Genomic DNA, 62,229 nt, shown 5'->3' with positions numbered 1-62,229 from the left:
GGGAGATTTATAAGTCCAAGTTGGGAGCCAGGCATGGTAACACATGCCTGCAATTCCAGCAATCTGGAGGCCAATGCAGTAGGAAGGAGAGTTTGAGGTCAATGTGGGATACATACTGAGATCCTGCTATCCACTCCCCCCCCCCATCCCCGCCAAAAAAAAGTTCCAAGTTAGTTGGCAGGATATCTCCACAATATCACTCAAGGATTCAGCATCCTTCTATCTTATGTCTCTGCATTTCTTGGGTGTGTTCTCAGATTCCAGCTGCTGAAAGAGGAGAAAACAGCAAGCTCTGGACAAGCAACTTCCTTGTAAGCAAGACAGGCAAAGCAGCTTCCGTCTCTTCTGATCGTCAATAACCTGTCTATATCTATTGCAATGAGACTTGGGAAATAGGGTCTCTAGCTGGGTAGCTGTGTGTAGGAGGAAGGGGAGGACAGATGTTGAGGATAGCACTGGCATTCTTGTGGTCTGTCATAGGAAGGGACAGATTCCTGAGATCTGCAAGAAGGAGAATCAGAATTAGAATCTAGGATTGCCAGGCACTGGTGGCTCATACTTATAATCCTCTCAGGAGGCTGAGATCTGAGGATTGCAGTTTGAAGCCAACCTTGGCAGGAAAGTCTAGCTTTTATCTCCAATTAACCACCAAAAAGCCAGAAGGGGAGCTATACCTCAAGTGGTAGACTATCAGTTTTGAGTGAGAAAGCTTAGGGTCTGTCCCTAAGGACTTGAGTTCAAGCCCCTAATACTGGCACAAGAAATTAAAAAATAAAATAAGAAAAAGAATCTAGGCTTTAGCTTTTGCCACAATGTCAGAAGCCCCCATGGCTTGCAATGTACAGTCACCCAAGGTGGTAACTGAACCTGCTGGACCTGGGTACATCTAGTGCAGCCTCTAAGCGCTGGCTCACTGTGACCTCCAGTACTGCAAGGACTCAGATATTCTTATGACTCACTGGAAGAAATGCCTGCACACAGGGGCCCCAAGCCTGGAATGGAGGAGCCCAGGCAAGTCCTGGGTAGCAGTACCCTTACAGGAAAATGCTCTTCCAAGGATGGCTGTTCTCCCAAATATGTATCATTTGGGAGCTGGCAGAGCCTCCCAAGCAGCTTTGTACGCTGAGTGAGGGAACCCCTTTGACTTATAGGATCACGGGGTATAGGTGGGCAGGAAGACCCTACTAGATCCTGGGGTGGGAGTGGAGGGCAAGGAGGGAGACAGGGAGTGCCCCAAGACCGGCTTCACATACCGCAGCCCTGCCTGCAGCACAGAGGAGGGCTGTTTGAGATGCGTGTGCTGTCGGGACATGTGGCTGTAGCTCCGAGGGGACCACCTGCATGTGGGTGTGTTCACTCCCCGGGAGCTTGTCGGGAAACAGACTGTTCTTTGGGCATGAGTCACATCGCTCAGCCCCACAGTCTGGGACCAGTCCATCCGTTAGAGCCCAGGAAGATTGTGGACCAGCATCAGCAGAGGGAGTACTTGGCCACACCAAGCCTCTCAGACACAGCCCAAGATCACACCAAGTCTTGGGTCTTCAGTGGACAGGTGAGGAGGGGGTGGGGGGTCGGATGAGGGAGAAGGTGAAAAATATGAAAATTATGAAAAATAAGGGTTCTGGTGCGGACTCTGAGCTGTGGATCCTGTTGGGTTTGGGTTGCTGGTCATTGTAGCTTCAGAAATGGTTGTGGGGGCTCTTGGTAAGGTCTCTGAAGGATGGCAGGGGCAGCAATGAAGTTGTTTAGAGATTGGGAGGGACTCCCTTCCACCTCTCTCAAACTGTCTGGGGAAGTTGCTCCCCAGCAACTCACAGGGCTTTGTCATAATCAATTCTCAGAACAAGCTAGTTGGCTAGATGCATAAAAGAGTAGGAGTGGGGGATCTTTGAACTAAGTGATGCATAGAGGCTAAGGTAAGTTCAGAATCTCTGAGCTGGGAACCCCCCCCAGAGACTGTGACCCATTTCCTACCCAAGACAGGGGAGGGTAGAGGAAGGCTGGAAAAGAAGTTGCAAGCACTTTTGGCATAATAGTTTTTTCTTTCATCCCTGTCACACAAATAATTATACAAGTAACTGTGTAATTAACTAGATCATTGTGATAAGCACCATGGAGGGAAGGGAAAGTGCAAAAGGCTGTGCCAGACTATAACAAGAAGATCTGGTCTGGGCTTGTGGGGAAAGGCCACCCTGATGCAAAATCCCAGACCTCAGGGGTGAGTAAGGGGTGGTCCAAATGAAGAGGTGAGGAAGGACATTCAGGCAGAAGAGGGAGCATGTCTTGCAGGCTGAGAGCTGCGGGATGTTTTAGATCAGGGCCAGAGGCTGATGTGAGTGGAAGGATGGTGTCAATAATGGGAGATGTGTCAAGAGACTCATCTCCTAAAGAGCCCAGGGAGACCCTGCAGAGACTGGAGAGGGTGGCTCTGGTGGAGGCTTGAAGGTAGGTGGATGAAATCTGATTTGTATTTCTAAAATAGGTCCCAGCTTTGTTCTGGCATGGTGCTCTACCCCATGGTCTCTGCCATTGCCCTCTGTCTGGGGCCCAGGATGGATGCAGGAAGGTCAATAAAAACTCTAGCAGCCAGCACTATTGGTTCACCCGTGTAATCCTAGATGTTCAGAAGGCTGAGATGTGAGGATCAATGGTTTGAACCCAGCCAAGGTAGAAAAGTCTGTGAGACTCTTTATTGCCAATTAACCAGTACAAAGCCAGAAGTAGAGGTTCAGTACAATTGATAGAGCTCCAGCCTTGAGCAGAAAAAGCAGAACAAGGGTGTGAGGCCATAGTATCAGAAAGAGAAAGAGAGAGAGGGAGAGACACCGAGAGACAGAAAGACCAAGGACAAGAGAGCATTGTACCAGTTTGCAAGAGACTGTGGACACTTGGACTAGGGCAGTGAGTAGGATTGGGAAGAGTGTCAGAAATGTCTCTCTGATCGGTTACCAGTTTTTAAAAGTCATGCATTACTTAGGTATCAATATTAAAAAGATTCTAAAAGGTGTGGGCTTACCTCTTCTCCTCCCCCTCCACTGACCTACAAAGGTCCCCACCAACCTAGACAGCCTGAAGAGAGGCTTCTTTTCAATGGGATGATATGACTTGCTACTCTGCCAGTTGGTTTCTCACCAGCATTGCCTCATAGACATGTTCTGTGAGTAACTATTACTAGTTGCATACTATTCCTCATACAACGCATCCAGTTATCCATCAATGCATTGCATCCATCATTGATTGACACTGGTCCTGGAGTGGTTTCCCGTTTTCTGTGGCCTTCATGCACACAACTGACATGATAAGGTTATCCTTACAGGTAGATGATTTTCTTCTATGAGATGGATTCCCAAAAGGAAGAATTTAAGGTCAAAGGCATCTGTGTATTTACTTTTAATATATGATGTCAAATGGCTTCCTCAGTAACAAAGGAGATTACCCTTTTTCTTGACTATTTAATAAATGTAATCATTTGACTCTTTTGCAAATCTGATGAATTTTACATAATGAAAACTTACCTTGCATCTTTCAATTATATAATAAAGATACACATTTTATTAACCATTAAAAAAAAACCTCCCTGCTCTAAATGGACTGCTCATATCCCTTTCCAATTTTTTTGGAAGGGGTTATGGGGCTTGAACTCATGGCCTGGGTGCTGTCCTTGAGCTTTTGCCACTCAAGGCTAGTGCTCCACCACTTCAAAGTGGTAGTGCCACTTTCAGTATTCTGGTGGTTAATTGGAGATAGAAGTCTCATGGACTTTCTTGCCAGGGCCTTAGATCCTTAGATCTCTGCCTCCTGAGTAGCTAGGATTACAGGTGTGAGCCACCAGCTCCTGGCCCTTTCCTAATTTTTGTCTTTTGGGTTTTGTGTCTTTGCAATTTTCAGAAAGTCTTTGTATATACAGCATATTTTTCCTTTTAATTCCCCCAACTTTTGCAAGTGTTTTCGCAGTAAATTATTTGTACTTTTTCATTGTTTGTGGTGTCTTTTGCCATTCAGGTCTTTAAAAGCAATTGCTTATAGTATCTCTTTCATTTCCTGGGTTACTTCCACCAAATTTATTTAGGTTATTATTATTCAAATCTATTAGATTTTTCTCTAACCTCCCAAGTATCTAGGACTATAGGCATCAGCCATCACACCAGCCTATTTGCTTCTTTTATATGGACAATCAGCTATGATAGAACAAGTTTTTTTTGGGGGGGGGGAAGAAGGGGGGGTCTGGTCTGGGCCTGGGCACTGTCCCCAGCTCTTCAGCTCAAGGCTAGCGCTCTACCACTTGAGCCACAGCGCCACGTCTGGCTTTCTTCTTTTTGCTTATGTGGTGCTAAGGAATCGAACCCAGGGCCTCGGGCATGCAAGGCAAGTGCTCTAGCACTGAGCCACCTTCCTAGCCCCGATAGAACAAGTTTTCAAAACAACTTTACTGCGGTGTCATTCACATACCATATATTTATCCATTTAGGGTATGTTTCAGTAGAGGCACAAGTATATTAATCACCAGAGCCAACTTTAGGACATTCCTATTACCTCGAAAGAAGCCCCATGCCCTTTTGTTATCACTCCACTACTATGCCCAGTCCCTGGCAATCACTAATCTGCCTTCTGTCTGTGTAGACTGGCCAACTAGGGCATCTCATACCAATGGAATTATATATCATGTGGTTTTTGTAACTCCTTTCAGTTAGCCTAATGTTTTCAGGGCACATGTCAGTATTGTATTCCTTTTTTATGGGTAAATAATATCTAGTTTTAGTCAATGGACATTTGTTTTCTTTCCATCTTTTGGCTATTGTGAACAATGTTGTGATACACATTAATGTTTTCCTTTGGGCATATGTTTTTAGTCCTTTTGGATATATGTCTTTTTCCTGGTTACAGAGTGACTCTATACTCGATCTTTTGAGTAACGTCAGGCTGTCCATCCTAACTTTCTACCAGAAGTGAGTGAAGGTTCTGATCTCTCCAACTCCTCAGCAACCCTTTTATTCTGAGAATTCTTCTTTTTGGCTTCTTAGCAGGTGTGCAGTATGTGTTATTGTGGTTTTCCATGCATTTCCCTGATGACCAATGATGTCAAACATCTTTCAGGTGCTTATTGGCATATTTTGTATAGCTTCCTTGGAGAAATGTTTACAGATGGCAATGCCACGTGTTCATTATTTTCTCTGATGAATTGAAATAAAAGTTTTTTTCATATATTAAATTTCTTTCTGTAATTGGATCTGTTAATTGGTACTCTGTTCCTCTGATCTATTTATCTCTCTCAGCTTATTCCATAGTGTTAGATTATGGTAGCTTAGTGGTAAGTTTTATTGTCTGATGATGTAGGATCCTGTCATGATCTGTTTTCTCAACTAGCCTCAAATGTATTACAAGTTAAAGTCCTAAAGTTTTAAAATTTAAGGCTCTAATATAAATTGCATGAAGTCTATATATTTTGTGTTTTTTGTTTTTGGTTAATTTTGAAAAGATGTGCTTAAAAAAATCTCTTTTGGAAACATTGTTGCTTTTTTTGTATGTTTAGATCCTATTCTGTGTCCTATGCTATAATTTTATGACTTGCTTCAAAGGAAGATTTTAATATTATACTGGTTATTTTTGTTGGTACTAGTGTTTGAACTCAGGGCATCGTGTTTTGTCTTGGCTTTCTTGGTTGGCTGGTGCTCTATTACTTTTTTTTTAATTTAATTTAATTTTATTTGTGAACATACTGTACAGAGGGGTTACAATTACATGGGCAGGATAATGCGTACATTTCTTACCAAGCATTGCACCCTCCTCCTTTGGTTTACCCTTCACATCCCTTCCCAGCCTCCCCCCTCCCCCCCAATCCCAATCCTTCTGGTGCTCTATTACTTGAGCCACACCTCCAACCCAGAATTTTGCTGGTTATTTTGGAGTTTCATGAATTTTTCTTCCTGGTCTGGCTTTGAACCATGATCCTCCAGGTCTCAGCCTCCTGAGTAGCTAGGTCTGAGCCATTAGCAGTAGCATAATAGTTCTTCATGTCATATTATTCCTGGATATTTTATGACTTTGTAGATAATCTATTTCTCCACTTCAATTTCTAATATACAGTTGCATTTAGAAAAAACTACATATTTCTATGCTTTTCTAATATTTAGCTATCTTCTCCATTTTCTAAATAATTCTAGGTGATATTAGACTAAATGTATTGGACTTTCTTGAGATATAATCACATAATTTCTAAGTAAATCTATTTTGTCCTTCCTAAACCCAGATAATTTGTTCTGGTTAGAACAATTTCTTGTCTTATTGAATTTAAAGTCTCCAAAAGTCTTGAATAGTAGTTCTGGCAAAGGGAGGCTAGTGGTATAGCTCTTGGGAAAAGCTCTTTCTATGCACCTGTTAGGCCTTAGGTTTCATCTCCAGCATTGCAAAAAATAAATAAGTTTTAAAAACAGCAGTGATTGTAAGCAGCCGTCTTTGGAAATAAGTTCAGAATGTCATTGTTTATGATTTCCTATTGAGTTTTGGTAAATAGTCTTAATAAACTGAGATCGTTTTATGTATGTTTTGCTTCTTACTAGTGATATGTTCTGAATTTCATCAAATGATTTTTGATGTTATCATAATTTGTTCAGTTTACTGGATGATGTAGTGGTGGTTTATGCAGATAAGTCTCCTAATACTGAATCATGTTTATAGAGTTAAACTCATCTCAGTCACAGGACATTATTATTTTGATACTTTTCCCATATCTGGTTAGTTGATATCTTATTTCAAACTTAATACTCATATTCAGCCTATTCTGTGATGGTTTTCTTCCTTTTAAAACTCAATCTTTAAGCCGGGCGCTGGTGGCTCACGCCTGTAATCCTAGCTACTCAGGAGGCTGAGATCTGAGGATCGCGGTTCAAAGCCAGCCCGGAGAGACCATGAGACTCCTATCTCCAATAAACCACCAGAAAACCGGAAGTGGCGCTGTAGCTCAAGTGGTAGAGCGCTCGCCTTGAGCTGAAGAGCTGAGGGACAGCGCCCAGACCCAGAGTTCAAACCCCATGACCGACAAAACAAAAACAAAACAAAAAAAAAACTCAATCTTTATAAGATTTGTGACTTAAGAAAAGAGAAACCAAGAGTCCTTCTAACTTTTTCTCTTGTCTGGAATAGTTTAAATTAAATTAAGTTGTGTTTTTAAAGGTTCTATGCCTTGTGGTTTTTAAATTTTAATAATGATAAAATATATGTAACATATAATTCACCATTCTAGCCATGTTTAAGGGCTCAGTAATATTCAGCATCACATTTTTGCAACCAATCTTTTTCATCTTGAAAACCTGAAAGGCTCTCCTCCCAGCCTCTGAAACTACTGCTCTTCTTCCCATGGATTCAAATACAAATATTCCAGGTGCCCCATGTAAGTGAACTCATGCAGTGACTGCTTATGTCTAGCTCATTTCACTTAGCATCACATCTTCAAGGTCATCCATGTTATAGCATGTTCTTTTGTGTGTGTGTGTATTTGTGTGCACGCATATGTGCTGATACTGGGGCTTGAACTCAGGTCCTGGGTACAGTCTCTTAGCTTTTTTATTTGACTAGTGCTCTTACCACAGCTGCAATTCTAGCTTTTTGTTGATTATTTAGACATAAGCATCTCCCAGACTCTCCTTTCTAGGCTAGCTTTGAACTGTTATCCTCAAATCTTAGCCTCCAGAGTAGTTAGGATTACAGGCGTGAGCTACTGGCACCCAGTAACAAGTTCCTTTTTTAAGGCTGAATAATGTTCCATTGTATAGATATACCACATTTTCTAATTCATTCAGCCATTGATGGATTCTTGAGCTGCTTCTACCTTGTGGCTATTGTGTATAATGCTGCTGTGATCCTGGATGAATCAATAGCTCTTTGAGAACTTGTTTGAGCTCTGGGCATATATCCAGAAGTAGAATTCTGAAGCATATATGCCAAAGTGTTAATTTCTTTTTAAGTCTCTTCCATTTATTGGCGTAGTCAGGATTTCAACTGTTGTGCTAATTTTTGGTGATTTTCCTTATTTTTGTAGTTATGCATGCTGTAGTTATAATTGCTTAATCTTTTCTATACTTATGATGTTTCTTTTTGCATATAATATTGTGCATTTTTGCTTTCTTTATTTCCTTAACCAGGTTGCCTGATAAGATTTTTCTGATTTTGTTGGTCATATTAGAAAAGCAGATTTTGGTAACTAATTTTTTCTTTCAGCTATTTTGTTTGACTGACATTTATTTCCTATTTCATTGGTATCTAACTTTAACTTGATTAATTTTCTTCTTTTTGGTTTACTTGTTCCTTTTTCTGTTTTCTTAGGTTACATATCGAATTCATTGACTTTTGGTCTTTTTAAAACATTAAAAGAATGTAAGGCTATGTTTTTTTCCTCTGAGTACAGCTGTGCTCTCATGAGTTCTGCATGGTATGCTGCCTTCTCTTTTTCATTATTGGATGAGTTTAAATTTCAGTTTTGATCTCACTTTTTTTAATCATGAAGTAATTTAAGAGTCAGTTTGTGTTTTATCCTTGAAGTTAGCTTTGACATTGACATTGCTGTTCTTATTCTCTCTCTGCTTACTGCTGCTTGGTATTTTTTTTGCTTTTTGCTTTATTTTCTGTCTTTTTTTTGCCACCTTGTTTGGGAGTATTTTTTTGTAAACAGCATTTGGCTGTATTATGTTTTTTTTCCTGCCCAGACAATCTGTTTTGTGCTAGGGAAATCTACTCTCTTCCTATTTAGTTTAATATACAGGTGTACCCAGCCCCATGCCATCAGGGAGGCCAGTGGTTGCAGTGGCCTCTTCCCCTGCTACTGTTACTCAGATGGCCTTTCCCATCATGCTTGTTATGCAACTAAAGCATATTGGAACATTAAGGTTACACAGATACCAAGTACCAGATCTTACACATTTATAACAATTAGCCTTAGATTGGGATGCCCAAGTCTCCTTATCAGCATCCTCCTTGCCAACACAGGAGACCTGCCAAGCTCTAGTAGCTCACACCTGTTATCCTAGCTACTCAGGCAGTTGAGATCTGAGGATCATGGTTCAAGCCATGGGCAGGAAAGCCTGTGAGATTCCTATCTCCAACTAACCAGCCAAAAACTAGAAGTGGAGCTGTGGCTCAAGTGGTTGAGTGACAGCCTTGAGTAAAAAGCGAAGGGACAACACCAGGGCCCTGAGTTCAAGCTCCAGTACTAGTATACATGTGTGTGTGTGTGTGTGTGTGTGTGCGCGCACGCACACACACACAAACACACACACACACACACAAAATATGAGACTTTATAAGAATGCTTACTTATGTAAGTTCAAGAGAGTCATTTTCTAACAATCCCAGGGTTGAGAGCTGGGTGTTGAGGGAATTGATGCCTCCTTTATAATTACAGCAGGTGCCTGCTGTTCTTGCCATCTTGCTCAAGCTGCTGTCAATGCCATTACGATGCTGACTCTGCCTGCACATTTCCTGCTTGGCCCAGCAAGGTGATCTCTTACCTTCTAGTGACCAGCTCCTTTACAGAGAGCTCCCATAGAAAGCTGCAGGGCTCCTAGTAGCAGTTCTTCACATGCACTGCTGTTATTTGAGTTCAGCTCTACATTGGGTCAGGCCCAGCTTGTACCCCTAGAATCTTGCTTAGCTTCCCAGTCTAATCTGCCCAGAAGATCTACATCTCCCCTCTGTGCTATGGGAACCTCAGTCCTTATGGCAGGTCTGTCCATGTCTCAGCCCCAGCTGCTGAGTTCATCATCTTTCACCAGAGATTTGGGTCTTATACAGATTCACAGATGGGGCTAGGTGTTTGTTGTAGTACCTGACCACTCCATGATGGCTGAACTCTCTGAATACCCTCTCTTCTCTGTATGATAATCAGGACGTTGGTTTCTTTTATTCTTCTGTGTATGTGTGTATGCAGTTACTGGGGGTATATGCAGGTATTGCAGTTTGAACTCAGGACATGAGCACTGTTCCTTAGCTTTTACACTCAAGGCTGGCATTCTACAGCTTGAATGGTTAATTGGAGATAAGAGGCTCACAGACTTCAAATTATGATCCTCAGATCTCAGCTTCCTGAGTAGTTAGGATTACAGGTCTGAGCTACCAGGACTGGGCAAAAGGTTGGTTTCTTAAGTGCTCACCCAGGCACTTGCCAGCCACCAGGGCAAGACAGAGGCTGGGGACTCACACCTCAGGCTGACTCCTCTGAGTGTGAACTCTGGCCAAGCAGAGACGCTCAGTTGCTGAGAGCCACGCTAGGCCATATGGTGCTTTCATGTAAATGAGCAAAAGGTGCCCTCCCTGAGTGGATGCAGCCTGTGCCAGACACATGGCTTAAAAAATGGAGAGAAAGAAGAATTTCAGGTCTCACTTGCCCCCTAGAGCAGATAACCTAGTGCAGGAACCAGCTAAAACCAATCTGGGCATTGGCCTTGCCTGGCTACACAGAGAGATCTTGGGGATTCAAACATTGAGCCTGCTGAGCAAGCATGATGCTGGGCTCTGTTCCCAGGCCATCTCTCTGAAATCCTAGGGGGTCAGAAGGCTTTCTTTTTGAGCCTTTACTTTTTAAAATTGAAAGCTCAGAGAAGCAATGTCCCCTGTCCTCAGCTCCCATGTTCTTCAGAGAGCCAAAATAGAGGCTTTGTACGCCATGTGTCTCTCCCCACCCCCTGCAAGGGAGACCTGTAACCCTGCTCTCTAGACTGAGCTTCCCCCTCTGGCCTCAGTGGAATAATGTACCCATCACTCAGAAACCTCAACCTTCATGCAGATGGCTATTTGGGGAGACAAAGGAGAGGCTGTTCCCTTAGAAGAAGGACTGCAAAAGCAAGGAGGGGCTCTCTCTGGAGAGAGGTGTGAGAAGTCACCGGGGCAAGAGGCAGCAGGCGTATTCATTATAGCACAGCATTCCATAGGGGCAGGAGCTAAAGGAGACAGAAGCAAGCTATCAGCTGAGCTGAAGCATTGGCTAGCGGTGGTAGCTGAGACATCCCCAGATCACAAGGAGCCTTGATGGGTCAGATAAGTGCTTCTGACTTTATCTTACCAATAAAGATTGTAGGAGCAGGGTCGATCTTAGCACCAGGAACATGACTAGTGGCTGGGCAGGATGGTAAAGGAGGAAGACCCCAAAGCCAATCCCCAGGATGACACAGCAAGTTCAGTAGCTGTTAGTGGGCCACGAAGAGCAACACAGGAGAGCATGCCCCATCTCTTCCCTAAACTGAGCGTAATTCGTGCAATCATTTCACAAACGTTCCCAGATCCTCTGAGGGTCCCTGTGCAAGGATCACAAGCACTCCCACCTCTCAATCAGAATGTGTTTTGATAAGTGGGGGCTCGGGGACAGCATAAGGGGGACTAACTGCTCCTCCCCAACCAATTAAATTTTTTTTAAAAAGCCACTATGGAAAGAGTGAATATTAGTTTCCTGATTTATAAAGCCAAATGGATTAAGCTCATTCATTGCCCGAGGAAACAAAAAGGAAATCTTCAATACCTCTGTGCACATTGAGAACAGGAACAATACCGGTCTTTAGAAAGCAGAAACCTAATTTGGGGGAATCAATTACCCTCTGTGTCCCAGCCTCTATGGGCTCTCTCTCTCCAGCTCTCTAAATAGAGATTTCCTGGGAGGTAAAATGTGGAGAAGTTGGTCAACCATAGGCACACCCTCTGTACAGCCTTGAGTCACAGGCGAAAACTAGGCTAGGCCTGAGGTGGGTGGAGTTGGGGGGGAGGGGGCGTTGTGCCTGAGTGTCAAACATATGTGGAAAAGGAAGTGGGAGCTTTAAGATAAAGGTGGAGAGTGGAGGCGGTATTGAGAGGGGTGGTGAGAGTGGAAAGGGAGGGCGTGGGTACTCAGGGTTTAGAACTGGGCAGTGAAGAGAGGATGGGTGTGGGGGGGGAGATGGAGGGGGGGGAGGTGGTCAATCAAAGCTCAGCCAGTGCAGGAGCAGGTGCCTGGAGTTCTGGTGGGTCCCGTAGCCCAGCCTGGGTCCAGCATCGCTCTCCATCTCTCCTGTACCTCTTCTAACAGCCTGTACCTTCCCCGTGGGTCTGTGTGTACAGTGCCATGGCTGGGGCAGTAGTGCAAGAAGAAAGCATGGCGCTATCTAGAGTCACACTGGCAAAGGCCACACATTCCTGTGCTGCGTCCTAAGGTCCCAGGGCTACACCCGGCCGGATGCCCTATGGGAGCCTTCCACTGGGTGCTTCTTAATCTCAAGGCAGGGAGTCCCAAACTCACGGTGAAACCATTCCTGGCTGCTGGCCGCCCACTCCCACCCGCGATCGCGCACACAGGCCAACCCTGGTCTTGAGTTCACACGGTGGCCTGCCCGTCCTCCCCCCCCCCACTCTGGCATGCGGGCACACACGCACGCGAGCACACACACACACACACACACACACACACACACAGTCCCTCACACGCACACACTCTGGCTGTGCTTTTGTGTTTTGTCAGAATTAATGAGAAAAGTTCCCGTGCCCTGCGGGTAATTAGTGTCCTTGGAGTTAAATAAGCTAATGGCGGGCACCTCTGGCCCAAGCAATTATGTTTGTGTATTGAATAATTGATTCAAAGGGGGGGAAGGGCCGCTAATCAGATCTGAGCATAATGAATTGATTTAATTAACAGGGGAATCTGAGGGGCCCTGGGAAATGCTGCCTGCACTCTGCTGAAGCCGGTGCGGCCGGCTGCGGGAGAACCGGTGCGGCGGCTGCGGCGGCAGTGGCTTCGGCTCCGGCCCGGGGCAGCGGCCGCTCCCGAGGCTCTTGGGTCCCAGCCCCACCGGCCGCACCGCCCCCTCCCGGCGCCCGGCGCCCGCCCTCCGCTCCCAGGCCGCGCCGCGCCCTCGCTCCCCGCTCCCGCGCTCCTGCCCGCGGGGCCGCGCTCCAGGCGGGCGCCGGTCCGTCCGCCCCCGTCGGCGGCCGCGGCACGCGGGGGCTCGGAGCCCACGCGGGGCCGGCGGGAGCAGCCTGAGCGGGCGGGCGGGCGGCGGCGGGGAGGAACTGCCCCGCACGTCTCTGCATCCTCTGCCCGCGTCTGGCAGGGACCTCGGGGGAACCATGGTGTTGGACCAGGAAGACGGTAGGTGCCCTGCCCGCGCGGTGCCCACGCCCGGGGACGCACAGGCGCGCGGTGGGCGGCGGCGCGGGCTCCGCTCACAGCGCTCGCGTCCCCGCGGCGGCGCCCCCCGCCCCGCCCCGCCGGCCGCCCCCCGGCGCCGGTCCTGGCCGCTTCCCGGAAGCTCGGCGTCCGACTGTGTGTGCGCTGGTGTGTGGGGTGAGGTCGTGGGTGCCAGGCTCGGGCCCTGGCGATCCTCCCCCGGAGAAGGAAGTGCCACCCGCACCCTGGAGCCCGCCAACCCCGCATCCGCACCCCCACCCTCCGGCCCGGAACTTTCTTTCTGGCTCTTGCGGCTTTGCAGGCATTCTGCGCATCTCAAGACCCGCGCTATGCTGTGGGCTTCCTGGGAGAACCCGTTGGCATTCCCATCCAGTCTCTGGGCCCTTCTGACTGTTGGCCTGTACCCCCCCCTTTAGGGGTCCTCCAGGGATTGGCCGGGGAGCTTGCGGTGAGGGTGCAGTCAAGCTACATGATCCTGGGGGGTCCCTCAGGTCTAGGGCCATGTAGCTATGAGACTCTGCTCTTGCAGGGGTGAGGAGGAAACATGCCACCCTTCACCCAGCTTGTGCTGGGAGGTGTCTGGCTCACTAGCGTAGTGGGTAGACCACGTAAAAGGTCCAGATACCAGGTCAAACAGAGGCAATTTCCTTTGAAGCCAGTGAAGTTGGAGGTTCTCAAGGTCCTTCCATTGAGAGGTTCCCTAGTGGTAAATTAGTATTAATAATCTCATCTCTCTTTTCTTAAAGAGCCACCACCCCCAAAACTGCAGTAAGCTTCGGTCTTCACAAAATTGGTTCCAACTAATGTCATTTCCATTGCTAGAGTCTGTGAAAACTCAGTTCCGGCTGGCCTGGGATGGGCCTCGGGAGCTGGGACAGTCCCTTAGTGCCTGGAGTATATATGTGGTGGACAAGAGGCTGGGAGATTTGGTGTTGTGGAAAGGATCTAGCTGCCAGGCCTTCTTCTCTGGCATTGTCCCGTGTCGACCCTATTAACAGTCTTGTGGTTGTCTACCGTTAGGAAATGAGACTCTGGCCTCCCTCTCAGGCTTTTACCTGAAATAAAAGTCTACTGGCCCTTTCCTTACTTGGATACCCTCGTGACTCAGTTTCCTTACATGGATTATCCTGTTTTGCCTAGTACTGTGGGGTTTTAATACTGGCCGTCCTGCAGCATAGGTAACTTCTCAGTCCCAGGGCAGGCCTGGATCAGTCTACAGTCAACAGTTGTCTCAGAGCAGGGGTGCCTTGGCCTTCATCAAGGAGTACAGTAGATTCATTTTCTGGGATGTAGATTTAACTTAGGCCTTACTCAGCAAGGCCTAACCGTGTGTAATAGCAGCTTCTGAGGACTGTCTGTGCACTCTAGAAACCTAGAGGGAGTTTGCCAACTGTGTGCTTCTTCACCCTAGCTGGCTGCAGATTCCTATGTGGTGCTGCTTTTGGTGTACAAAGCAGGCAGGGCGTGTGAACTTGGCTAGTAGGCATCCTGGTCCCACGCAAAGATCAAGGACTGCAGGTTCATTTTCACTTGTAAGCTTTTAGTGGCCTCAGGGAAGGGACACTTGGCACCCTGATTCTGTCTCCAGACATCACCTGTGAGGCCAACCTAACACCTTCTCTTGGAGAGGGCTTCCTTGTGCTGAGAGCAGGGCCTTCAGATTGAGGCACTTCCCAACAGCCTCCATAGAAGAATTCTGGAATATCTAGTCTTCTGGGCCTTCAGGCACTGGGGTCTTTCTTTCTCTCACTCCTACCCTCAAATGCAGGAACCTGTTCTCTGGACCTTTCTTCCAAGCTACTGGGACCTGCCCAGAAATTTGTGAGGCTGTGAATAGCACCCGCTTTCTCCTGGAAGTAATTTTGGGGGCTGATCCACTGGTGTCACCCTGCTGTCCCCAGAGGCATTTCAAGGGCATTTTGGAACACTGTAGGCATGTTGAAATGAGAGGACAGGCCCTTCACTTGTGGAATGTGCTCAGTGAAAGCTGCTTCTTCAGCCTCAAGGGAACTGAGGATTCCACTCCCAGGCTGTGGGTGTGTCCTGAGCCTCACCTGGGTGGGGGCGAGCATGGGGATGGGACTTCCCTAAGAGCTGGGGAGGAGGCTCATTATCTGGCTCTGGCAACCCTTCCTAGCTGGGCACTCAAGCCACTCAAACCCATAGAGTCTAGCTGGCTGGGTAGCTGTGCAGACCTCCCTCTAGGTCAGCTTGTTGCTCCATGCACTCAGCTGGAATGCAGAGAGCACCAGGCCCCTACTGGCATGCCCCACCTACTTCTGCAACCTATACCTTAGTATTCCTGACGTGGGGCACAGAAGGAAGTCGCAATTCCCCAAAAGCATGCCAGCCATGTGGCTGTTAATTGGGTACATTGGAGAATGGAGTGAATTAGTGCTAGGACAAAAAATGTCCAGACACAGTACATGGACAAGAGAGTAGGAAAGTGGCCCCAATCTTGCTTTGTGGGTCCTGAGGGTGAGAAATGGTCCTTGGGGGGTCAGGTGTCAGCTTGCAGCCTCGATTGGAACAAATAGGTCAGAGAGGCTTCTGCAGCAAGAAACTGCCCTTGCCAGGCCCCATGCTTGCTACACTGACTGGCCCCCAGCACAGGCCAACATGGTCATCAAATGTGGCAGCAATGCAAAAGCCTCCCTCAGGCCTGGGTGTGTGTGTGGGGGGGCAGAACTCTGGCTGCAGTGGTTGCAGTGGCAGGGGAGAGATCAAGCTTGCAGTCCTAAGGGATGGCGAGTCCGAGCAAAATGATATATTTAACATCAAATATACTCAAGGACTATTAGGATTAAGTATTTAAGATGAAGGGGAAAGTGAAACCCTCTGAGCAGCGGATGAGGCATCTCATTAAAAGCAGCTACAGTTGTATTTCCTCAAAGCTAGACTTTGGAGAGAGGAAGATGGGCCGCAGCCCCTTCTCCACTCCTGTCAAGAACTGGAGCCTCCTAGGATATAAGGGGCAAGACCTCACCTCCAGGTCTTCTTTGTACCAGATAACTCCCATTCCCTTTTGTCCAGAGCACCACAGTTGACAAAGCACAGTCTTAACGCCTTATCTTATCAGATCCCCATAGCAACCTTAGAGACTGGAAGAATAGGTTTCCTATTTCACAAATAGGGAAACTGAGGCCCAGAGAGAAAAGGGGACTTGCTAGGGTTTGATGTTTATTAATTGGCAATGAAAGGACAGAATCCTATCTGGTAGCCCTCCAGAGACCTCCATTTTCTTCTTGCCTGGGTCTTGACCTCAAAGGCAACTACCAGGACCGAGATCAGAACATATCCCTCAGGAGCCCACCTTGGGGTAGAGGGAAAAAAAAACACACAAACCATTATTTCCAATCCTCCTTGAAGTTCTGCGCTGTCTAGGGGAAAATACAAGCACTTGGGACTTTAAAGTGAGTGGCTTTCCTGGAGGAGACAGCCTCGGCACCAAACTTAGAGCATCAGGGAGAAGCAGGGTCCAGGAGAAAAGAAGATGGACACTGTCTCCCTTCCTGCCTTATAAGCTACAGAACAAGAACGATCATTTCCGCAAAAGAATCTTTAGTCTGTTCTCAGCCCATCAGAATAGTGCTTGGCACATAATATGTGCTCAATAAGTATTTGTGGAAGAAAAGCCTTGAATACCATGCTATACTTACTTAGAGAGAAACTGAGACAGTGCCCTCCCCTCCTCCTCCCGTCCCTTTCCACGAAATATAGGTGTTCTAGCCAGGAGCCTTCAGAGGTAGTGCCTTAAGACTCACGGTGGGAGGCTTCGTGTTCCACAGAGGGTTAACTTTGGCTCAACAATCCTGGACTCCACCAGAAACCCCAGGCCCAGCTTGTAGGAGGGGGGCGAGATCTGAGAAACCTCTCTCCTGTGAGGAAGCAGAAATCTAGGCTGAGGGGCTGGGAGTAGCGGGACTCTGGGTCCTGGGACGGGAATGGAGTCCCGAGCTGAACTGTGGCTGCGAGGCCTCCAGATGGCGCTGCGGAGCCGACCAGCGGCGCGTCTCCACTCCCCATTAACCCGGGGGGGGGGGGGGCGGCTCGGGAAATGCGTGCATTTATTCAGTAGCAGGAGTGAAAACCTCATACATTGAGGGAGAAAGGCAGCGGGAGACGGCCGCCGAGATCCCCCCCCCTCATCTCTTTGAATATAATTTTAGATTGAGATTCAGATTAAATCCGAGGGGAAAACACTTTATGAGGCTGAAAGCTGTGTCGTTGCCAGAGCCAGGGTTATGAGCTATCAAATGCAATTACATTAAGACAGATTATACTGGGCAAATTGAGCCATTTAGAAGGTGAGAATCAAAGAAACGGCTCTGATCCTCTCTCTTCCCCCTTCTCTCTCCCTCTCCCTTCTCTCTAAATTGCAGTTCGTAGTTCCTTGCAATTCTGAGGCACAAAAGTAGGTGAGACTGCTTTTGTATCTGCGAAGTGCTTCACTCCTGAATGTAATTCTAGCTGAGTGCAATCTAGGTTAAGAGCCGGACAAGCGGGTAATTAGAGCCCCGCTCGCTGCCCGAGGACCGGCCGCCCGCCCCGCTGAAGCGCGCCCGGGAGTCGGCGCCTTTTTCCCTTCCCGGGCCGAGCCGAGAGCTGCGGCTGGACACGGAGCGCCCGAGATGATGGTGCTGGACAAGGAGGACGGTAGGTGGCGGGCGGGGAGGTGGAGGGGGGGGGAGAACCGGCGCCCCCTCCCCACGCGCTCGCCCCCCGCCGCGGCTCGCGGGAACGCACACGGGGCGCACGCGCGCGCGCGCGGGTGTGCGGGGCTGTGTCCGGTGGTTAGCGGAGCTCCCCCGCGGGGGAGGGGGGGTGTCCCCGCTACAGGCCCCCCGGGGGGAGGAACGGACTGGGTGGATCGTGGATCGAGCTCCCCGCGGCCGCGCGCAATCCTCCCCCACCCCCGCGCCCCGGGGCCCCCGGGGAGCTGGGGAAGCGAGCTGGGGAAGCGGTGCGCGCAGGGCGGGGGAGGCGTGTGCTGCGCCGCCGCGGGGCCGCGTGCAGGCTCCGAGCTGCCCTCCGATCTCGCGCCGTGGCGCCTGGCGTGGAGCGTGTGGGCTCTGCGGCTGCTCCTCTCCCCGCAGCCGTCACCCTCCAGCCGGCCGCGGAACCCGAGAGGCGCTGAGCGCCACAGCAAATCAGCTTTGGAAGGGGAATCCGGGTTCCAAGAGCCCAGGGGCCCGGCCTGAGCGCGGGAGGACTGGCGCAGGAAGCAGGGATGCCCCCACCCCCACCCCGCCCCGCAGGAGAAGGGAAGGCCATCTGGGTCGTCCAGGGGGCCGCTGCCCACGAGTGTGACTCGGTGAGAGCCACACCTTCCTGTGCTGGCCCCACTGCCTCTGTGCCTCCCTGTGTGTGGAGGTGGGAGTTTGGCCCAACAGAAGAAAGTGTCCCATCACAGGCTAGTAGCCACCCCAGCAGGAGGGGAGGGGTCCTCTGGGGACAGTGGTGTGGACCTTCTGTAGTTCAGTCTCTGTGCATCCCTAGAAGACCACAGGACCGAGTGGTCAGAACACAGTAATCTATCTATGGCTGCAGGGAGATACTAGCAGGTGGCCCCAGAGACCCCAAAATCGTCCTCGCTTGGGGAAGAATCTTGCAGTAAGTGACCTAGAAGATGGGGATCCAAGTCCCCTTGAGGGTAAAATGCAGTGTGTGTCCGTGACCTAAGAGAGAATCCCAGAGTCTAGAGTGGCAGGTTCTCGGGCAGTCCCAGGCTCCTGGTACCTGTAGGTGAGGCATGTGTGGTCTGTGGGTGCTGTAGGAAGGACTGGAAGTGAGCACTGGGCAGCCACACCGCTGCTGGCATTTTTCTCTGAGGTTGTGGTGGCTGGGAGTCATGCAGAACGCCCAGGGCTAACTGTGGTGGCTGTCCTTCCCTAGATGGGGGTACCGTCTGCTTACCAGAGCCCTGGTGTTATTGATGTGGTCATTGGTTAAGTGCTTGTTCAAGGTCATGCAGGGTTCACTTAGCTGTGTGATGCCTCAGCTTACCTATTCCTTCCTTCTGAAGCATCAGTGGGGCGGCGATCCTCAAAAGCCTCTAGGCTGCGGGCTGCAGGCAACATGCAGAGGAGGCCTGAGTTTGGTAGCCCATGATGGCCAACTCCTGGCCCATGTGTCAGAAGAGAGGAAGAAAGCGAAGTAAATGCATCTGGGCTGGCTGGGATGAGACATCCATGTTCAACATGTTCTTCTCCATTCACGGACCCTTCCCTGGAGCCCAGAATGGGTCATCAGAGGACTGGGTTAGTGACATTTTTTAATAGAATAAAAATGAGAAGAAGGAGTCTGGGGTCAAGCCAAACAGGGAGGGAAGAGGATTTGACTTAGCTCCTGAAAAAAATGTTTTGTTTTTTTTTTTGGTGTGTGTGTGTGTGTGTGTGTGTGTGTGTGTGTGTGTGTGTGTGTGCTGGAGCTTGAACTCAGGGCCTGGGTGCTGTCCTTTAGCTTTTTCACTTAAGGCTGGTGTTCTACCACTTAAGCCACAGCACCATTTGCAGCTTTTTGGTGATTAATTGTGGATAAGAGTCTCTCAGATTTATCTCTCCATGATCCGCAGATCTCAGCCTCACGAGTAGCTAGGATGATAGGTGTGAGCCACTGGTGCCTGGCTTTGGCTTCTTTAATTTCTAGCTGTCTGTGTTACCTCTGGCCAACCATGCTTATCTCTGGACTTCCCTTCTCTATAAAAATGAAGAGCTTGCAGAAGTCAGTACGTAAGGACCTTCTCTGGTGTCTTGGGGGTGGTGGGGACCTTAAAAATCAGTGTGCTTCCTTCTTTAAGGTTTTTTGGTATGCTTGGCTCCCTGGGCCTAAGCCAGGAATGAGCTGCCCTGAGTTGTGTAGTTGGGAGCCCTCAAGAAGATGGGTGTCTTTCTGGAGATATGGTACCCCTTTCTCCATCCAGGGTCTAGAGCTCTGTCCAGGTACCCCAAAGTTCATTGGGCTCCATGATAATGCTAAAGGTTGCACTTAAGTCCATGCTGCAGTATACCTCGACCTCCTGGAATGTATGTTACCCCTTGTTCTTATCAGAACTGCAGAGGACACTTCAAGAGGCCCCGTATGCTCCACAGGTTCAATCTAAACAATATGACACCCACTTTTGACACTATTGAGCAGTGACAGTTGCTTGGGCACATTCTTGTCCTGTCCAGCCTAGAGCTGCCCTTCAAAAGCAGCCTTTCTGCTAAAACAAAAATGAAAACAACCCCAATAAAACAACAAAAAAACAAATCCACCCCTTGCTTCTTAATAAGAATCTGGCCTCCCTTGGTTACCGGAAACCTTGAAGATGGTACTTTCATTGGGAGATGAAGAAAAGCTCTGGTCTACTCACCTGCCCCTCCACACATACTACCTAACTTCCTGTGCACTGTGCCCTCTCAGCAGGTGGCCATCTGAGTTGGGTGGCAGCCTCAGTCCTAGAGATCCTAAGGGATGTATCCTTCAGGATTCTTTCAACACTCTTTGTCTGGCTGTAAGCAGGGACTCAGGACTCCTATTAGCTACCCCCAATACCCTTTCTCCACCTGACAGCATCTTGTCAGGAGAGGCAGGGGCCCCTCTGGTTGAAGTCGCGTCTGCCAGCTGCTGAGGACCAAAGCTCCCGCTCGGCTGGGCTGCAGGGCTTTCATGTTGCACTTCTGAAAGATAATAAAATATCAATCGTTTTGCCGTAGCAACGGGTTTAAGAGACTTTCTGAAGTATTGAATCGTCAGAATTTTTTTTTCTTTTTTGCTTTTAAGCACAGTGCATTATTAATAAAGTAATCCATTAGGTCGAGCAGTGAAGGGTCACCACAGAGACAGAAAGATCTGTTTTGCAAACGGTTAAACTTCGGGTTTTAAGATTAATTGCTTTCATTTGGATGCTTGTTCTTGGCCTAGCCATCTTCCCTTTACTGGAACTCAGGGTCCGGGCTTTCTAAATGCTGCCGGGTCTGCCTGTCAGCGAAAGGGGAGCTGAGCTCCAGCGTTCCCGGAGAAACAGCCCTTCTCCTGGCACCTGTGAGCTGTGGGGCTGCTGGTGCCCCCACCAAGAGGCTGCTACCTGAACCCTGAAAGTCAAAGTAGGGCTGTTGAGGAAGAAGCTTCTGAGTAGAGACAGAACAGCAAGACTGGGGTCTGAAATGAGAGGATGCTAAGGGCTGAGGTGCTGCTGACATGGTCCTAGGTACATGCTGGGGCAGGGATGCTTTGGGTATAAACCATCTCTGTCAAGGCCCTGTGGGACGGCTGGAGTGACCACAGGAAGCAGAGGGCAGATCGCGGCACTCAACACCGTACATAATTCGTAGGGCATTTTGTAATAAGTGAAAAAAATGCTTAAGGAGATTAAAGCTGGGCTGAGGAGGACCAGACAGTGAAGTCTTCAATTGTTAATGACCAGTAGAAGCATGGCATCTGCAGCTGAATGGGTTCATTTGGCTATGCGTGACTCGATCAGCCTTTTCGTCTTCACTGGTAGGACCTCTGGCCCATCTCATCATGTTCTAGACTACAGAGTGCTGGGTGGCCTCTTCTGGTAGATGTGTCCCTGGGTCTCCCTTGGAAGCAGGGAGCTGGTCCTGATGCTGTACCATGCCAGAAACGAGGAGGCAGGGCCCAGCATGCACTGCTGCCTGCTGGGAGATGGTCAAGTCCTTGTATGGATGGCAGGGTGGGGGACCAGACCTGGCACTCACCCAGTGCCTATAAGGCAGGCTGCCTCCACCTGCACTTACCCTATTCAGCCCTAGCAGCAGCGCCTCCTCAATGTTAGAAATGAGGCAACACAAATCTTGAGCAGAAGAACAGCCACATCTCCTTCCTGCCCAAACTCAGCCAGGCAGAGTCTGTGAAGATGGGGCTCCTGCCCCCCCCCCAACCCGGGCCTGCCCCATCTCCCTTGGAGCCCTGGGTAGAGAGGCAGATGTTTTTCTCAATTCCCTGCTCTTTCATTCATTTGCCCACACAGAGCACTAACAGGGGGTGGGGGGGACAAGGAAACAACATAAATTGGTCTGTCGTCCAGAATCCATGTCTCGCTAATGTACCCAGATTAACTCAACTGTAAATTGTCTCCTTGGATGGCGGTGTCTTGCTAAAAGTTTCCCGTATGATTCATGATTTGGATTGCTTTTAACGGCTATTGGCTAAGCAAGCCGGTGACTGTACAAGGTGATGCAATTGGCATTAGCGAGGGGAGGCACGGGAGCGTGTAATGCAGTCAATACTGCATTAACTACTGATGCCCAATTACAGGGAGCGGGAGAGAGCCTTTCAGGAGCATTAGGACTGGGGAAAGCTGAGATCACTGGCCGCTGCTCGCCTAAAAGCTTCACCCTTTGCTTGCCAGGGCTCAGTGCTGGTGTGGCCACTCACTTACCCTCTGTGCCTGCAAGAACAGCCTTACTATCTTGCTGTCTCCCTCTGAACGCATCCCACAAAGATGCTTTTAGCACATGAAAATGTGCATTTTCCTAGAGCTGGTCCTGTCCCTCATCCTCCTGGCACTTGAATCCTTGCCCCAACCATTGTCCCTGAATCGGACCAGGTAACAGTCCAGTCCCACTTTCTCTGAGTTAAGGAGCCTGTGATCAGGCTTCATTTGTCAGCAGGGTCTAGAAGGGGATTATTTTGGCTTCTCACCCTTGGAACAGATGGATGATTGCCAGTGAGCATTTTTGGTAGCCGATGCCCTGTGGCTGTGGGTGAAAGAGACAGGAGGCTCTGCTGTAGCCCCAGTTGGGCTGCCAGCTCCAGGCTGCCTGAGTTAGGAAATGTCTGTGGATGGATGAACAGAACACAGAGCTGTGTAGATAGGGGATGCTATGTTGGGGTCCTCAGGGGATGTAGGCCCAGAGAGTTAGGAACTTGTTACTAGAGCTGTTCCTCACACAGGACAGAGCATCTCCTTGAAGCAGGGAGGCCAGAGCTGTTGTTTGTATCTGTCTCTAGTGACCCCAGAAAGCCCTGGTTGGGGACATTAAGATTAAAAAGGAGCTGGATATGGTAGCGCATGCTGGTAACACCAGCTGCTAGGGAGGTGGAAACAGGAGGCTCATGGTTCAAGATCAGACCAGGCAAAAGTGAGTCAAAACTCCATCTTAAAAACAAGGGCTGTGGTGATACATGCCTGTAGTCCCAGCACTCAGGAGTCTGAGGCAGGAGGAATTCAAGTTCAAGGCCAGCCTAGGTTACATATCAAGAGAAAAAAAAACCCTACAAAACCTAAAATCTAGGTTGTTAACAGGACTAAACGAGATGCTACACACACTTGATCAACAGGAAGCATCCTAGTCGCTGTGTGAACAACATTGTTTTGTGTACTGATTCTGTATGCTCTGAAATAATCCTAGGTCCAGTTCAGTACTTTGTTCACTGATGAGTCTTGGGCCTTTGCACTTCCTCATCCAATTAATTCATTGCCCTTGGAGAGGCTGATGGGCTTTACTTCTCACCACTGTTCATATCCTCAAGGTGGGGAGCATCATGGGAAAGGCCTCCAAGATCACCCTTTGCAAATCCCTCCATTTTTATTGTGGGAAGGTTAATACTCAGAGGACAAGAGAGTTGCCTGGTTTTATGTGGAGAGTTTGATCTCAGAGCTTGAGATGCTATTTTTCTCTGGCCCCAAGGCATTATGAAGCTGGGCTCTAGAAAACTCTAATGAGAGGGAACAACAGTTAGCCTGGGACAGTATGTCTAGGTGTCTCAGTCATGGCCTTAGCTGACCTACTGACACACCAGGGGATGTGGTTCTGTCCTCAGGTCCAGAACCTGTCTGTCCTGGGTCTTGTGAACTAGAGAAGCCCTAGGTGTGCGTGTGGTATGTAGCCTATCCTGCCTGCCAAGTTCTGGCCCACATAAATTTGAAGGGCACTGAAGCATGCAGGAATCCTCCCATCCTAGGCCTAGTTCCTCAAGCTCCTGCTAGAGTCTTCCTGTCAGGTCCATATTCAGGATAGGACTGTACCATGCAGTCGACTCCTGTGGCTTGCAGGAGCTAATGTTGTACCAGGCACTGGTGGCTCATGCCTGTAATCCTAGCTATTCAGGAGGCTGAGACCTGAGGATCATGGTTTGAAGCTAGCCCAGGCAGGAAGCCTGTGATTCCCCAGTTAACCACCAAAAAGCCAGAAGTGGAGCTGTGGCTCAAGTGATAGAATGCTCAGAGCTCACACCCAGGCTCTGAGTTCAAGTTCTAGGACTGGTACCAGAAAAGAAAGAAAGAAAAGAAAGAAGATAAGAAAAAAGAAAAGGAAAAGAAAGAAAAGGAAGAAAGAGGAGCTGATGTTGTGATCTCTTCCATCTCTGAGTTCAGTGACATCACATCACATCAGCAGCTTGAAATTAGCCATGATAGGAATATTTTTACCCAGGAAACTGGCAAAAGCTACACATCAAAGCTCTTTCCTGGACAGCTGCTAGTTAAACATTTCTATGCTCACCACTGGATTGTATTTAGCTGGGACTCTGGCCCTCCCCCTTTCAGTTCTGCCACCACCATTCCTACATCCCACCTACCATCTGTCTCCTGGTTCTCATTACAGCCAGATCTCTGCCACCCTGGCACTCATTCTGTAGGAGACAGACTACCTCTCCTAGCATCACAGTAAGCTATGTGGGTCTAATGTGCCCACACTGGTTTTTGGGCCATGCATTCCCAGTATTTCCTTCTAAATCTTTGTTCCTGTTGTCCATCTTATCTGACATACCATTTTCCCTTTTGTTGGTCATGCTCAGAGACATTCACTGAACAGCAAGCATATCTCTTATTGGTTGGCTTTGTGTTTTTTATGTTCTAAGGCTGGAGCCCACAGTAACTGATACAATTGGGGACAAGTTAAAGGCAGGTGTGAGGAGTGAGCAGGCTGGACCAGTCTTCAGGGGTAGATGCCTAGTGTGAAGGCCTACTGGGTCTCATCACTAACTCTTCCCTCCTGCTCCTTCCCCATGAGGTCAATTGAGCTTTCTTGAGTGCCCTTCTGTCTTCAGGAGCTGTTTGCTAGCATGATCAGAAGACCTGAGTTCTTGCCCCAGCTCAGTACTATGTAATTTCAGACAATTTTCCAGGCCTCTATTTTTCCCTCTTTACAATGGGAGCAGTAACTAACTAGCATCTACCATCCATATACACACATGGTACACTTGGAAGTCTCATGGCTAAGTGAATTGACATAACTCCCTGAATTACAGTGTCCTCTTTTTGGCTTAGCCTCTCAGCTTTAGGGGTCATAAAAACATAGTAGCTTTCACTTGACTTGATCCAAAACTAAGGCATTGAGCCCCTTAGTTCTATCAGTCATGGCTCTGCTACCAACATTGAACACTCAAAATTCGGAGGCTCTAACCACTAAGCATTTCTTTAGCTGGCACATCTGTGGGCAGGTGATTTAGGCTGATCTCAGCTGGACTCCAGGAAGGAGGATGGCTGCCCCGCAGCTGGTGCTGAGGTAACAGGATCCCATGTCTCTCCTCATCCAGCCAGGTCCATCAGTTCACCTGCTGTCCCGGCTGAGTCAGGTCTAGACACAGTGGAAGCAAACTGGGCTTCCTGAAGCCACTATTTGGCATGGGAAATGTCACTTCTTCCCTATCCCATCAGCCAAAATCAATCACAAGGCCAACAGCACATGAAGAGTGGGGAAACAGATTCTACTCTTGAAGGAGGTGAGAGCTGTATCTCAAAGATCGTGAAGGCTGGGAGGTGTGGAGATATGGAGCCCTTTTTATAATCAATACACGGGGTTCCTTCAGTAGGATCTCATTTAATACTTAAAAACAACCTTAGGAAGAAGCTCCTACCATTTTCATTTTCCAGTGAGAAAACTGTGTTACAAAGAGCTTGAATGATTGGTCCCAGGCCCCACGGCCCTCTTGTGCCAGAGCTGGGCTGTAAACCCAGGGGGTCTGTTTGCACAGTGCTATGCTTGCTGTGTTCTGCCAGCTACTTTTGCTAGCTGTCAGAATTGGGACTAGGAAGGACACTGGTGGCTGAGGATAACTAGGAGGACCCTCTTCTTCCCCCTCTCTCAGCCTTTCCTGAGGGTCCTGAAAAGACACCGGTCAGTCTGACAGGGGATGAAGCTCTGTGGTTAGCAGAGCTGACTTAAAGCAGGCATATATGCAAATGCAGTCAGAAGGGAATCAATCCATTGGTTGGCCCCTCGCCTCAAAATGGGGCAGTAAGTGGGATGGTGAGAGGCCTGTGTACATTCATAAACCAGCTGATTGAAAAGCAATATTTCAGATAAATACAAGCCAGCGATCTATCAGTGGTTGTAATAAAACCCAGGCTTCAGGCTGTGATTTTATTTTGAAATAATAAGAATTGCTTGATTCTTTTTACTTGAGTTACCATGGTAATTCCAGCGTGGAGCAGTGTTATATTGATTTAGAAAGTGGACAGTAATATTTCTTTTGTGTTATTCTGTTTCTAGGCCTTGATTTCTAATTTCCACTTGGAGATTACTTTTATAAATTTCTTAAGTCCTTCCACTTTTTCCCCCCCTCTCACAGTATAATTTTCCTCTCATACGCTGCTATGTTCTGAGCTTATTGGTTTGCTCTTATTTTAAATTAAACTTGCTGGTTTCAAATATTGAAATGACATCTTTGTCTGTGTCTGTACTTTGGTTTAGCAAAATATTACAGTCTGACGCTTTCTGCTTAATAATTTAAGGGAGGCATTCTGTCGGCCCTCACTGTGTGCTGATAACTTATGACTCAACCAAGGTAGGCCTTAAACTCCTGACATTTTAATATTGTGTGGTGGCATTGGCTACCCCTCTCCTCTGAGTCTCGGTGGAGAGAAATCCACATGGTACTCCAGAAGGGTGTTTTAATAATTCAACTTTGCTCACCGGCACAATGGCTGGATTGCAGAAAGGAGGGAGATCTCCCCCTCCCCCACTTACCAGACAAGTGGGAGCAGCATTGGCCTGGACTCCTGTGATCCACAGCTGGCAACCTGATCCATCCCCACTTCCCTGTCTCCTTTAAGGCCTCCAGGTCAGCTGATAGACCCATGGGGGGGGGGGTTGCCTGTGAGTGCCTTGAGAACCAACTTTCTGATTCCTGATTTTCCCATTTGTAAAACAAATCAGAACTAGCATGGGTTTTTAGTCAGGTAGACTGGGTTCAAATCCTGCTTCTGCTGCTTAGAAGGAAGTGGAAGCAGATGTCTTTGGCAAGCTTTCCCTGCTTCCAGCCAGCTGGGGTTCCAAGTAGGGAAGGGCCCAGGGATACATCTCCCAGGAGAGGTAGGCCAGCTTCACCCACTTTCATGGCCTACTGTAGACTGCTCTATCCCCTAGGTTCTCATCTTCATAACACTGTGTGGCAAGACCAGAGGAGACGCATGACACCCAGGCTATGGGGCCAGGGATCTGTCCCAGGGCTCCTTGATGGCCCAAGAGAGGGTCCCTTCTGCCCTGTGTGGCGGTGCATTCGTTATTGTGGTATGACAGATTGCTTCAGAACTTAGCAGCCTCACACAACACACGTCTATTCTTCTCATTTCTGTGGGACAGGAAGCCAGCAGCAGCTCAGTTGGTCGTTGGAGCTTTTCAGAGACTGTAATCAAGGTGTCTCAGGCCCGCAGTGTCCTCTCACCATCCATCTGGGGAAAGAGCCCCACGTCTGACTGCTGTCAGGATTCAGTTCCTCATGGCTGTGGCACTGGGGGCTCCGCTCCTAGCTGGTTGCTGACTGCTGACTGCAGCCTGCCCGCTGTTCCATGCCTCATGGACCTCTCCAGCATGGCAGTTTGCTTCCTTAAAGCCATCAAGAGAGTGTCTGCTCACAAGAAGGAAGCTACAGTTTTATAACCTAGACAGAGGTGTGATGTTCTATCACTGTTGTGTGTTTCCCTCCGTGGGAGTAAATCACTCAGTCCCATCCACACTCAGGGAGAGGCTGGAGCAGATGGAACTGGTAAAGGTATAAATATCAAGAGACAGAAATGTTGGGGACCATCTTAGCCTGCCATGACAGGTCAGCTCTGGAGGAGTGCCGTGGGCCCCAGGTGTCTGTCCTCCAGAGAGCATAAATGACAAGCTCTTTCCCATTCCCAGGTCACTGCCTCCTGCCAGGAAAACCCCGGATGTCTCAAATTCTTTTTGTTTTATCGTCACAAAGGGAGAAGCTAGGAAGACAAATCCTAGCCCCATTTTTCAAAGGAGTAAGTTGTGCCCAGAGAGGGAAAGACACACTTGCCTGGGAAATTCCATCAAGTTGACAAGGAACGGTCTTGCCTGCCTTGAGCCTAGGGGTGAAGAGATGGTAATACTTTAAATTCCTCCATGCCTTTACAGAGGGGCTGGTACCACACTACACACACACACACACACACACTATACACACACACACACACACACACACACACACACACACACACACACACGGATTTGAGCTTCTGGATTCCTTTTTTCATAGAAGGCAAATGGCCTTGGCCAATAGAGGTGGGCAGCACACCATCCAGTCGGACACACTCTTCCAAGGCCTGCCTCTCTTCTCTCAATGGTGACAGGACCCTTGGTATAGATGGGTTGGTCCCTTCTGTCTGTTGCTAGGTGTTGTCAGGTGAAGTAGAGCCAGGCCTGAGAGGCAGCCTGGGCTGAGGTGGCTCTACAGTTCCCTGTGAAGAAATGCAGCCGCCCTACGCAGCGCCCTGGAGCCCTCTCACAGCTGCCCAGGGGCACGGAGCTGAGGGCCACTCCTGAATCCACACCCCAGCTTGTCACAGCCTTGGAGGGGATCTTTGAACAGGTCCTGTCTCTTTGCTGGGTCTCGGTTTCTCCATTTATACGAGCAGGGTGGCTTGAAAGCTGGAAGCCATAGTGCCGCAAGGTAACAGTAAGGGACCCTGTGGAGGTTTCTTTTTCTTTTCTTGTCTTCCTGGTGTTCAGACACAAGAGTCCCCAGGTAAGAGCATTCATGGCTCTTGGCCCTCTATTCTTGGTCTTGCCAGATTTGAGTCCAGACAGAAGCTCTGCCTCTGCTATTCGCGGGGAAAGTCTCAGCCAGGAGGCAAAGGGGGATTCCCCTGGAGCAGTACCAAAACTATTAGGCCAGGAACTAGAGGCTAAAGCAACAGGCTGTCAGAGCTCAGTGGTCAGTTTGTCCACCCTCTCAGGTGGGCACATGGAAGAACCTAGCATATATTGCATGAAGCCCGGCTTGAGGTGTCAGCACTGTATCCCAACTCCATTCAGAGGCTGTCTCTTCCAGGCAACTGCCCTCCCCAGCCAGAAGCTGATCCCCATCTGCAGGACCTCTTCTTGGCAGGGCCGGTGCTCTGGGGAGCAGTGGGCAGGGCTCCCCGGGGCACCCCTTTCTCACCTGGCTTTCTGCCCAAGCACAGAGAGCAATGTTTTCACTTGCCTCTTTGCCCCTAGGATGTTTCCATACTACTCTGATCCTCAGCCTGCTTGGCCTACTTTATCAGATCAGGGGAAACTGTGCCTTATCCAGGAGTATACGATCTCATTAGTATTATTGAGAATGCAAAACAAAACAAAAAGAGAATCCAGGAAAAAAGTTAAAATTGTTGAACATAATTAACACAAAAGTAAAGCTGGCAACTGCTAAGACTGCACCTGGAAAAATGTTATTGACTAAAAATTGATAGAAGAATCAAGTCAAATTTAAATCTGCACAAGTTGGCTCCAGACACATTTTTTTTTTTTTTGGGGTAGAAATAATTGCCACAAAAGAGATCTCAACAGTAGCGAAAGCTCTCATTTGTGAGATTTGATATGAGCCCCAAAACTGATCATGAATGAAAGTCATTTACAAATTTAAAAATAATTAATCCCGATGAAAATAACCCCAATAAAATAAAAATAGGAGTAGGAGAAGAAATGGCTTCATACTATTAAACAGAAAATTTATCAAGAAGCTTAATTTACTTAATGAAGCTTATTAAGAACTACTCTCTTGTAATCCCAGCTACTCAGGAGGTAGAGACAGGGGGATCACTGTTCAAGGCCAGCTCAGATTTAAAAAAAAAAAATCAGCAAGACTGTCTCAAAAACAGGCTAGGCATGGCAGTACAGGCTTCTAATCTTAGCTATGCATAAATAGGAGGATCACAGTCTGAGGTTGGCCTGAGCCCAACCTGCAAAACCTAGCCTTAAAGCAAAAAAAAAAAAAAAAAAAAAAAGTATATGTAAGAAGGGGGAGGCGGAAGGAACTCAATTGATGTAGCACTTCACAAGGCCCTGAACTGTAACCCCATACCGTGGAATTTTTTGGTGAAAATTCATGAGTGTTGGTCTACTTTTTATCAAAGTACAAGTATCAGGGACCAGCCCCACGCTTAGTGAGTCTTTGTTGAATGAACAGTAACTGATTGGGTTAACAGGTGAGGGAGGTCAGGAGAGGAGCAGAGGGAATCCTAAGGATTCCTTTGTTCCAGAGAGAGAGTGGACAAGGTGGGCCAGAGCTCAGCCTGTCATGATGGGACTGTGGCTGTGGTCAGGGTTGTTGGCATCGCCAGGAAGAGCTCTGCCGACCCTGGTAACAAGTAGAGATTTTGTGCTATGGGCAATGGGAAGTCTTCGAAGGGCTTTAGGCCGAATGGAGACTCCTGGTCAGATGCAGATTTTATTAAGCTCACTGCTCTCTGAAGACGAAATCAGAAGAGACGAAGCTCGCAGCAGAGCAAGTGTATGAGGTGAAGGTGGGGTTCGTCCCCTTTCCAGCCTTACAGGTGATGGCTCCCTACCTCCTCCAGCTCAAGCTTTGCCCATGTTCTATCCCTCTTTCCTTCAGTTTCCTTCTGAGCTTGCAGTGTGGGCTTCTGACAGAGGTAGGCACGGATGGGGTGGTCAGAGAAGAGCTGGTCTGTTGAAATCTCCTCTACAGGGGAGAAAGACCCTCAAGGTCTTTCTCTGGCCTAGAGGCCGGCAGATTTGAAGTCTTTAAAGAAGCAGGAGCTCCATGAGGGTGAGACTGATTGCCACAGACGTGGCTTGTTTTGGGCTTGGGAGGTAATAAGTATGGATTTTATTCTCATCCTGCTCTGCTGACTGTGAGATCTCACAGTGTTATTTTTACCACCCCCTACTCCTGTGTGATACATGGCAAACTGCTTCACCTCTCTGAACTTCACATAAATTGGGACCCAGAGTATCTCCCCGCCCCCTCAAGTCCCCTACCCAGAGTTCAAATGAATGATGATGCTTTAATGTTTTTGGTTTGTTTTTTGTTTTCACCAGCTGGTGGGCACTGGGCTTTCCTGAGCAGGAATGGTTGCATAGAGAAAGATACCTACAACATCCACTCTTCTTTACGCCCAGGGGTCATCTCAGACTAGTCTTCCTAGGACTTTGGGAGAGAAGCTTAGAGAAGTTTAGTGGCTGAGGGAGGAGTTTCCTGAAGGGGCATCTTTCTGAGACAGCACCCTATGATGAATCCATGGAGCCAGAATTGTGCCGTCGTGGCTATTAGCCTCAAAGCTCAATATGCCTCCCAAATGATCAAAGCTGTTTTCCCTCTCCACAGGGCTCTTTTCACATGTAAGAGACGTGGAGGCTGGCCTGTCCCTGGACCCTTATTTATGAGGTCTGAAGGCCATACTAGTCTTGGCCTAACACCTGCTCATTCTGACCCCAGGGCAGGCAGACCAACTCTGCCGTAGCGTGTGCCTTACTCCCCCTGCTGGCCAGGATGCTTTGTCTCTTTAAGTCACCCTCTGGGATTAACCACATAAGGGAATTAATTTGTCCCTAGTGCTCTCTCTCCAAAAGCATCCTTACTGGCTCAAAGTCCTGAAAGAGGGACCCCCTTCCCCACAGTCATGCCCGTTTTACAGATAGGGCAGTCCTGGGGCTTGAACTCAGGGCCTCATGCTTGCTCAACTTGTCTGGTAGGCTGGCACTCTACCACTTGAGCCATACCTCTAGCCCAGAACTTTGTTGATTATTCTGGAGATGGAGTCTCAAGGACTTTTCTGCTTTGGCTGGCTTTAAACCATGATCTTCTGGATCTCAACCTCCTAACTATTAGGATTTTAGGTTTGCATTGCTAGCACTTAGCTAGAATTTGGTGGGTTTTGTTTTGTTTACCAATACGAAATCTTGAACTCAGGGCCTTGTGCTTTTGCTTGGCCTTTTTGATCAAGGCTGGTGTTCTACCACTTGAGCGATACCTCTACTTGCAGCTTTTTGGTGCTTATTTGGAGATAAATGTCTCATGGATTTTTCTGCCTGGGCTGACTTAGAACTTTGATCCTCAGATCTTAGCCTCCTGAATAGCTAGGATTGTAGATGTAAGCCACTAGCTAGACCCGGCAGACTTTATATTTTAAATAACTGCTCTCTCCTCTTTTCAAAGGAATATTTATTTTTATCATTGCTTTGTTTTATAACAGCTTTATTGAGGTATAATTTGCACCACAAAATTAACTTTTAAAAAATGTACAATCCAGCAGCTTTTAGTATATTCATAGAGTTGTATGATTATTATCTAATTTGCAGACATTCTCATTACTTTGAAAAGGAACTATGTATCCATTGATAGTCATTCTGCAATTCCCTTTCTTTGATAACCATGAATCTGCTCCCTAACCCTAGTTTTGCCCATGCTGGACCTTTCACATAAATTGAATCATATAGTGCTTGGGTTCTGTAGCTGGTATCTTTCCTGGCATGTTTTCAAGATGATCTGTGTTATATATGCTGGTAGTTTATTTCTGGTCACACACTTTAATCCTTTTTTTTTTTATAGATTCATACTGTATTTTCTTTATTTGTCAATCAATGAGCATTTGAATCATTTTGATTTTTTTTAGCAGTTGAGAGTAGTGCTGTTACACACATTTTGTGTACAAGGTTTTTTAAAAAAGTAGATCTATGCTTTTATTTTATTTCTCATGAACCTGAGTAGAATTAGCGCATCATGGGAAAACTCTGAGGATATTTACTTTTAAGTTCAAATGAACAACACAAGAATGTTTCAGGAGAGAATCTGAGTTTCTGGAAGGGAAGTTACCTGCATTACCTGCAGCTTAGCCCCTACTGGGCTCCTGGGGATCAGTAGAACTGGGGGTAAGTCCTTTTTCTTGCTGGCTTTAAGTTTCTCATCTCTGAAATGGTGTTAGTACTGCTATCTGCTCCCTCAGCAGCCCCCCACACCCAGGGTTTTAAAAAGTTACTAGCAAGTCAAAGATCCAGATAACTTCTTTGCATTCTTTCACCCTGCAAGTTGGAGTTTTTGGTTCTTTTACCCAGTTATGGTACCAGTTTTGTTGGCCAGGAAACTGAAGCACAAAGTGCTACAGGACTTGGCCACATTTCTTCACCTTGTTGGTCAATGGCAGACATATCAGACTCTTAAGTCCCTGACCAAACCCCTGCCTTGGCTATGTCTCAGAGCAACACCAGGCAGCTATATTGTTCTCTGTCCAATCCAGGCACTAGAAACCAGACACAGCCATGCATGGGCTCCAGGCTGCGTGTGCTAGAGAAAGAGAAACAGGATTTTGCAAAGTCTTCTCTCTCTTTCTTTTTAAACAGGAACATTGTTTTTTTTAATTAAAAATTATCTTTAAGTAGTTTAAGAGGGTTTCATTTCAATGTCAGTGTATGAGTACACTGAGTACAATTCCCAACCCTCTACATTTCCTAGTTCCATGTTCACACTTGTGCCTTGAATATTATGACTGCATTTGCTCGCCGTTCCTCTCTCCATTGGACTACCCCCTCCCACCTTTGAACCCTTCACCTTGACACCATAAGTTCCAGCTTCTAGGTATTCATGTTGTTAAACTGTAGATTCATTGTTCAAAGGAGTTGCACCATTGGAATCCTCTCCTACATGTGTCATACTTTCACTGATGTTTGCACACACACACACACACACACACACACACACACACACACACACACACACACACACACACACACATATACGTATGACCCAGTGTACAGGTCCATATATATTTATAATTTAGCCCTAACTTCCACATATGAGTGGAAGCATGCATCCTTTGTCTCTTTGAACTGGACTTAACTAAGTCCTCTCTTTTTAGCTGGGAGACTTTGGCTGAGTTGCTTCTCCTCTCTTATCTTGCATTTCCCCAGGCAAAATATAGAAGCAGCAATCACAACTCCCAGCCCTAGAACCAGCGCTAGACCAGAACTTCTATTGTTGGCACACGCACAGAAATGACAGAGGCTTGCAAGGAGGGTGAAGAGGCTCTGTGCAACCAGCATGGAGAAGGAGCTGGGTTCAGGGCTGCTCAGAGCAAGCTGGAAGGGGAAGCTCTTAGTTGGGGTGGTCAGGAAGGTAGGAACCCCTCTGGGCAGCCTCTGCATTTGGCAGCCAAAAACCAGGAGGGCTTTGCAGAAGTCTTGAGAGACCTCCCTCTTCAGGGGAGTTTATGGGCCGCCCCCACTGGTGCCTGGATTCTCACCGGGCCCTGCGTGCAGATGCCGAGGAAGGCCTTGCCTGACTGCCTCAGTCTGCCCAAGTGGTAATAAAACACTTTAAATTTATTGTGACATTTGGTTTTAATTAAAAAGTACACACTTAGGGAAGTAGAACATAATGGGGAGAGAGGCAGGGTGGCTTTTTCCCCTCCTTTCTTCCCCAAACTAATTAGCGTTGTATTTTAAATTGTTTATGTGCCGCTAATCATTGTAATAAATCATTTATACTGAAGAAAAAAAAAAAAAGACACACTCGGCTGTGCCCGCCGTGCGGTTCCGCTCGCCGGGCTCTATCGTGAACAAATTGATCTGGAAGTGAATTTATTAACCACTGGGGAAGAAATCATTAGTGCTTTCTCTAAGCATTCCCCAGGTACGCTTTATTGCCGCAGTTTATGCTGTAACTAAAAGGAGTATTACCCAGGCCTGGGCTGTCAGTTCCTTGTAAAGCCACAGCCCACTCCCATGCTAGGGCGTCCCTACTTCCTCTCCCCTTTGTGGTCTGATGTGGGGGGGGGCAGCCTTCTTTCCAAAGTGCTCCTTGTTCTGTAAGGGGCTCCCCAGAGGCCCAAGGACTCTGTGCCCTTCCTTTTTCTGTCACCTACAAAGCATTCTCTAGCCGCTTGCATTGCATTTCTATCTCAGGAGGGCGGCTCCAAGCTGAGGTGACACGAGGCGCAGAGAAACTTGTTACAATCCAGAGTCTAGGAAAGCATCACCTGTGGACTGATGGTAGGCTGAGAGGAATAAATACGGCTTTGCAGGGACCGGAAGCCACCGTTGGGGTACTCTGTGCAGACTGGTCAGGCCAAACCTCTGAGGGCTTCCTTCTGTAGACCCTGTAGCCCTTTCGGGGTTTGGCTTGGAAAAGTCTTTTCTGCTCAGCTTCTGATGAGGCCCAGTGCCCTGTACATTTCTGTAGCCTCACAGAACACGGCCCAACATAGTTCTCAGTACCCACATACAGCCTGGCAGATGACAGCGTGATCCTCAGCTCCCGGCTCCAGGCACCACTGGGCGGATGATATGACTTGCGGCCACACCAGCAGGCAGGCTGCCCTGCTGAGTCCACTTGGGGGCTCCAGTGACCTCTCACTTCTCAGAGGCTGCACTCTAGGAAGTGGACTTTCTCACTGTACTCACAGTGGGCTTTCTCCCTCCAGCTTTCGGAAAGGGAGTTTACTTCTAAGCAAAGGTTTTTCTCTCTACTTTCTTAAGGCTGGGCTAGGATGCAACTTCCTGTTGGTCTAATTCCCCTATTTTAAATGGCTTTACCCACTGTGATCCACCAGCCTTCTTGGTCAGGCCAGGGACTCCATGGGCCTTGCCTTCAACTGGTATTATCCAGGAGGGTGGCAGCCCTTAGGACCTCAGCAGGAGCTCCTGGAACCCCTGTGCCTGCTGTCCTGGGGGCAAGGCTCAGTCTCCCTCCACCCTCCTTCTCATCCAGCCACAGTGGCTAGCAGATGGCCCTGGCTGCTTTGAAGCAGGACCCAGCAGCTGGCTGGGCTGAGCCTGCCTGGAGGGTCCCCTCTTTGCGCCTGGAGAACACATTTAAAAGTTTGAATTCAAAATTGATTTTGAAGGGCCCTAATCTCTGCTCCCCTGACGCTCACGGTGTGTCTGCAGCTCCTGCCAGACTCTCGTTTTCTGGTTCAGTGCATTGGTGCTCAGGTCCCTGATGCTGTGAAATTGAGAGTCGTCTGAGATTCTGTATCCTCCTCCTCCTTTGTGGAGATTGCATGTCTTTTGGGAGCCCTGATTCATTAAATGGGTGACGTGAGCTTTGCTGGTGCCTAGGGAGCAGATGAGTTGCTGTCTGGGGGAATACAGCTTCCAGATACATCCCATCTCCTCTGGTCCCTACAGTTGTGTGGCTCTAGGAAGCATCCTGCCAAAGAACCAGGGCCTGGCTCCAGTAGCCCATAATGGAATTGAGCAGGTGAGGAGCTCCAGACACAGGAAACCTTGGGCCTGGTGTTTTCTATAGCAAACTCCATGGGTACTTCTCGTTCCCAGAAGCTCAGCCTAGCTGGGAAGGAAGTCATTGTATTTATAAGCCCAAAGGGTCTTCAAGTAAAAGTGAGTGAGTCTGGGGTCTGTGCTGGGGAAGAGCTAGGCCCAGGTCACAACTGCAGAGGAAGACAGAGCTGCTGCTCTTCTTACATATGTGCCTGGACTCTGCTCTTTGGAAATAGGGAGGCAGTAGAGAAGTCCTAGAGCAGAGGTCTCCTTCTTAAGGCTCCACAGTACTGAAGGACTGGACTGCTTTGTGGTCCCTGTATCACAGAGTTTGTTTTCACTAGTGCTGTCACGTTTTTAATTGGAGCCCTGGGCTACCCCTCTCACAAATGTGGTTGCACCTGGATCTGCATTTTTTTTTTTGTCAAGCCCTCATAGCCACAGGTAGCCTTAGGATGTGGGACTCAGGGACAGGAACAAGCCTGATTAAGACCCCTGTCTCTGGGGAGCCTGTTTGTCTGAGCCTGCTTGTCTATCTTCACTTGCCGGCGAGATCGAGGTAGATTCCATTCAGTCTCTTCATTCATTCATTGAACTGATTTTGTTTTGTCTTTTTTTTTTTCTCCCCTCCAGTCCTGGGGCTTGAACTCAGAACTTGGGCATTGTCACTGAGCTGTTTTGATCAAGACTAGCATATTACTACTTCAGCCACAGCTCTACTTTTGGCTTTTTTCCCTGGTGCTTAATTGGAAATAAGAGTCTCAAAAGACTCATAGACTTCTTGCCCAGGCTGGCTTTGAACCATGATCCTCATCTCTCAGCTTCCTGAGCAGCTAGGATTATAGGCATGAGCTACCAACACCCATCTGAACTGATTTTTATTATTTTGTTTTTGGTCGGTCGTGGGGCCTGAACTCTGGGCCTGGGCACTGTCCCTCAGCTCTTCAGCTCAAGGCTAGCACTCTACCACTTGAGCCACAGCGCCACTTCCAGCTTTTTCTGCTTATGTGGTGCCCAGGGCCTCATGCATGTAAGGCAAGCACTTTACCACTGAGTCACCTTCTCAGCCCTGAACTGATGTTTTAAGTGCTGTGAGGCTCAGTGTTAGGGATACCTTTGATGAACAAAACAGAGCCCCAAGAGCAAATTTCCCTGGGATTTCTAGGGAGAAAGCCAGTCATTTCCCCTATAGATTCATTGACCAAAAAGCAAAATAATCACAATTTTTGATTAAAAATCCAGAAGAAAATGATCAGAGTGGGGAGTGGTCATGTATGTAAGGAAATGAGGTGGCATCTAAGTAGAAGCTTGAAGATAAGTGCCAACCAGTAACGAGACTGGAAAAATGTTAGGCAGGAGAGAGACCCGGTGTGTGGCTGGAGTTCAGTGTGGGAGGAGGAGCAGGGGCCAGATCACATGAGACTATCCTAAGGTTAGATGAAGAGCGAGGATGCTATGCTTGGCCCACTGTAATCTACGGAAGAGCTTCCACGCTGAGCAGTGAGGTGCCTGGATTTATTTGGAAAGACTCTTCTACCCTATGTGAAGAACGGATTGTTGTCACTAGACACCAGAGTCTGGCAGGGATACTGTGTTGATGGTAGAAGATGGCAGACATACAAAGAAATAGGTAGAATGGGGAGCAGACAGTGGCAGAAGGAGAGGGCATGGATAACAGAGTTTCTACTGAGCACTTGGGTGGATGATAGTGTGGGTACCATGAGGGGAGAGGGGAGGTTCGTAAGAGTACAGGGGCTGGATCTGGGGAAGAAAAATGGGAGTCTTGTGTTAGATCTGTTGCTTTTGACATCTGTAGTATCCTGTGACAGTGGCCTGAGATCGTCCCCATTCTGGGCCGTACTGGGCTCAGCTTCCTTTCAGGCCCCAGGGACTCCGATCTTCATGCAAGATCTCTGTGGGAAGGTTTATCGCCACCACAGCCCACTGCAGAAATATGTCCTGCAACTCTGGCCCCTTCCTGATAGCCTGCTCTGCCCCTGAAGTGTCCCTAAAAGGCCATTCCAGAGCTTTCTTGTTTTGGTAGGATCCAAAATTGGATCCAAGTCAAGTTCCCTTTTCTCATCACTCTGGAGAGAGAGGCTGTGATGTGTCTCTGGCTTCAGGATGGGACAGGGCAGGTGGGTGTGGCAAGATGTGATCTTCCGCCTGGGTCTCTGGCTCCCTTCATCCTCAGCTTTGGGTTGTGTGACTGCTGGGTCCTGATGGGTGTATTAACATGTGCAGGACTCACACCTAAGATCACTAAGCAGGATGAGGTGTTGAACCACCATCTGATGGAATATGAGGACGGTGGCCACTGCTGCCACTTCTGGTGCTGGGGGCACCACCAGCGGGTCAGGCCTTGCCTTACACCTCTCTCCCTGCTGTGACTGGTAGAGACCAGGAGGAACACCTTGCATTTTAGAAAAGGTGAACGTGGCTGGACTGGCTTCCTTTAAATGTCTAGCCCTGGGCCAGCCCCCCACCCCCCTCAAGACCTTCTTGGCTCTCCCACCCCATCATTCCTTCACAAGCCCCTGAATGTTGATGGAGAGTCCCCCCACTATCCTGAGTCCAGGCCCCCCCAGTTCTCTCCTCCTGATACCTCAGCCTTTGGGCTGCAGTGCTAGCCTCTCAATTCTGCTTCCATGAAGCCTTTCTGCCTCCTACCCATGCCTGTGCCCATCTTGTATTTAGTGTCTGGGTCCACACAGAACCCTTTTCAAGATCCTGAAGCCACCTTATTTTTGAAGAACCAAAGTTAAGGGAAATAGCTTGTGCCTCCCCCAGAGCATAGCGACAGTGAACTGCACAGGCAGCCTTTCTACCTGTTCCCAGCCCCAGCCCCGGCCCTGCTGTAAGCATGTACCCACTCCACCCCAGCTGCACAGAAAGCAGACCTGCTGCCTTTCTTAAGAGAAGAAGGCTGAGGGTATACATAGATGAGAACTTGAACTCTGGAGCCAGAGGTCCTGGATTCTAATCTTTGCCCTGCAGACCTGTTCCCAGGCCTCTGTGTTCTCACCTGTGGAATGGGGCCTCCATATGAAGTTTCAAAGATAACTTAGCGGCTTGACTGCTGAGTAAATGATGAGTTTTTTGAAGAGGTATATAGAATTCTGACTCAGAGTCTTCTGGGCTTTGTTTTTTTTGGCAGTACTGGGGTTTAAACTTGGCCTTTGTGCTCGCTAGGTAAGTACTCTATCAGTTACACCAGGACTCTAGTCCTTTTTGTCTTAGCTTGTGTTTAGGTAAGTCCTCTGCTTTTGTCTGCACTAGCCGTGCACCACACTCCTATGCAGCCTATGAGCTGAGATGGGTATCATACTTTTTTGTCTGGTGTGGCCTCAAAACTTTGATCCTCCTATCAGTACCTCCAAACTAACTGGGATTATAGACATGCACCACCATATTGGGTCCTTTGCCTTCTTTTTGTACTCCTGCTTGAAGTCTATACTACAAAATGCACAAGTCTTAGATGCTTCATTCAGTGAAGTTTTTTTATGTGTACATACCCATTTAAACATTTATCCAATGCTTTCAGACCTTCCAATACTATATAGCTGACTTCCATGCTTCCTGTGAATGGCTAATGCAGCTCCCTTCCTACTGGAGACCAGTATGTTCAAGTCATATTGTTCTTACCTGTCAGGAAGCTACTTGTAAGTGGCACTGATAGACTTTACCTTTTGCCTGGCTTTTTTCATCCAGGATTATGCTGCTTGCTTCTGTCGGGTAGTATGTAGCAGTGACTCATTCTTTTTCATTACTGCATACTCTTCCATTACATAAATATACCATAATTCATTATCTGTTTTGCTGTTAATGGACAATTATATTATCTTTAGGTTGGAGCTACGGTAAAGAAGACTTCTGTGAATATTCTAGTGTGTCTGTGTTGGTGGCTATAAACTCTCATTCCTGTTTTCTAATTAAAGTTTCTTAGCTGATGGATTTACACAATTGTTTCAAGCATTGTTATAAGTCCTTTGTGTTTATGATCAGAATTAATCCTCAGGATAAGCCTTTCAAATAGGTGAGTTAACAAAGGCGGAACTGTTGGTAACAGAACCAGAATTCAAGCTGAGGCCATACATCCACAAGTGTAACCAGCCACCAGCCTCTTCGCTCAGATTCCCTAGAGAGGAAGTCAAAAGTGCCAGTCCCTTCACTGAGCTGACTACCAGTCCATGTGCCCAGTCCAGACTCCCAGTCTTCCTCTCTCTGCCCCAATGGGTACTCCCACTCTTTCCCTCACCTGACCTAGTGAACAGCCTCCTGTGAATGAGGATGGAGCTACAGAAGGGGCGGTAATGAGTGCGTGCCAGGTGACTGTGGCCACGCGTTCCGATAGTTGCCCGCGTTGGCTTTTGATTCCACATGAGCAGGACATGCTATTAGTTCAAGCCTGGCCTGCCGCGCGGCCAGGCCCTGGGAGAGGAGTGCAGTGAGACGAGAAATTGCAGAGATAAAACTGGAGGGAAATGGAGGCCTTCTCACAAGGCTGGATGTGTCCGCATGCGATGAAGTGGCTTCTGAGGAAACGAGATTTAGAAAGGTTCTGTGGAATTAGATTACACTTTCAAATTTCCTTATTAAAAGGGATTGATGGGCCCCCACTCTGCAGGTCCAGGCATGTGTGTGAGCCCTGGTTGGTGAAGGACCTTGCAAGGTAGCAGAGACACAGACCTCTGAGGTCCACAACTCCGGATCCCAAAAGCTGAAGTCAGGGGATGGGGGAGAGGGGGGTTGTAGAACCAGACTCTGGATTTCTAATGCTCTGCATGAATCTACCTGGGTGAACCTAAGGGTTATATCTGTCAATTACCAGATCTTTTCCTGGTGTGTTTTGTTCTACGCAGAGCTTGATCTTGAGCTGTGCTCCAAAGTCTTTTAGAAAACAGTGATCATGTCTGTGATAACCCATACCTGGGCCTGGGCAGATATTTGCATGACCACAGCAAAAAGGTATTGCACATTCATGCACACACATACTTAGATATGTGGGACAGGTTTTCACGCAGCATGCTGAACACCTGCTATAGGCAAGCACCAAGGATAGAAGTGATGTTTGGAGAATAACACAAAGTCCCTCCATCTGTGTAATCACAGATGCCCAGCTAACTCCTTAGGTGTTCTATGCCCACATCTACACCTGTAGCAGTTCCTCATTTCTGCAAACCCCCCTGCTTTAGGTTGCTCAGCAATGCAGCCCTGTCACATAGCAGATGAGTCAAGTGCAAATCCAGAAATGGATTGCCAGTTCTGTCTCCTAACTCTTGCAGGTTAGGATCCTTGCTTGTGTTACAGAATCCCATTGTTCAGATGGGAATAATCATGGCATCTGCCTCATAAGGCAATGTGAAGAAAGCCCGTAGAGAAGCTGATCCCTAGCCAAACCATGCCAGCTTTGAAGATAAAAGGGAGCTGAACTGTACTGGGCAGCTGTGTTGTGCTAAATGGCTTCTCTGGGCAGGGCCAACAAAGGCATCTTCTCAGCCCAAGCCAGGAAGGCCTAGGCCCTGCTGTAGAACCAGAGTGAAGGCTCACTGAAGGACCTGCCTGTGTCCCCAAGCCTCTCTCTCTACAGCATCCAGGGACCTGTCCCTGAATTGCCACAGTGGGGCTATCCACTGGATGGCCACTGGAACAGTCTGTCAGATAGATGGGGCCAACTTCCTCCAGCATTTGCTTGCTGGCCTTTGGGTGCTACTGGGTTCTAACCAGTTGCCCATGTAACTTTAGTCAAAGTGGCACATTCAGTTTACTGTTCTTAAGGGACTGTTTTAAGGATCTGGGGCTATGACTGATCTGTGTGCTGAGTAGGTGACTGATCAGAGGATGTGTGCATGCATGTGTGTCTCTGTCTGTGTATATGTGTGCATGCTGGTGCCAGTGCTTAAACTGAAGGTCTTAAGCTCTTGCTCAGTTTTTTTTTTTCTAGTCCTGGGGTTTGAACTCAGGCCCTGTGTGCTATCCCTATGAGCCTCTCTGTGCTCATAGCTAGCATCCTGCCACTTGGGCCACAGCACCTCTTCCAACTTTTTTCTGAATAGTTTATTGGAGATAAGAGTCTCATGGACTTTTCTGCCCTTGGCTGGCTTTGAACCACGATCCTCAGGTCTCAGCCTCCTAAGGAGTCTTGCCCAGCTTTCTTGCTCAGAGCTGGTGCTCTACCACTTGCCTCCAGCCCAACATTTTGCTGGTTAATTGGAGATAAGGGTCTCATAGACTTCTCTGCCTGGACTGGCATTGAAGGGCAAGCCTCAGATCTCAGTTTTCTGAGTAACTACGATTATACTTGTGAGTTTCCAGAATCCTGCTCAGAGCTAAGGTTGGTCCTAAGTACACCACATATATAAATGTTATAGCTCATGGTAGCTCTAAGTACTGTTTTATATTCATTAATGTTACAAAAAATAAAACTGAGACACAGGGTTAATTCAGTTCATAAGATAAGCCAGGTTTGGTGGCTCAAACTTGTAATCCTAGCTACTTGGTTGGAAATCAGGGGATTGAGGTTCAAGGCCAGCCTTGGGGAACTCTGAAGATTCCATACCAACCAATGGTAGAATATAGTGGCACATACTTGTCATCCTAAACTACTTGGAGAGGTACAAATAGGAGAGCTTCATGACCCTGTGTCAAACAACAATGAATGTAGAAAGGACTAGCAGAGTGGCTCACATGGTAGAGCACTTGCCTATCAAACCTGAGGCACTGAGTTCAAACCCTAGTCCTATCACCAAAAATGAACATCATACAAATAAAACTACCTAACAAACCCAGATCCAGGAAGATTCCATAAAATGCCAGGCCTGTGAACTTCAAAAGTACCAATGTCTTCAGGCACAAAAAAAGGCTCAGGTATTCTTCCAGGTTTAAACTGAACACAAGGCACGACCGAGAATTTTCCATAAAAGATGTTATTGGGCGAATTGATGAAATCTAAACGAAGCCTTGTAGATTCGATAAGAATATGACTTTCTTGACTTTGCTTATTATAGTATGGTTGTATAGGGAAGATCCTTGTTTATAACAAAGTATTTATATACCCAGACCATCCCTGGTTATAGAGATTTCATGTCTGAAATAAACCCAGACAGTGGTTGGGGGGGAGTGGAAAGAGGAGGACAGACAAATAATGGTAAAGAGGAGGAGGAACAAGAATTCTTTCTACTCTTCTTGCAACTTTTTGACATTATATCAAAAATAAAAAGTTAACCAATGGCTGGGCAGAGAAGCTGAGATGAGTATCGATGACCGGGTCCGTTCTATGGCCTAAGGTTTGTAATTCCTTGTCTCTCCACAGCCTAAGGAGAAAGAGAATGAATAGCCCCGTTTCTTAGATGCAAGTCAAAAGTCAGAGCCCTTAGCAATGGGCCCATGGTTGACTCTGATCTTCAGGGTACAGAGGGCACAGACAAAACAAAGGCATTTCTTCCTCAAGGGCAGGCCCTGGGAGAGAAGCAAACAAGGCCCAGAGAGGGATGGACTAGGAGCCCTAGGATTTCAGGGCTCTACTGTGCCAAGCTGGGGTGCATCAGCTTGTGGCTTCTAGGTGCCGGAGTCATCTGTGATGGTCAAGGTGGTCTTCAGCAGGGGGCCACAGGCATGGTTGGAATGCCTAGAGCCAAGGTAGGCATGGCCAGGGGGAATGGGAATGCTCTGAGCAGAAACCATGGAGACAGCGTTACCTGGGAGCTGTCAGGCTCTGTCCCCCAGGAAAGTGTGTGCCAGCAGACGGGCAGCCTGGCTTGGGCTAGGCAGGCAGGTTGCCGGCCTGCTGTATGCCGTGGAGGTCAATGTAGAGAGGGCTTCTCTCCAGGCTGAGGGGGAGGTAGGAGGGGTATGATGACCTCTGGCAGTCCCTTCCCATCACTGGACTGCCTGGCTGTGCCCCAGATTACAGGACCAAGGGTGAGTGTCTGGCCACCAATGAGTCAGGCCTGGAGGCTTCTCCCACAGACTGTCTGCCTCCCTCCAACATCCCAGCCTGGTGGAGAGGGATTGTTGGGACTTTGGCTTGACTCCTTTCAAATGTTGATCTCCACTCCACCCTGAGATTTGGGGGGTGACATGGGTTTAGGGAACTCGTTCTTTAAACCAAGCTTAGTATGTATGCTGTGCCTGAGCGTGTGCTGGGGGCGGGGTGGGGGGTGTGCTGGTATATATGCCAGTACAAACAACTGCCATTGTAAAATAGGAGTGTTTTCATGGGTGAGTAGTAATTACTGGGTAATGCTTTAAAACCTTTCCTGAAGGAGTGCAAAGCTGTTTTTTTTTTTTCTTTTCTGAAGTCAGGAGTACATTAAAAGGATTACCATGTAGATTTGATTTTTAGATAACACTAAAATGGATCCCAAATGGACTTCAGTAAAGGGATGCTATCTCCCTAATGGAAAGTGCATGGCCTGAGGCTGGGCTCCCAGAGCCAGGCAAGGGGGGGGGCAGCAGGTCTGCAGGGGGCAGGCTGGGGAGGCCTGGCAGGGAGTTGAGGACCTGGGGCTCTCTGGGAAACATCTCCATCCATTTGGGGAGCACAAGGCTCCCAGAGAGTTTCATAGCTCCTTGGCCTTCCCAGGAGTGCTGTCAAGGCTCCTGGCCAAGGCCAGCAGAGGTGACACCAGCTGGTGCTTTCTTAGATGGAAGGAAAGGGAGAAGGGAGCCTCCCTTTGCCACGCCCTCCCCCCTCTTGAGCCCCTCCCCCCCACTCTTGGCCTTTCAGGAAGAAACAGGGATAGGTTGCATTTTCCTTGCTACAGGTAGGAGAAATGAGGCCCAAAGAGGCCAGGGCAGTGGCCATGGGGTGCACACATCTGGGGGCCAGGCTACAGGCATGCTGTAGGGCAAGCTTCACCCCCAACCTTAGCCTTTCCAGGCGGAGGATTCTCCGTGGTCTCTAGTCTTGCCTTGGCACTCCATTCCCTGACGGACAGAAACCGTGCAGCTTCTGTGCAGAGGTCAGGCATCAGAGTTACGCACTCTCACATGAGAAGCGCCCAGACCTTGTAGATAGCCTGCACATGGGGTGGAGAGAAAGCCAGGGAAAGCTTGAGTGATCACTCCTCATCCAGGTGCCAGGCCACACCAGTGATGGGATTCAGGCCTGTGGCCTGGCCCGCTGGCCTCACCCTATCCAGATAGGGGAGAGAATGTGAAAGGCACTTCTACTTCTGGGGGTCTCCACTGTCTCTCCCCTTTCATCTTGAGGTCTAACTTATTGGGCTAGGGGTCACCTCTGTGTATTCTTGTTTTTGCAGCTATCCTCCCCTGCCAGGAATCACACAAGCAGAGGCCTGGTAAGGGCCTGAGAGATGCATCAGTATGTTAAATGCATAGCTCTGTGGCTGGGTGCTCATTCACCGTCCCCCTTCCCCACCCCCAGGCCCTGGGAAATGATGGTCCTACTCTTGGAGCTCCAGGCTGCCCTCAGGTTTAGATTCTTTTTTTTCCCCATCAATTGGGTTTACTTGGTTTTTTTTTAAAAAATTATTATTAGCATACATTAGTGATACAGTGGGGGATTTCACTGTGACTTTTCCATGGGTGTATATAATGTATTCCCAAAGTCAGCTATTTTAGAACTTCTCTCCTAGTTTCTTTGTCCCTGGTTCCTCTCTGTAGGCCAGGTCTTGGAAGCTGCCTCCCCAAGACCCCAGCTCTTAGAGGACCGGCTTCACAGGCTCCTCGAGAGCTCTGTGAGCAGGCCAGCCCTGTTAGATGAGACACAAGCAGGCCGGAGGACAGCATCATCCTGAGCTCCATCCCTCTCTCAGACCAATTAACCTTTAGAGCTGCATTAAGGAAATTAGGCAGCAAACTTCCCAGCTAACAGACTAGGGCCCTCAGGGACTGGAGGAGGGAGAGAGAGGAGGGAACTAGATGACCTCCTCACACTGCAGCCTGCAGTACATCCCTGCCTTGTCCCCTTCGGTCCTGGGCATTGCAAGCCTGGCCCCCTTTCAGAAGGATGCCCTGGTCCTGGGGATACCCTCTTTCTCCAGCAGAAGTCTGATGGGGAAATCTGGGCTGAGACAGCACAGGAAAGGGGAAGAAGTCCCAAGGCTACTTGATCGATGATATATACTAATCTAGTTGACCATCTGGGCCTCAGTTTCCCTATCTATAGAACTGGGGAGATGCCTCAGTTTTCCTATCTGTAGAACTGGGGGGATTGACCTAACATCTATACATCCTGAAACTGAGACCCCTTGGCTGCTGATTTTCCCCTGAAGCTTGAAGAATGTCCACCCTGGGGTGAGAAGAAGAGAGAGAGAGAGAGAGAGAGAGAGAGAGAGAGAGAGAGAGAGAGAGAGAGAGAGAGAGAGAGAGAGAGAGAGAGTCCAGCAGCTCACCCACTAAGTGGGGACAGAATGGGGGTTCAGGGGATAGAAGCTTCGCTCCAGCTCTGGAAAGCTTTTGGAGAAGCTGGGGATGGTGGTTAGATGCCAGGAAAACTGGAGAGAGCTGCTTGAGGAAGGAATCTCCCCTGACCCATGCTTTCACGAGGGGTTGCTTGTGAAGCAGAGGTTTGGCTTCTGAGACCACCTGTGGCTCCTTCCCAATTCCACCTTCATCTCAGTGAATCATCACAGCTCCCTGTGGATGCCCAGGCTCCGAGACAACATCTGTCCCCATGTCCTCCCCAGCTGCCCTTCCAGATGGCCCTAAGCTAGAGTAGACCTAGGCACAATTCATCCATGTCCTTCCTGCCTGGTATCCTGGGGAAGAGGGTGCTCACCTGCCAGGAGCCCCCCGCTTATGTTGAGAGCCCCACCTTTTGTGCTTGGTTCTTTCTTGGATTTTTGAAAGCTCCCAAATGCCGGTAGCTCAGAGATTCTTATCCTGACTGGATGAACCAGAGCCTCTTAGTCCAGGGCAGTTGAAGTTGGACTCTGGCTGAGGGGAATATGAAACAAGTCCACTCAGCTGCCTCTTTTAACAGGTGTCTGGAGCCTTCCAGCCAAGTACCAGTCAGGGTTGGCTGTAGCTTCCCAGATCAGAGGAGACCACGGTGTGTCCATCGATGATGCTAGGAGCTCTAGAGCCTCCTGCTTCCTCCGAGGAGTCTCCTAGGAGCCCCGCACTTCCTTCCTCACGTCTGCTGTTCTGCAGGCAAGAGGCTCTGCAGGACTAGGCTGAGATTGTCCAGTACTCATTGCTCACTGTGAAAAGTTGGCAAGAATCTGCGAGTTCTAGTGGACCTCATCCACAGAATGCTGGCTGTGTCGGTAGGACTTTGAGACTCACTCTGTCAGATGGCACAGGGGACAGAGTTACTGTGCTGCTAGGCTGGTCCTGTGCCCTAGAACAGAGTGGATTCAGGGCTCCTATGGAGGAATCTCCCCAGAACTAGGGACAAGCCATATCATGCATCCCCAGGAGAGGATGGGGATCCCCGGTCAGAGGAGGAGGGTCCTTGGGAGAAAGTAGACAATCATGGCTCCTGGGAGCCCTGAAACTAGAAGCAGTAGAGAAAAGTAGCAAACTCCCCATTCCCAGAACAGGGGTGTAGCCCAAGGCCCAGAACTCCAGGCTAGTCCTGTATCCATCTGTCTGTCTGTCCATCCACAGGTGTGCCGATGCTCTCCGTCCAGCCCAAAGGGAAGCAGAAGGGCTGTGCGGGCTGTAATCGCAAGATCAAGGACCGTTACCTGCTGAAGGCACTGGACAAGTACTGGCACGAGGACTGTCTGAAGTGCGCCTGCTGTGACTGCCGCCTGGGTGAGGTGGGCTCCACCCTCTACACCAAGGCCAACCTCATCCTGTGCCGGCGTGACTACCTAAGGTGGGTTCCCACCACCAGCCTCGAAGCCCAGGCCTGCTCACCATCTCCGTTGTCCCCAGCAGCGTCTGTGCAGGCCCATGAGACTCCGCCCTGGCTCTGCACCCTGCATGCATGGCCACATGGCCCTCCTTCACCATCTCACCCTGGTCCCCGGTGCCCTCGATGCCCCAGGAGCCACCGCAGGGCAGGCCCGCGTCTTTAACTCCTTGGACTCAGGGAGTATCATGCCAGGCAGGCATTTGTTACCTCTTGGGCACCAGCCTGGCTTCAGCTTTTTCCAGGAAGTTCGGATCCAGCTCTTTCCTGCATACTGGGAGGGGACACCTCCGAGGGCCTTGGAGGAACAAGTGGAGAGGTTCAGACCTGCCCACCCCTTCCTGCCCAGATCCCCCAATTCCCTCCCTTTTCAGGCAGTCAAGGTTGAGGCTCCCACTTGCCTTGGGAGCTTGGCAGGGAGCCATCGCTGAGGACAAGGAGCACAGATGCTTTAGACTTGGGTTTGAACTAGCTCTGTGTCTTTGGCTCTCATCTCTCAGGCTTGCTTTACTCTCTTGTAAAGTGGTGAAACAAAAAGAATCACCCTTCCGTGCTTTACATTCCTCAGAGTTCTGACACACCTGCCCCTCCCCAACAATGTGGCTCCCATCCCCTGGGGCTGCCCCCCCCTTAACCCTCCCTGAGGCCATTTATGACATCAGCAAGGCTGGAAGGAGGCCGCAAAGCAGGGGCCTTGGCTGAGACCCAGCGCCTGCATTTGGCTCTGTCTGAGGCAGGCTGCCGGATTGTGGTTGGGCCTTGTGGGGAGAGAAGGCCCATCTCATTAATTAACAGGTCAGGGCCAGGCCTTGTGGGGCTCCCCCTTCTGCTCAAGTCAGGGCAAGGTGGGAGGGGGCATGGTTATCAGTGGAAGCCCCCCAACTTTCCTGCAGAGCTTGAGATTTATCTTTCTGTACCTTTTTTGTTGTTGTTGTTGTTTTTCCTTTTAGCTTCCGCCCTTTGCAGGCGTTTTAAGTGATACAATAAAACAGGATCTGGGGCTCCGCTCAGTGTGAGAGTGGAGGAGAGAGGCCTGGAGGAGGGATTAGCAATGCTCCTGGGAACTCACCTGTGCAGGGCCTGACAAAGATTTAAGGTATCTACCCAGGCACCTGAACCTGCCAAGCCGAGGGAGAGATGTCAGGCCATCTGATAACCCACAGGGCCTCGGGAAGGAGGACCACAGTGATCCTGGGACCTGTTAGCTACTAGAGGCTGAAAAGAGTTGTTTTGGTTTTTTGTTTTGTTTTTCACAGTACACTGACAGAGGAGAGGACAAACTTTGGAGGCCAGGTTAGGCCAGTGGACCAGTTTGGAGGTGTGGCTGTTCAGAGTGCTCCCCTCTGTAGCAGATGCTGGGGTCTAGCCTTTGTCTGCCTTTATCTGAGCCACCAGGCAGCTCAAGCTGATGAATAATGGAGCCAAGCTCATCTGCAGGGCGCCTGAGCCTGAGCTGGACAAATCAGGGATTAGAGGGGCCTTCCACCTGCCTCCCAGCCCTCGTGCCTTACTAGGAGCTTGCTTGGCCCGGGTGCAGAAGAGAAACAAGGCAGGGCATAGATGGCTGAGACCATTGGAACACCCATCCAAGGACTGGCCATTCTGGCCATTTCCTAGAGCTGTGCAGCCAGCCCCGCAGCCGCTGGAGGAGAGAGGCCCTGTGTCAGGTGCCTTTGGAACTTATTAAGCATCAGTTCTGCTTCAGACAGGACTGTCCCCATTTTATAGAAAAGGGGTTTAATAAAAGGCCAAAGGGGAGTTAACAAAGCACTGGGGACGTCGAGAGGCTTCGTGGTGTGTGGTGATAGAGAACCCCACCCGTCCTCCATTCTGGAGGAGCAGGCTGAATCCTTGACACAGTTCACCTCCTGTGACTCATTCTTCTTAACTTAAAAATTGGGATCAAATGGAGGTGATCGTTGTAAGTGGTTAGAACAGCACCTGACCCCACTAGGAACCTTGCCCAGTGGTTTTCCAAATACATTGTGACTAAAAGTTTACAACAATCTTCACAGCTCTATGCAGGGTGTATTATTTTGGTCTCTGTGTCTGACAATTGAGTTAAATAGGGCTCAGAGAGGCTCAGAATGACTCAGTGATTGCCTGAGGACACACAGCCTATGATGAGCAGTCAGCCTCTAAAATGTAGGCTTGTTTATGTGTGGAGCCCTTGCTCAGACCTCAGCCAGTGATCGAGTGGCTGCGTATGCTTATGAGACCCCAGTAAGAACCTGGAAGATGTTGGGATAAGCAATGTTAATTGACCCCTCTTCCCCTACCCAATCTCCTAAAGAATCTGGGAATGAATTTTCCTGAAGCCTGGTATCTTGGCAGGAGCTAGCTGATGACTATTAGTCCTTTTACCTTTTGGCCCAGGCCTTCCTGACATGCTCACAGGGCTGGGGATTCGCAAGGCCTGAGAGGAGGCAGCTCCCTGGCAGGCCCTGAGCCCTCTGCGTTCTCCCCTGGCAGGCTCTTCGGCACCACAGGGAACTGTGCAGCCTGTAGCAAGCTGATCCCAGCATTTGAGATGGTGATGCGGGCCCGAGACAACGTGTACCACCTCGACTGCTTTGCCTGTCAGCTCTGCAACCAGAGGTGAGTACAGACCCAGGAGTGCCCCAGTGCCTTTCCATAGACGGCAGCCTGAGGCCTGCTGCCTGGGCCAGGAATCCTGTGGAGGTATGGGTGCAAAAGTGCAGTCTATGTGTGAACATAGCTAAGTGCGCACATTGTGAACATGCGTGTGCATATGCTTATTTGTGTGGCACTTTGCTGTGCCATGCATGAGTTTTCTGTGTGTCTCTACCAGTGGGTACACATGCATGAAATCAATGTGCACATGTGCATGGGGTTTTCAGCTGTCCATGAGCAAAGGTGTGTATACTGGGTGTTACAGCGTATGCATGTAAATATATGTTTTAAATATGCCTGTCCAAGGGGTGAGGTATGTGGGCCCTCTATCCATCTATCTAGTGAGAAAAGGTTCCCAAACCCACAGGGTGAGATTTTTTTTAGGGAATATCACACACTCCTGATGCCATTTCAGTGAATCTGGTGCCAGCGCAGCTTCTTCTGAGATCTTTCGGGCCCTACTCAGTGTCCCAGTTCTGTGGGAGACCCAGGGGGATTTAAGGAGCCAGTCTTTCACCCCAGCTAGGGCCTGTCATCACCGAGAACACAGGGACTTTTCCTCAGGAGTCCCCACATCAGGTATGAACCTATACAGACGTCTCCAAGGGGTGAGGGCCCGAGGGACCAACCTGCAAGAACTCCGATTTGGTTGTGCACTCCTGTCAGACCCACTACGGGGAGGGCTCGGTGAAGTTACAGCGCCACCTGGTGGTTGAACTTGGATATGCTGACACTGAGCCAGTGACCTGCGGGGTCACGGAAGTTCTTTAGGGAATATTTTTAGAGGGAGGTATTGGAACACTCCCTCATCCAATACTTGTAGAAGTTTAGGAGGCCAAAACAAGGTCTTTCTTTGGTAGGAGAAGAAATGGGCCAGGTTCAGCTTCCAGGATGTCGTTCTAGATTACATACAGATTCTGTATCCCCTTCACTCAGCCGTCCTCTGTAGGAGCGTGGGATGGAAGAATAACCAAGCATTCTATTCTTCTTTGCTTTCTCATTCCTCATTCCCCATGCTCCACCTTTCTTCTCTTTCTCTCCCTCTGTGAGACTGGGGTAATTTTGTTTCCATTTTCACACCTCCCTAGGAGAGTTGATGGTGGGAGGCCTTGGGCCCTGCTTGACCGTCTGTCCTACCAAGCCAGTTTACGGGGCCTGGCTGAGGGTGACTTCCCAGGCTTGCTGTGCATTTTCACAACTCCTTCTGGAAGTTCAAGAGGCATATTTCTCTGCACCACCATCTCCCCTGTGTCGCAGCTCCTTGGTCAGGCTGGGTCCTGCCATGTACTGGGAAGCTCACCCCATCGCTTCTTTCTCTCACTTGGATTTTCTAGGTTTTGCGTGGGAGACAAATTCTTCCTGAAGAACAACATGATCTTGTGCCAGATGGACTATGAGGAGGGGCAGCTCAATGGCACCTTCGAATCCCAGGTTCAGTAACACCCCGTGCCTGGCCTCCAGGCCCAACCATCCGTCTCCCTGCCTGCCCACCCACCTGGCAGGCCAGCCAGCCACTCTGCCCGTGTGGGCTGGCCAGCTGCTGTCCTGCCAAGTTAGAACGTCTCCATCCTCGATGGGAGGGTGGCCCTTCCTCCACCGCCACCGCCTGTCTGTGTGTAACCCCTTCCTGGGGCCAGGCTGGGCCTGTACAGTCTGTCTTCTGTATATAAATGGGAACATTTATTTTATGAGAAATGTAATGCGATTTTATTACTGGCGTGGATTAAACTTATGAATGTTTCCGGGGATGTTGCTCTGCGTTGTTCACATGATTGACATAGACTTGGGGACCCCTCCCCCCCACTCAGTCCCCCAGGGGAGAGCATGGAGCCATGGGTGGGACCTCCAGCAGATGCTGTTGCCCAGCAGACATGCCAGGTTGGCTTTAGAGAGAAGAAGCTGGAAGGAAAGGAACAATTCAGAGTCCCTGAACCATAAGTGAGGACTGGAGTATTGCCCCTTTTCCTGGGCAGAGCATACATCCTGGCTCTGAAGAGCCAGGAGATGAAGAAGAGCGGGGAGATGAAGCTCCGTCTCCCTGTGATCTATTCCCCGCACTGGGATTCCAGGCTGCCTACCCAGAGCTGGGGACCTTGCTCTGACCTTCTCCACACTGGGACTCACATCCTGAACCCCTCACCCTAGTTGTGCTCTCCCCAAACCTCTTTGCTTTTAAAGTGACAGACAGTGTTAGTTGTCTGTGGGGCTGACCGGGGGCCCATCTTCCTGGCTTAAAAAAAAAAAAAGACAATCCAGTTTCCCTTCAACTCAGCCTATGCAGGTTGAAGACATCTAATCAGGCAGAGTCTGTCAGTAAACCTCTATCTATTCTATGCTGTAAATGGAGCTGATGGAGAGCAAACCAGACCTGAGGCTGAATTCCAGATGAGACATAGTCTTTGCCCTTGGCAAGTTGAGTTTGTCATGGACCTGGAAGGTAGAAGCCAGTCAGGGAGGAAGCCAAGAAAACAAAAGCACATCCTGTGAAGACAGAATGCTGTAGGGAGGACTAAGATAGGCCAGTTCCTTTCAGCAGACACAGACTGTTTACACAGTCAGGACAGACCAGTCCATGGACACACGGTCAGACAGACACATATGCCAGAAAGTAGGAGAAACAGGCAAGCCAGCAGGCACTCAGCCCAAGCCAGAGATGGCCAGACCTCACTGACTCCAGCCCAGACAAGTTTGTATGGCCAGTGGCCCACTCCATGAGAAGGGATGGCTAGGCCTAAGGATCTTTGGGGCAAGAGTTCTCCACTTTGGTGACACACCCATAGATGTGTGAGAGAAAAAAGGCAGAGAACCAGCCAGTCTGGCTACAGTGGCTGCTGTGGTTTACATGACCGTGGAGCAGGCCATGTGTGATGACATAAGATTGGGGACAAGTCTGAGTGCACAGAGAGAGACTTGAAGGGTGACAATCCATAATAAGGAATTTTCTCATTCAACTTGAAAAATCAAATTATTGCTGGGTGCTGATAGCTCCCACCTGTAATCCTAGCTACTCAGGAGGCTGAGATCTGAAGACTGCCATTCAAAGCTAGCCAGGCAGATGATTCCCTGAGACTCTTATCCCAACTAACCAGCAAAAAGAGGTATAGCTCAAGTGGTAGAGTGCCATCCTTGAGCAAAAAGCTAAGCAAGAACACAAAACCCTGAGTTCAAGCCCCAGTGTACACATATGGATGCACCCACTCAGGTGCATGTGCATGTGTGCACACACAAACACAGAGCTAATTTCCTGCATTGTAGAAGGTTCCCCAGAGCCAGACCTTCTCTGACCCCTTAGGCCAAGGATGCCTATGTCTATCCAAAGGATCCCCACTCCTAACTTCAGAGTTTGCTGCAGATAAAGTTGTAACACAAGTTAATTACATGCTTATGGAGAGATAACAGAGCCACTTGAATGCAGTTTCTGAGCAATTACAATTGTTTCCAACAGAGTTACCATATTGCAGCCATGAAATAACATGTCATTTTGCAGTAATTATGTAATTAACTTGTCTTACTACTCTAGGTTGTGCAATTAATTCACTCACAATGAGATAGACTCAAAATCAAGCAGGCAGGGTTTGAAAGGTCCCCAGGAGCAGAGCTGGCCACTCTGTCCACCCCAGACCTGATTCATCAGAGAGCTTCCAATGTTCAACACACACCAAATTACTTCTGTCCAAGAAGTGGGCTCTGACTCCCAGGTCAGCCCTGAGGCCCACATCTACAGTGTGAAGTGCTGTAGACTTGAGCTAGAGCTCCCACCGTGGATATCATGGTGGCCTGAGTAGGAAACCCCTCAGCAGAAAGTTCTCTGTCTGCTTTGAAGAAGTTACACAGGCCTAGCCTCATCAGGTGTGAAACGAATAGGCAGATAGAAGAGGGGCACCAGACACCAAGCTCTGTCTTTAAGCCAAGCAACTCAAGCAAGGCTGGAATGGCTACCAAGATCTGAAGGGTATACACCAGAAGAGGAGTCAACCCTTCAAGGGTGACCCCGGTAAAGCCTGGCCATCCTTCCAGCCATTGTGAGGAGAAACTTGGTTCAGGGTAAGGTAAGATGTGCCTTGTTCTGGCCTGACTCTGTGTGGGTCTGTGGTTCAGGGGGAAGAGGCCAGAGAGAGCTGATCCGGAACCATTAGAGGCTGCAGCAGCTTGAGCCCAGAACACATCGGCGCTGGTGAAATGTTGCAGCCACAAAGGAGTCCTCTTTATTCACAACCAGCCCACGGGACCTATCTCTCCTCCCTCCCTTCCTTGGTGCTCTTGTTTCAAAGATGCCATCACAGGGTTTCTGGCTTCCCCAGAATATAGTATCTGGCTTTTACCTTGGTCTGAAACTAGACCACACAGTTCCAAAGTATGGAGAGAAACCTGGTTTTCACAAAAAGCTGCAAAGCTTATTGGGAAATCTCACATGGGTCCTGGGGTCCTGTCTCCTTCCAGGCCTGGTCCCACAAATGTTGTCCTACAGCCTGAATGGGCTGCCACCAGCAGCCATGTGATATGCCTGCCTGTGAGACATCATGTTTGTGAAGTGCAAATCGGCTCTGTCCCTTAATCCTGTCGGAGACCATTCGTAACCAAGCTTTCTATATTCTGGCACTCAGTGATCCCCAGCATAACACATGTGGGGTGGGTACCATGTAGAGAAGGCTCCAGAAGGATGCTTCCTAGCTGTAGCTGTGGGTCACCCTTGGAGAGAAATGCCAGTGAGAGATTGCTGTCAGTGCATGAGTCAATATTTAGCTATCTGTTACCGCTAGGACTAGAATTTCCTGAAAATGAATGAATAAAGATGAGCTGATGTTGAAGATGGGTTGGTTCAGGAAAATACTTGGTCAAGCGTGGTTTATCATGGAAAAAAATACTCTGATGAAACACACACACACACACACACACACACACACACGTTCACATAGAGAGCGGGGATGGGTGTGCAGAAAAGAGCTATTAATCAAAAACCTCATCTCTGCACTTGGCCCTGAGGCAGGCTTTCATATTGCTTTATCCCAACAAGGATAGTATCCCAGATCTTCTCAGACCCTGGGTACCTGAGTAGTTGCTGCTCCCCCCTGCCTTCATTCTAGGGTTTGGACTCAGTCCTCACACTTTCTAGACAAGGGCCCTACCCCGACTTGAGCCACACCTCTACCCCTTTTGTGTCCACTTCGTTGAATGGGGTCTTCACTCACACTGGCCTCGAACAGAGATGCTCCTCTCTCCCTCTCTCTCTCTCTCTCTCTCTCTCTCTCTCTCTCTCTCTCTCTCTCTCTCTCTCTCTCTCTCTCTGTGTGTGTCTCTCTCTCTCTGTCTCTCTCTCTTCTCTGTCTCTCTCCTTCACTCTCTCCCTGCCTCTCTCTCTTTCCTTCTTTCTTTCTTTCCTTCTTTCTTTCTTCCTTTCTTTCTTCCTTCCTTCCTTCCCTCCTTTCTTTCTTTCTTTCTTTCTTTCTTTCTTTCTTTCTTTCTTTCTTCCTTTCTTTCTTTCTTTCTTTCTTTCTTTCTTTCTTTCTTTCTTTCTTTCTTTCTTTCTTTCTTTCTTTCCCTTTTTTTTTTTTTGGTCGGTCATGGGGCTTGAACTCTGGGCTTGGGTGCTGTCCCCAAGCTCTTCAGCTCAAGGTGAGTGCTCTACCACTTGAGCCACAGTGCCACTTCTGGTTTTCTGGTAGTTAATTGGAGATAAAAGTCTCACAGATTTTCTTTCCTGGGCTGGCTTTGAACTGAAATCCTCAGATCTCAGCCTCCTGAGTAGCTGGGATTACAGGTGCCAGGCTGTTCCTATCTTTTTTTTTTTTTTTTTTTTTTAACAAACATGCAACACCAAGCCCAGTTAAATGGATTGCTCTTGAATTTCCTTTTCTGGGTGTCATTTTTGTTACCTAGCAAGAGTCAGTGCGTTCAGACCAATGGGTCTGTCTCCAACTTGGCAGAATCTCTTGGTTCTTACTGTTATGTTTAGCTTCCTTAAAGGCCCCATGTCACCAGCACAGACAGATATCTTTCCTCCTGCCTGAGTCCAGTGCTCAAATAAATGTCCTGTCAAACCTCTTCCCACCCTGTAAAATCTCCTCTTTGCCACCTGTATGCCCTTGATGGAGCTCCTTGCACTTGAGTCATTCCTTTGTTCCCTCTTGGACCAGGAAGAGAGAAGGCAGTTCTGCCCAGAGCAGCCATCCACGATCTGGAGAGAGGTGAAAGGAAAGGGGGAAAGGGCCTGAGCCTAGGGCGGGCTCAGGGAGAGGGAACTCCTGCAGCCCAGGAGGAGGAAGCCTTAAAAAAAAATGAGTCTCTAATGGGATGGATGAGAGACAGGCTCAGATGGATTTGGTCTCTCCCAAGGGTTTGTTCTCCTTCATGAGAGGTGTGGAAACCTTGCTGCTGTACTTTCCCCCTACCTCAAACACATTTCTCCCTCTCTTCAGATCCCAGGATGTCTACCTATGACTGCTACCTGGATCCTAATGTACCAAGTTTATTTGTTATGGGCCTAGAACAAATAGTCAGGTGCTGACCTTGGGATATTCAAGCATTGTGGCCTTTGCAGTCCAGGCCCGTAGGGGTTCTGAAGCCCTCTGGCTGCCTCAGACATTGGTTGGTGTGGCTTTTCCTCACTCTACCTCAATTTCCTTCATCTTGTCTGCACACAACCAGATTCAAGAAAGCTGTGGTGCAGAGATCCTTCCCGGACCTTAGTTACAGACTCTTGCTTCCTGAACTGCTCTGTGAGCAGAGTGGGGGACCTGCTGAGGGGTGGAAATTGCCTGTTGCTCAAACAAGTTCAAGTTTTCTCTCAGAGCCTGGAGATGGGGGACAGAGGCAGTTCTGGGTCCTGCTACTGGTTCTGGTGGATCGCCTCTCTTCATTTGGGAAATAATGGGGCTCACCCCACATGGGTTAGAAGATTCCTCAGAACCCAGACTCTCCCCTCACCCCTTGTCCCAGCCACCCTGTTGGTTGGATCAGGGATAAGAGATAGTTGCAAAAGAGCACATAGAACACAGAGAGGTACAAAGGGAAAAATAAGAATGCATATGGGGTGAGGGAGAAACAGGGAGGAGGTGAGAGATGGAAAAGGAGAGAGGGGAAGGGAAAGGAGGGGGAAGGGAAGAGGAGAAGGAGAGGAGGGTCGGAGAAGGGAAGAGAGGAGGAGGGGAAAAGGGAAGGGAAGGGGAAAGGAAGGAAGGGGAGAAAAGGAAAGAAGGAGATGGAAAGGGAAGGGAAGAGTGCTGAAGGAAGAGAAGAGAAAGGAAAGGAAAGAAGAGGAGGGGGAGGGAAGAAGGGAAGAGAGAAGAGAAAGAAGAGTGGAAGGGAAAGGAAGGGAAGGGAAGAGAAGGGAAGGGAAGAGAAGAGGAAGAGGAAGGTCTGGGGAAAGTTTTCAGTGGCAGGCACAGGAAGCGGAGAGGATGGCCATGGTGGGAAGGGCCCTGTGGTGGTAGTTCAAGTACACAGATCTGGGGCAAGGTATTGTGAGCTTGGGCCATAGCTCCCCAACTTGGCAGTTGTGCAACCTGGGCAGGTACTTGTCTTGCACCTGACTGGAGGGGTGTCTTTGGATGGCGATGTTGCCTACATCTCCATGCTGCCCTGAGTGTTAGATTAGGATCCAGACAGCACTCAGCCATACTGGCTCATGGTGAGCCCCATACATGCAGAGATCAGTCGCGTCGGGATTTCATTTAAAAAAAATACATTTGACTCCGTTTAAACCTCTCTTGATTCTGTCTTCATTTCAGAATTGACTATCCCTCATTTTCCAGTGGGAGAAACGGAGGCTCAGAGAACTGTCGTAGTAGTAGAAATCTGGATTTGAACTCAGAATGGATTCCAAACCACAATCCCTGCAGGTAGCTATTAAAAAAACTACCCTGTAAGGCAGCTCCAGGCAATAGAAGGATCAGGAATTCCAGAAATAGATTTTACTCCTGACAAAGCTCCTAGAACTCCCCACTTCATCCCAATTCCTCTCTACAGCCCACTCCCAGCTGAGGGTTGGATCCTTGGATAGAGAAGGACCCGGGACATTTCTGTCCTGCCAGTCCATCAATCAGTCAACAAACAGGAGTCGAGTGCTTGCCACATGCTGGGCATGATGTTGTGTATCAAGGAATGGAAGCCAGTAAGCAGGGCAAGACAATGCCTTGGTGATCTACAGTCTAGTGGGGAAGTCAGACAATAAACCCATAAGTAGTTAATAGCAAGCCAAGGTTGCCACATAGCAGTGAGTGACAGAAGGGAAGCCTAGAGTGGGCAGGGAGGGCCTCTACTCATTCACCCTTAGCACCACTTTCTCTGATGGATTTGCTTTGGGGTAACTGATACCCAAAGAGGACTTGATGCTCAGGGCCATCCTGGAGCCGGCTAAATTGGGGTCCTGGTCTCCTGGATCTCATCCTAGCCCAGGGATCTGTGACTTGCTTTCCAGTCTAGGATCCTACTTAGACCCACAATTAGGCTGGAGGAGAAGCTCTGCTCAGTCCTGACACCTGCTTGGTGCTTCTCTTCCTTAGTTTTTCAGGTTCACAGGTAATATTTTTCCTTAAAATACCAAGGAATTAAGCCTTCCAGACTCCAAGTGTCATCAACTGGGGACACATTGACTAGATCTGTGGCTGCTGGGTGGGGATTCTGATGTGATTGTTCTAAACACTTGGAATTACTGCCCTGCACCGGCGGTGCATCCAGAAAGCAGGTTTCTCTGAGAATTCTGCATGACTAGTTTTCTAGGGGAAAAGACAATTTGCTTTAAAAGCAAGAGCTGGCAGGACCAGCTTTGTTCCAGCCCCTCTGCCTGGATGATCTGTTCTGATGGAGGAGGAACCCTGAGCTGAGGACTCTTCTTGAGTGGTCCTGGCACCTGGGTCCAGAGGTGAGCAAAGACTTACTGGATTTCTCTTAGCTGTGTTCCACAGACTGGGATATGTGACCAGGTTCTTTCTGCTGCCCACAACATGCCTCCTCAGGCGCCCCCTGGAGGTCCCCTTGAGGAAGGGTGTGTGGTCAATCTTCTATGAACATGGATCCCTGCATTACCTGGGCTTTCATGCAAAAATCCAAACTCCAGTTTCCAAAATCCGGTCAAAGTGACAATAGACTCTTGATCTGGAGCCACGAGGCCACCATTCACTCCTAGGCGATCACTGAATGTGAAAGAGTGAGGCTGACTTTGCACAAAGAGGAGTTAGGGTATAGTCACTGGTTCCATGAGACTCAGTAGAACTTGGACTCTTTCTCTGCATTCCCATGAGCTGGCTGCCCTTCTGCCAGGGCTCAGCTGGCCCAATCTGTTCTTCACCCTCTCCATAGCACCTGCTTTCTTATTTAGGGCCTACTTGGAAGTTAATCCCTAGGTTCATTAGGAAACTCCCTCCTGCTGCCCCTCTGCTTTCATTAGAGACAAGGGAGCTAATTACCAGCCCCTCTGAGGCCCCACTACAGGCCATTTTGAGCTGATGAGGACCTTAAATGATTTAAAAATCCCATTTTCCTGCAATAAAATGGGCCACCCTTCCTTCCTCATTAAGGCTAATTACTAATACTTGCCATCCAAGGAGGGCTGGCCCTTGCTCTTGTCCTCCACTCAGCTCCACCTCAGGCAGGAGCTCCCCACAGACCCTTCCTGGACAACCGCAAAGGGTTCTCCCGCTCCAGGCAGAGGTCAGCAATGTCAGGTTGGTGAGAAAGGCTGAGCTTGGAAGAAATAGGCAGAATAGGCTGAGAGGGTCTGATGAAGAGGTGTTGAAAAGGAAAAAGATCAGAATGGTGGTTTACATCTTTCCAAGGGCTTCCTGCTGCCATAACTCTCCCCATCCAAATCCAATGCTTGAAACTGTGCTGAATGTCAAGGGAACTACAGTAATCATGGTGGCGGGGGGGGGGGGGGGGGGGGGGGGAGGGGGGGGTCCCCGGAGCTCTCCATGGTCCTGAAAATTGCAAGTCCGCACTGTTTTGTCTCCTAAGCCCATGCACACAGTAGAAGATGGGGTTCAAAGAACTTTCTAGAAGGATGACATGTCCTTCTCCTAGAAGACAAGGGTTCACTATCTCCAGAGGCAGCTCAGCTCACGGAGGGAGGCCCCTTGCTCAGGCTCCTTTGACTTCAGAAAAGTGTGTCCACACTATTGCTTATTGTGAGCCTTGTCTTCTTTTCCCTTTCTGTCACCTGACTTGAACTAGAAGAATGGGGGAGGGGGAGAATTGAAACAACAACAACAACAACAACAACAAGACTGTGCATTCTTAGTTTCAACCTATATGTAAGTTTGTTTTATAATATTTTTTCTTTAACTTGGAGCTTCTAGCTTAGACTCTGGACTCCATCTGGTTCTGTACTCATTGAAGGCTGGAATACACTGTCCTTATGGTCCACCCTTCTTCCACATTCTGGAAGCTCACAGGGGAAATGTGGTGTGAGTGAGCTGTCTTTACATACCCACTGTCTAGCTTATAATCAAGCCATGTTGAAGAGCATAAGGAGAAAAGTGGCAAGATCTGTTCCATTGGAAACTTCAAAGCCTTGCCAGCATAAGGCCTGGGCTAAACAGGCCTTACACCACTAGTTTTTTCCTCTAGTGACCCTCAACACAAGCAGTACTTTAAAAAGTGAAATGCTAGGCTGAAATTTTCTTAATAAAGACCCAGAAACACAACAAATCAAAGAAAGGTTGGACAAATGGGATTGTATGAAACTGCAGAGCTTCTGCATGGAAAAGGACATAGCTAGTGAGATCAATAGAAAGCCCACTGATTGGGAGAAGATCTTCACTAGCCATACAACAGACAAGGGTCTCATATCTAAAATATACTTGGAACTCAAAAAATTAAATCCCCCAACAACAAATCCTCAAAGAAACAACTGCCCAATAAATAAGTGTGCTAAAGACTTAAAGAGAAAATTCTCTAAAGAGAAAATAAGAATGGCCTATAGACACATGAAGAAACTCAACTTCTCTAGCCAGAAAAGAAATGCAAATCAAAACAACATTGAGATTCCACCTCACCCCAGTTAGAATGGCTATAATCAAGAACTCTAATAACAGCAGATTCTGGAGGGGATGTGGACAGAAGGGAACCTTACTGCATTGTTGGTGCGAGTGTAAATTTGTTCAACCACTCTGGAAAGCAGTATGGAGGTTCCTCAAAAGACTCCACAAAGAGCTCTCCTATGACCCAGCAATCCCACTTTTGGGCATTTATCCAAACAAACAAGACCATACTAAAGCTACCAGCACAACTGTGTT

General features: G+C 48.7%; 1 protein-coding gene across 5 annotated transcripts; it reads left to right on the top strand.

Moving 5' to 3' along the window:
• The first annotated feature begins 1,493 nt into the window (after positions 1-1,493).
• Lmo1 (LIM domain only 1) lies at positions 1,494-52,743 on the top strand. 5 transcript variants are annotated; one of them, XM_070034795.1, is made up of 5 exons: positions 13,029-13,099; positions 17,521-17,794; positions 48,115-48,328; positions 50,837-50,962; positions 52,333-52,743. In XM_070034795.1, the coding sequence occupies exons 2-5, from the start codon at positions 17,770-17,772 to the stop codon at positions 52,436-52,438; spliced, it is 471 nt and encodes a 156-aa protein (XP_069890896.1). In that variant the 5' UTR covers positions 13,029-13,099; positions 17,521-17,769; the 3' UTR covers positions 52,439-52,743. The 5 variants fall into 5 exon arrangements, with proteins under 5 accessions (XP_069890898.1, XP_069890897.1, XP_069890896.1 ...); XM_070034797.1 differs by lacking the exons at positions 13,029-13,099; positions 17,521-17,794 and adding an exon at positions 1,494-1,552; XM_070034796.1 differs by lacking the exon at positions 17,521-17,794 and having other exon boundaries at positions 13,022-13,099.
• The last annotated feature ends 9,486 nt before the right edge of the window (positions 52,744-62,229 follow it).

The sequence above is a fragment of the Dipodomys merriami genome, unplaced genomic scaffold, assembly GCF_024711535.1.
Source record: "Dipodomys merriami isolate MVZ:Mamm:240054 unplaced genomic scaffold, mDipMer1.0.p SCAF_25, whole genome shotgun sequence".
Classification (NCBI taxonomy): Eukaryota; Metazoa; Chordata; class Mammalia; order Rodentia; family Heteromyidae; genus Dipodomys; species Dipodomys merriami.
Note: the sequence above shows the minus strand (reverse complement) of the source record. Positions and strands in the feature narration are given on the sequence as shown.

Coding starts and splice junctions, on each gene's coding strand:
- Lmo1 (XM_070034795.1), top strand. CDS start 17,770: ATGATGGTGCTGGACAAGGAGGACG. Junction 48,329..50,836: donor TGCCGGCGTGACTACCTAAG/GTGGGTTCCCAC, acceptor CTCCCCTGGCAG/GCTCTTCGGCACCACAGGGA. Junction 50,963..52,332: donor TGTCAGCTCTGCAACCAGAG/GTGAGTACAGAC, acceptor TGGATTTTCTAG/GTTTTGCGTGGGAGACAAAT.